The 72,089-nt window shown below is 42.2% G+C and overlaps 1 long non-coding RNA gene across 1 annotated transcript; it reads left to right on the forward strand.

Moving 5' to 3' along the window:
- The first annotated feature begins 28,058 nt into the window (after positions 1–28,058).
- Positions 28,059–49,482, forward strand: LOC126474951 (uncharacterized). The gene is made up of 2 exons (XR_007586610.1): positions 28,059–28,307; positions 49,311–49,482. It is a non-coding gene; the product is annotated as an uncharacterized LOC126474951 (long non-coding RNA).
- The last annotated feature ends 22,607 nt before the right edge of the window (positions 49,483–72,089 follow it).

Here is a 72,089-nt window from a genome sequence, read left to right on the forward strand (position 1 = left end):
CGATTTGGTACAATAAAATGACAGGTAACGACATATTGATAGGTAAAGGCTTCCTATAGTTCATCTTTTTAGTGTTATAACTTCTGTGCTAAGGTAGTATACTATTTCAATACTATGGCACAATAATGGTGTATCAAAAGCACGTCTTTTTGGTGCAATTCGAAAATTAAATATCAAATAGTAACATTTGTAGATACAGTCTTCACACGGTGTATGTCATATACGAAGGCTCGGCTGCTATGTGGAAGCTGTATCTTGATAATGTTGCCACGCGGGGTAGCCGCGCGGTCGGGGTAGCCTTGACACGGTTCGCACGCCTACACCCCCCCCCCCCCCTCCCCCGGCGGCGGTTCGAGTCCTCCCTCGGGCATGGGTGTGTGCGTTGTTCTTAGCGTAAGTTAGTTTAAGCTAGTTTAGTAGTATGTAAGTCTAGGGACCGATAAGCTCAGCACTTTGGTCCCATAACAGCTTATCACAAATTCCAAATTGTTAATGTTGTGAACTATGTGCCATGCTGAGTTACGTTGCAGGTTCGTGTCCATCTCCTTCCAAATACTTTTTAACCTTTTCTTTTCTGAAAGACTCTGTGTCTTTCTCATCCATTTAATAGAGGTATTGTCCCAAAAGTCAACGTTATTTATTATGTATAATGTGTCTGCTTCAGTTTTTGCTGCACGAGCCGACGACTGCCATGTTTCTCCAAAGGCCAGAAATCTCAACTGGCAGTCTATGTCAGAAGGGAAGCACAAGTCATTGCTGGAAGTTTTGGCTATTATGAAACTTTCTGTAAAATATATGTATCTATCTCTATGGACTGGCTCATGTTTGTATCTTGGCAGCAAATATCTTTTTCAACGATATTGAACAGCTTCAAAAAAATCTCCTCATCCATTCGAATGAAATTACGAAACGAATTTCTATCTTGAAATCTGTGTGATTAAGTACGTTATTTCGCAGTGCTGATAGACAATGCAACATTTAGAATACACGTAGGTTGGAACTTAAATGGTGGCAACTATTTATTCACAACCGATACAAAAGAGTTACATGTTTGCACCTGTTAGTGTCCTTCAAAATTAATCCCCAGCATTGTGTAGAGCCCGTTGCCAGCGATGTGGAAGGCGTAGTATACCGTTAGCAGAGCCTGTTCTGTTGATGGTGGGAATGGAGCGTCTACTGCCAGTCGAATCTCTGGAACAGCTCTGAAGAGAATGCCACGAAGTGGTTTCTTCACCTTCGGAATCAAATCAAAGTCACAAGGACTTAACTCCGGGCGTATAGTGGATGGTACAGTACTTCTCAGTCCCATAGACTGAACAGAGCAGCCACAGCTTGCGTTGTATGCGTCCGCGCATTGTCGTGCAAAATGATGGGTGGGTTGTGCAGAAAGTGTCGCCGCTTCTTTCGCAAAGCTGGTCGTTTTTGGAGCATCACGATCCCGTGAAGAAAAGCGCCGCTCTTCTTTGTATCTTCTCTGTCTCTTCTATTAACCCTACTTGGCAGGATACAAAGGCTGATAAACAATACTCGAAAACTGGGCGAACAACTCTTTTGTGACTTCTTTCGCAAATAAAGATTTCCTTAAGATTATTTCAATGAATCTCAAACTGGTAACTGTCTTTCCTACTATCAGTTTTATTTGATGATTACACATTAGATATTTTACGATGATTTCTGTTTCCAGTGATTTTTTGTAGTTACTAGATTTCTCGACAAAATTATTGTGAAGTTGGTATTTTTAATGTTTGGAGTTGGTTCTTATATAAAACATACACGCACTGAAAAATGTCAATGTTAATATCTGTATTCTTGTAATGAACATAGACGCGTAGAACATTGTATTGCTCAGAGTTCAGCTGAACCATAAACTAATCAGTGTGAAGAACCAAACTTGTAAGAAGTAAATATTAACATTAAACATTTCTTGTACGAAATCTTATGAACTTATAAATGCAGTTACAATGTTCATTGTCCAAAGAATTTAGAGACAAGGGGTGTGAGAAATAACCAACAATTTTGATAACATCATGTACTGTTGTTGCTTTCTGCTGGTTATACCGTACATACTTCGCTAAAAATGCACGACGTATTCTTCAGCTGGACAATAATGGCAAATTCGGAAAGAGTAAAGACTTTAACAGGTGTTTCGTTTTGTTGGCAACTATGTGGCTTTCTCCTATCCTCTCAACGGTGGCAGTCTCCTTTAGTTTGGCACCAGAGTTGAGGACCCGTACGCGAAGAGGCATTAACTGTTGGCTAGCCCAGTACTAAGTTCCTTTAAAATCAAACGTCCTCCTTCCACAGCACTGATCATTCCGCCTTTTCTTTAACTGCAAGCAGTCAACAGTGAGAGTGTACAAGCGATATTAAGGTGCGTGCGAGCTATACTATTTACCAAGTTCGTCAGCTGTTCCTTACGCCGTTGTGTTCAGTTATCCACTGGAAACAGATCGAGGAAGGAAGACTTAGAGTTTAACGTCCTATCGAAAATGTGTTCGCGCAGAGACGGAACAGAAGGGTGGGGTATATAGCTGCAGCAGTTGCCGACGTTGTGTTTAGGGTGCAGAGAAACTATCCCAACATCGTAATAGTATCGGTGAAACGGCACTCTGGGATGCATGGAAATGAAAGAGTAGATGTCCCAGCAAAAGAGACGTCCCTGCGTGGAATTATTAAATATGATAAACTCCCTCTTACCGATATGATATCAATACTCAAAAAGCGGTTGTTCTCGAACTGGCAACATTTGAAAACAAAGACAGTAACTACGCACTAATCCATCCCACGATTCCAAGAGTACCGTGGTATAATAAGACACAAACATCAAGGAGCTTCACGACTGTTATAGCACGGCTGAAGTTTAATCATTGGAAATTCTAACAGCATCTCTATGGACTCAACCTAAGCGCCGCCCCTCTATGCGATTGCGGAGGTGAATACGATACAAGCCATGTATTCTTACAATTTCCTCGGAACACGTATCACATAAACATACTTCAAATGGTTCATTGGCTCTAAGCACTATGTGACTTAACATCTGAGATCATCAGTCCCCTAGGTTTAGAACTACTTAAACCTAACTAACCTAAGGACATCACACACATCCATGCCCGAGGCAGGATTCGAACCTGCGACCGTAGCAGCAGCGCGGTTCCGGACTGAAGCGCCTAAGGCCGCTTGGGCACACTTCCAAGTAATCTTGGGGCTCTTTGTCATCAGTTCCCAAGAAGCCTCAAACGTTTGTTAGCATCCAACGCCAACAGTGTCAACGTCAAGATGCGCTACTAATCTCATGCTCTTGGTACTTATAATGTCAGGGGAAGGCTGAAAGCTCAATTAACTACCTATATTCTCACGTGCTACTCAGCAGAATATGGAACATTCAGCGAATCAAAAGTTAAAATTGTGTGTGAATTCGTAAGGGACCAAAGTACTGAGGTCATCGGTCCCTAGACTTACACACTACTTAAACTAACTTAAGCTAAGAACAACACACTCACACAAGCAAGATGGAGGACTCGAACCTCCGGCGGGAGCGGCCGCGCAGTCCGTGACATGGCGCCTCAAACCACGCGGCCACTCCGCGCGGCCAACATTCAGCCTCTTAATGTATGTCACTATGTACCTCCTATATGTATCTGTCTGAACCCTGGTGCATGTATACGTGTGGCTGTAATATACAGCCGGCCAGTGTGGCCGAGCGGTTCTAGGCGCTTCAGTCTGGAACCGCGCGACGGCTACGGTCACAGGTTCGAATCCTGCCTCGGGCATGGACGTGTGTGATGTCCTTAGATTAGTTAGGTTTAAGTAGTTCTAAGTTCTAGGGGACTGATGACCTCAGAAGTTAAGTCCCATAGTGCTCAGAGCCATTTGAACCATTTTTTTGTAATACACAAATCTGGTTCTTGTAAACTGTTCTTCTGTTCTGCCTAGATGGTACATACAGACCTGCTCAAACATTCAATCCTCTATCCGCAGCTTTGGAAGCAATTCTTAGAGGACATACAAATAACACTTTATTGTTAATTAAGATATACTGTCACTAATATGGATTAAATTGGGAGTATCCCAAATGTGTACCAACGGCGATTTATCATTTCTTATTGTGTTGGCAACATTTACAACGAACAGACTGGGTCCTCCGATTCAACTGAACCGATCGCTGACGGGAAATGGTTATGTTCGGCTGCTTGAAGACGATTTGCAGCCACTCGTGGACAAGGATGCCATGGCACTGGGCCACAACTGTTAGCGACTGGTTCAAAATGGTTCAAATGGCTCTGAGCACTATGAGACTTAACATCTGTTGTCACCAGTTCCCTAGAACTTAGAACTACTTAAACCTAACTAAACTAAGGACATCACACACATCCATGCTCTAGGCAGGATTCGAACCTGCGACCGTAGCGGTCACGCGGTTCCAGACTGAAGCGCCTAGAACCGCACGGCCACACCGGCCGGCCACGACAGGTGGCAACACTAGCAGTGGAGGATAGATAGAGCGTGTCGGGGGACGCGGAAAACAGTGCAGCCGTTGCCCTAATGCGAAAACGGAGCGGTTTATCTGATGTCCCATAGGGCGTGATCATCAGCTTTCGGGACAAGGTTGAAACCCTTCACGAGACGGCTAAGTGTGTAAACTGGTCACATGCCGCCATGATTAAAGCATACCTTGCATGGCGAAATGGCGCTACCCAAAACCGGCACCGAGGCAGCTATGGTGCATCACGGGCCATACATGAAAGGGGGGACGACGTCTGCGGAGACGTGTAAAGAAGAATGGACGTGCAGCTGTTGAGGATCTGACAGCCCAGGGGCTTCCAACAGTGTCTCCTCAACGACCGTTCAGTGAACGTAGCTGCGTATGCGACTCCGCAGCAGGCGCCTGGATCATGCACCCAAGCTGACTGCTGTTCATGGGCGACGAACGCTGCTGGAATTTGCACCCCGAATTGGAGAGATCCACTGCTTGGAAACAGGTGGCCTCTTAGGTTTTATGCTCAATCGGTCAGATGGTCGTTGGCGTGTACGGCGTGAAACGGCTGAGAGCAAACATCCTCCATGCGTTATGATCTGAGGAGTGTTTTCGTGGCATTCCCTGGGTGATTCTGTCATTTTGGAAGGCACAATGAACCAACAAAACCCCTACATGGAGTTTGGTTTTCCTCGCACGATGGTATCTACCAGCAGGACAATGCAACGTAGTGTGCGTGCGCGGTTTGAAGAGCACCAGGATGCGTTTACTGTACTCTCTTGGTCACCAAACACCTCGGATTTAAACCCTACCGAGAAATGTTCGCGACATGGATCCTCAGCCGAGAAACCAGCCACAGCACAGGAGTCGGCATGGCTTCACATCACTCTCCAGTACCTTCCAGAACCTCAATGGCTCTCTTCCTACACGTCTCGCAACAGTCCGCGCTGCAGAAGGTGGTTATTTAGACTTCTGACAGATGGTCACATTAATGTGAGTGGGCAGTGTATATGCTACAATATGAGGTACCATCTACCACGCATTTCACCCTAATTCGCAGGGCATAGATGAAGATAAAAACAGAAACACAATGAAATCATCTTCCCCATTCGACTACCTGTTGCACAATAGATTCGGGATTCGAATTATTATGACACTGAAGATTTTCGCGGCGGCCTACTCGTATTCGCTGTTCAGATGGCATCATGTAGGAGTCAAAACTCGAGCTTTCGAAGATTAGCAACATCTTCTTCGTCATGAGATTATGTCATCCCGGGTATGACACTGCCGAAACACCGAGGAGATTTTAGACTCCAACTATTGTTAATCCAAATGGTTCACATGACTCTGACCACTATGAGACTTACATCTGAGGTCATCAGTCCTCTAGAACTTAGAACTATTTAAACCTAACTAACCTAAGGACATCACACACATCCATGCCCGAGGCAGGATTCGAACCTAGGACCGTAGCAGTCGCGCCGTTCCGGACTGAAGCGCCTAGAAAAGCTTCGGCCACAACGGCCGGCTATTGTTAATCCAAGGAAATTTATATCACTAATATTCGAATCTGACATTGTGCGAACGTCTTATGTGACGTAACCAAACTTCCTTTCAGACCTTAGCAAGCGACTACAAATTAATCTACGTGTTGGAGATTGTATTACAGCTACAGGCTCAATTGTCGTACCTGCTGTGGCACTGTTGCGCAATACTTCTGGACCGCCATCTGCTCCTAGATGCTCAGCGAAGTCTGTGCTATTTTTATTTGTGCCCAGTCGGCGTAGTTACGTACCGGCTGATTGTATTATCCATCTCTTCTCCCCGCTATTATTTTCCCTGCTTCTTAGTAGATTTGTAGTTATGAACAGAATTCGCTGTCTCTTCTGGTACATCAGACGTCACTGGTGCCATTTCATCGCTGTCGCAGTATTTTCTATCAGAGCTTTGTGCTGGCCTGATGATTGGTAGGATCTTGTCTTTTTTTTTTTTTTTTTTTTGCTCATGTAACACAGTGCTTCTTGACAATCGAGTTTTACGCAATTTTAATTTTGCAGATAAGCATACTACACAAATGCTCTTCTTCTTGCTTTGAATCTGGCGAATTTGTGGACCACGTAACACAATTACTCACATAAACTATTCTTTCGAATGAGATTCTCCTTTCTATCTTCCGAGTACTTTTTCATTCTCTCGCTCTGCTGTTGGCTCTGCTACTGGATGAGGACTGTTTTGAATATCTTTTTCAATTATGTACATTTCTTCAAAGTCTTTTTGAATATCCTATGTACACTGATTTTTATTATTTTTTTGTTACTGAAATACATAAATGGCACGAACGAGAAGAACAGAGAGCGTCTCTAAAATTTTGTGTAAGGGAGGATGCAGAAAAATCTAAGTCGTCTCAGGTATAAGTTTATGAGGCTGCTGTTCCAAGCACAACAGGTGTACGAAATAAGACGCCATGGCACTCATCGTCCGTGAGAGAATTAGTTAACGAGAAACAGAACTGAAGGGGTCGGCAGAAGACAGCGCTACCGAAACGAACATATTTTCAATTACTGCACGTTTTATGTTTGGCTGAATTCAAAAATAAGAAACTATGGGACTTAACTTCTGAATTCATCAGTCCCCTAGAACTTAGAGCTACTTAAACCTAACTAACCTAAGAACACCACACACATCCATGCCCGAGGCAGGATTCGAACCTGCGACCGTAGCGGTCGCAAGGTTCCAGACTGTAGCGCCTAGAACCGCACGGCCACTACGGCCGGCTCGAAAATAAGAATTTTAGTTAAACAAGACGAAAGAATTTATTTGGGTGGCGAATAAATTCACAGCGTTTTTGTTTTGTGTGTTGGTTCTCTGGTTGCTATGGGTTTATTCATAGATTGTCATTTTTTATTTGCAGTTCACTGTTGTTATTTGAGTTTACATATTGTCATTTTTTTCATTTGGAGATTGTGAGTGGAGCTGTGGACGCTAGAAAACGGAGTTCCAAGTCGAGAAATCAGAACATTTCCTACATATTCTTCTGTTTGAGCTCAATAGAGGGGTGACAGCCGCAGAGGGAGTCGAAACATCTGTGACGTGTATGGGGTGATGCCATTTGACAGAGGACGGCAAAGAAATGGTTTTCTCGTTTTAAGCAGAATCGTTTTGACATTAGTGACTTTCTACGTTCAGGAAGATGTTAGGGGTTTGATGAACATCGTTTAAATTCATTAACCCATAATGATCCAAGTCAGTGTACCCGACAACTGGCATATGTGATGAACAGTGATCAGTCAACCATCGTACAGTGGGGAAGGTTCAAAAATCGGGTGTATGGGAACCGCATGCTCTAAGCCAAAATCACACAAATCAGCAGGTGGTCATACACTACTGGCCATTAAAATTGCTACACCAAGAAGAAATGCAGATGAAAACGGGTATTCATTGGACAAATATATTATACTAGAACTGACATGTGATTACATTTTCACGCAATTTGGGTGCATAGATACTGAGAAATCAGTACCCTGAACAACCACCTCTGGCCGTAATAACGGCCTTGATGTGCCTGGGCATTGAGCCAAACAGAGCTTGGATGGTGTGTACAGGTATAGCTGCCCATGCAGCTTCAACACGATACCACAGTTTATCAAGAGTAGTGACTGGCGTATTGTGACGAGCCAGTTGCTCGGCCACCATTGACCAGACGTTTTCAATTGGTGAGAGATCTGGAGACTGTGCTGGCCAGGGCAGCAGGCTAACATTTTCTGTATCCAGAAAGGCCCGTACAGGACCTGCAACATGCGATCGTGCATTATCCCGCTGAAATGCAGGGTTTCTCAGGGATCGAATGATGGGTAGAGCCACGGGTCGTAATACATCTGAAATGTAACGTCCACTGATCAAAGTGCCGTCAATGCGAACAAGAGGTGACCGAGACGTGTAGCCAATGGTACCCCATACCACCATGCCGGGTGATACGCCAGTATGGCGATGACGAATACACGCTTCCAATGTGCGTTCACCGCGATGTCGCCAAACACGGATGCGACCATAATGATGCTGTAAACAGAACCTGGATTCATCCAAAAAAATGACGTTTTGAATTTCGTGCACCCAGGTTCGTCGTTGAGTACGCCATCACAGGCGCTCCTGTCTGTGATGCAGCGTCAAGGGTAAGCGCAACCATGGTCTCCGAGCTGATAGTGATGCAAACGTCGTCGAACTGTTGTTGTCTTGCAAACGTCCCCACCTGTTGACTCAGGGATCGAGACGTGGCTGCACGATCCGTTACAGCCCTGCGGATAAGATGCCTGTCATCTCAACTGCTAGTGATACGAGGCCGTTGGGATCCAGCACGGCGTTCCGTATTACCCTCCTGAACCCACCGATTCCATATTCTGCTAACAGTCATTAGATATCGACCAACGCGAGCAGCAATGTCGCGATACGATAAACCGCAATCGCGATAGGCAGCAATCCGACCTTTATCAAAGTCGGAAACGTGATGGTACTCATTTCTCCTCCTTACACGAGCCATCGCAACAACGTTTCACCAGGCAACGCCGGTCAACTGCTGTTTGTGTATGAGAAATCGGTTGGAAACTTTCGTCATGTCAACACGTTGTAGGTGTCGCCACCGGCGCCAACCTTGTGTGAATGCTCTGAAAAGCTAATCATTTGCATATCACAGCATCTTTTTCCTGTCGGTTAAATTTCGCGTCTTTAGCACGTCATCTTCGTGGTGTAGCAATTTTAATGGCCAGTGGTGTATAAATACCTCTGCTTGCTCGCCATGGCTCATGAACAACATCGACCAGTCCTATGTATTTACTGGTGACGAAAAATGGTGTCTTTATGCCAATACAAGCAAAAGAAAGGAATGGTTGAATCCAGACAAAGCAGTAACTCTCCGTACAAAGCCCTGTGCGCATCCAGAAAAGATAATGAATGTTACTCGTCTGGTGGAAGAGTGATGGTGTGGTGCACTATGAACTGCTTAACCGAGACGTAGCCGTCGCCGATGACGTTCATTGTCAACAACTGACACATCTTGCAGACTCAGTCCAAGAACAACGACCAAAAAGACGGTGTGAAGTGATGCATCAGTATTGGGACAGGGCCGGCACCATTCCAAAATACCGAATGTATCCGGCACGTGTTGCCTCTCTAGTCGTTATTACCGTAGCGGGTTGCGACATAGAGAGAGTCCATTCCAAAGCATCGTTAGTAGACAACAACAAGGTCGCACGCAGTGTATCCGGCAAGTGTTGACTCTCTAGTCGTTATTACCGGCGCGGGGTTGTGACATAGAGAGAGAAACCCTTTCTGGAACTCGAACCCTGCTCCTCCTGGGTGGAAAGGCCAAGTGCTCCCACCTAACACAATTAAACCACCAGACACACGTGGAATTGATGGGAAATTAAAAATGCCGGAGCCCTTTCTGGGACTCGAACCCTGGTGCTCCTGGGCGGAATGCTCAAGTGCACCCCCAACACATGAAACCTGTCGAGATGCGGGAGAGGAAGGTTAGGTTAGTGTACTTTATTTATTTTGGTCGAGAAACTGACGCAAAGATCGATCCTAATTGCGTAATTAATCACAAAGATAGGTCCTAATTACACAACTATATGCAAAGCACTACAGAAGGACGACATAAAATCGCAATACGCCGCGAAAACTGACGATACCATACAACTGGTGTTATCCTGCCAAGCAAAAAATTCACAGAACCACTCGAAACCAGCGACAGAAACATCGAAACTCTACCCTACACCTACAAGCTGCCGGAGTCGATATTAGCTAACTTTGAGACGAGTGTATTTCCTGCTTTTCATGTATGCGTGTTTCTACTGCATTACAGAGAAGTTATTATCAGAGTTTTTTTTTCTTTGTATACGTCTACGGCATTGCATGTTTCGAATTCTTTAAGTTCAATGGGCTCCATGTACAATTAATCTTAAATAGAGTTATGGTAGTACTGCTGTCTGGACGCTTCCATATGAGGTCTACTTTTTTCGTATTTGGTATTCGTGGTCCTTATGCGCAATTAATGTTAGCTGCAGTAGAGTCGTTTGGTAGTTACCTTGAAATGAGGGTCTCTAAATTTTGTGTTTACAGTTCCTAGGAAAGAACACCGTCCTCCAAGGACTTCTGTTTGAGTTCTGAAAGCAGCTCCATGGCACTTACAGGTAACAAATCTAGAAGCCATTCGCCGAAATTCTTCAACATGACCTAGAACGGATCAATCCTACCAGTGAAGTAAGCAGGACGATAGTAATACTTCACCTGAAAGTTACTGGTTTATTATTCCTACTCATCAGCATTAACTTGCATTTTTTCCGCATTTAAGGCTAGCGACCATTCATCACACTAAATGGAAATTTTGTCTAAATCGTCTTGTGTCCTCCTACAGTCACTCAGCTTTGATGACTTATCGTAGACCGCTGCATCGTCGGCAGACTACTGACCCGCCAAATCATTTAAGTATAAAGAGAACAGCAGCTATCCAATTGCACTGGGCTGCATATTGGATATAGCCACTCTCTTATCTCTGAGCCTGTTACATATGCTCGTGCCTTCGTTAACGGGCTGCGATGGGAGATCGTGTCATATACCTTCCTGAAATCTAGAATATGTAATCCACCTGTTACCTTCCTTTATAGTTCTAGATATATCACGTGAAATAAAGGCATGCCGAGTTTTGAACGAATGATGCTTTCTAAAATCAGGCTGATTCATCAACATAAACAGCTTAGCCTCAAGAATGTTTATTATATTCGAACTGAGAATACGTACAAAGATTCGGGAGCAGTCCGAAGTTAGGGATATTGGTCTGTAATTTTGCGGTCTGTTCCTTCATCTTTCTTGTATACTGAAGTGACCCGCGCTTTCTTTCTTTCCTTTATACCATTCGTTTCGATCTTCGTGTTGGACGAGAAAGAAAGAGAGAGGGAGAGAGAGAGAGGCGAGGTGATGGACCAATTCCCTGGAGTACTCCTTCTAAAATCTAACAGGAATGCCATCCGGACCAGATGATTTGTCTGTTTTTCAAATCTTGACGGTGCTTCCTTAAGTCAGTTACACATCTTCCATACGGGGGTCCGTCCGAAGGTCAAGAGACTGCATGTTTGTACGGTTTTCATGCTTGAACGATGTCTTAAACGTGAAATTTTAAACTTAGGTTTGGCTTTTGCTATCTTCAACTGCCGCACCAGACGTGTCAACAAGGAACTGAATGGAATCCTTAGACTCGCTTACCGATTTTACACACGGCCTGAAAGTTCTCGGCTCCCTGCCAAATCTTTTGCTAAGTTGTGACGGTGGCAGTTACGTGCTTCACGCATTAATATTTCGGCAGCAGGCTAATGACTTACGAGGTCTCGATTCAATCTATTAAACGTGCTTGATTCGATTATTCTATTCCCTACAGCTTACAGCCATGAAATATCGGTCAAATTATACATCATCTTCGTTTTCCATTAATGTCGATGGTACTTCATTCCTAAATATACGGCTTACAAGTAGTATTGTTTAGTGCTCGTCGCAGTTATGAGTACCGGTAACTACAAGCGAGGTTCATTACAAAAGCGATTCATTACAAAAGCGATACTGTCTGACTCGAAATAGCCAGGTATCTATGACAGGGTATGCTAATACACAGAAAATTCGGTGCATAACTGATTCTTTGTCTATGTGATGCACAAAACTAATTTCATTTTGTTTTGATGTTATTTATTTATTTATTGATTTTAGTTTCAGAAGCTATCCCCGATAGCTCCGCATCGCCGTCACCACTACCATCACTGCCAAGATGGTACTTACTTCCGGAGGAGGGGTATGGAAAAGATGATAATGATGACGATGATGATGATGTAATATTTCTCTGTGAAATAATAAATATCGACTAAAAGCACTACATATTTTGGAACACAACCTACGAGCAGCTTAGAGACAGAAGTGATGACACTTTCTGCGGGACCTGACCATCATTTTGCAGAACAATGCTCAAGCACGTAGAGTGCAAACTGTTACTGATTTGTTTGACTGATGGGAGTGCTGAGTGCTGTACCACCTACTGAGGTCCCCTGACGTAAGTCCTCGTGAGTTCAACTCGATTTCTGACTGAAGGAAACACTTCACGGCATTTGCTTGACGACTGCTGCAACTCATCGATTAACAGACCGCGCCACTCGAACTGTCGACACATGTGACACTGCTAAGAGCATCACTGGCAAGGGTTATACACTATGCTGGAGACTACTTTGAAGGTCAATAAAACTTTGAAAGATATATTTATTTTGTACGAGCTGTAAGTAAATAGTTTCCACTGTTAAATTTACAATCCTCGTATATAAACTCTCTCCTAGTATCCACCATCTTCTACAAGACGAGTCCCTTACAACAGAGTATACCACAGAGGTGCATGTGTGTTTGATGCTTTAGAAATACGCAGTGTGTTGCCTCTACAGTTGCTAAATTCATCATAGCATCCACAGTGAGTAAATGATACACTGTCACTGTTGCGGCCAAAGACGCCAATACAGAGATAGAATGTATTGTACTTAAACTGCCAACAGCCTTGTTCAGTCTATTTCAGTAATGTCCAGCCTCGTACCTATCCATATATCCTCAATTTACACTATAACTTTGATGCCACTGGCTGATCTCCATGACAGCAGCAATATCTCCCTCCCTGTAATACTATTACTTGGAGTGCAATAAGACTCTCTTCACCAACTGTTCGGTGTTGTAATCAAGGAAGAAATTAACCGCATATTTACCTTCTCAGAGGAACCGAAAGTATAGGACCACTCGGATTACGTTTCGCAGACTCATCCATCATTCAATTTGATTTCGTTTGGCTCCCATACAGCTCAGCTGATGACGCCATTCTTACGTGCTCTCCGTCCCACTCAGCAACTTGTGTGATGAAGACGCTCGATCTGCTCACCACAGAACGAATTCAACCACTGATGGTGTTAAAGATTAATATGTTTTAGAACAGTTAGTCTAATTCTGAAGACGACGCTAGTTTGACTGATTATGGCATTGGTCTTCCGCTCCTAGTCTGCTTCTGTCTGTAACGGCAGGCTCAATTCAACGTCATGCTTATCTGTTGAACAAAACAAGAGTTTGTTTTACACGTTACAAGAAGTAAAAATCAGTGATAGTGGTCAAGGTTCATGGATGGACTTGAGAGCATCTATCTTTTGTGATGACCTTCATTATCATCCTTTAAACTGACTGGCGTGTTGTTTTAGCGTCTCTGCTTAACTCAAATAGTTAAGCCTAGACTCGGCTAGCGTCGCTAATACGTCTCTACAACACTCCTACTGCCCAAATCATCAATAAGCTCTGTCGATCACGCTATTGCGTGCGACCAGCCACCTGATTTACGTCTTTCTATGACGGCTCAAAACTCGTCTTTTCACACAACATCCTCATCGCACCGATTACGAATTATCCATGTTTGATGCGTCCCTATCGCCTAATTTCGATTGACTGGCCACCGGATAGTCGTTTTGATCACCGTACTCACACTATCAACACAATTGAGATAACAGGTGCGTCTGGAACACTACTGCGTCGGACAGACCACCTCATAATTATCACCCGAAACACCCACAATCGCCATACGCCGATAACGCAACGGGTGGGTCCTGAACACTACCGCATCGGACGTCATACCCTGCACTCGTCTCAAGAAACGCAACACATTCGGTGGGACGCAATATCCACCTACCACATCACAACACGCTCAACACACCCCAAATCCATCCACCACAGAGCCAGATATTATCCTGAAAGCTCTCCTGTCCAATAGCCTTGCCATAAAATTTTGTATAGGAAGTTATCTACATAAGATAACCCCTTCTATAATTAATCTAATACTTCTAAATATTGTTTGTGTCATAGCTGAAGCAAATTTTCTATACTAAGCGACCCAGTGCTCCCCATACAACAAAATTTAACATCAAACACATAATATACGCACAATCCATACCAAAATAACACAAGCACATGAAAATAGGAAAATAAATACACACAACATAAAACAAATAATCACAAAACACAAATAAAACACTGCCTATACTAATACAAATAAACATCGCCAACAAATCACAAAATCTAATCTAATTATACACTACTTTGTTCCCGGCCGCGTTCTTCCGCTGCCGAGTGTGACGCCCTAGTCATTCTTGTCTGTTTTGCGCAGTTTGCGTACGGCCAGGGTTCGCCGGACGTATTTTGATTATTTGTGTAGGTTCTGGATTGCGGTCTTCACTCGCTCTCCAGTTCTGCACTGGTTGATCCCTTCCATTTTTATTGGTTGGTTTCCAGTTATTATTACCCTGGTTCCACCTACGTTCCTGTGACGGATAATGTTTGTCCTCTATTATCGCGTCACTGTGGATTGTTTCTTCAAGTTGCATGCTTTGTGGGCTGCACTGCGGAACTTACCCGTAAGATGACAATGGTCTCTACGAGGAGTCTCAGCTTTTCTATCTAAGGCCAGCCCGCAAATATGACAATTAACAGCCTTTTCATACAAGTCATCATTTTCATTTGATTTGGTCATGGGAATATTGATGCTGTAGAGCTTGTGAACTTGCCATGAAAGTTTTCCAAGCTCAGTGAGAAGCCAAACCGCCGGATCGCCCCCTACATAAGACTGATAGCTATTAAGTTTTACAATCATATGCGCATACAACTTGGAACACAGCCGCATAAGGTACGTGTTTTTGTGTGAAGGTTGTGTGTGAGGCTAAGGGGTTCCCTTCACAACGAGTAATAGGAGCCAGCAAGCATCAAAATCGGCGTACACAACAAAAGGACAACGCTGCTGGTGGTGAGCATTTTTAAATTTAATGAAGTTATTTTCCTCAGTGGGCATAACAACATGTACCGGGTCCATGCATGCACAATCTAATAGATGTGTCGCTAATAACTCTTGAGATGAAAAATAATTCAAACACCTTATACAAATATGTTGTTTATGTTCATTTTTACTTAACTGGGAGGAAATGAGTCGGGACATGTCTTTGATCCAGACGTAGTGATAATTATCACGTTTGGAGAAGAGCAGCATGTTGACATGCAACTCTCGCTCACATGCAAATTTTGAGAAATGGAGGGGGCCTACTACTGTATGCTTGTTCTGCTCATCTGACTTGCTTTTCCTCTCCAAGCCACAAACGTGGACCGATATTGCGGTATTCTGAGCTTAAAACTTAGGTATGTCCTGGATTCTTAAAGGGAACTCTATTCCATCAAAGTTGTACTGTCTCTTAATATCTTTGACTTTGTAATTGCTGGGACGCTCGGGATGATGTTTGTAATTGTAATTGTAATTTCTCTCGCAAGCCAGGACTGACCATGCAAAACACGCATTATCATACTTATTTTGAACATTAATGCACGCCTGCTTTTTCTCAGTATCTATAGGGAGTTTAATATAACTGAACCCTCCATTCATTGGATCATAGACATGTATATGGATGTCGAGGTGTGGTATGCTGCTGAGCGCTTTAGCGGATCCACGTACTTCCATCTCGGAAAATCGGGCCATAATAGCGAATCCACCTTGAGCGCTATTATGGCCCGATTTTCCGAGATGGAAGTACGTGGATCCGCTAAAGCGCTCAGCAGCATACCACACCTCGACATCCATATACATGTCTATGATCCAATGAATGGAGGGTTCAGTTATATTAAACTCCCTATAGATACTGAGAAAAAGCAGGCGTGCATTAATGTTCAAAATAAGTATGATAATGCGTGTTTTGCATGGTCAGTCCTGGCTTGCGAGAGAAATTACAATTACAATTACAAACATCATCCCGAGCGTCCCAGCAATTACAAAGTCAAAGATATTAAGAGACAGTACAACTTTGATGGAATAGAGTTCCCTTTAAGAATCCAGGACATACCTAAGTTTTAAGCTCAGAATACCGCAATATCGGTCCACGTTTGTGGCTTGGAGAGGAAAAGCAAGTCAGATGAGCAGAACAAGCATACAGTAGTAGGCCCCCTCCATTTCTCAAAATTTGCATGTGAGCGAGAGTTGCATGTCAACATGCTGCTCTTCTCCAAACGTGATAATTATCACTACGTCTGGATCAAAGACATGTCCCGACTCATTTCCTCCCAGTTAAGTAAAAATGAACATAAACAACATATTTGTATAAGGTGTTTGAATTATTTTTCATCTCAAGAGTTATTAGCGACACATCTATTAGATTGTGCATGCATGGACCCGGTACATGTTGTTATGCCCACTGAGGAAAATAACTTCATTAAATTTAAAAATGCTCACCACCAGCAGCGTTGTCCTTTTGTTGTGTACGCCGATTTTGATGCTTGCTGGCTCCTATTACTCGTTGTGAAGGGAACCCCTTAGCCTCACACACAACCTTCACACAAAAACACGTACCTTATGCGGCTGTGTTCCAAGTTGTATGCGCATATGATTGTAAAACTTAATAGCTATCAGTCTTATGTAGGGGGCGATCCGGCGGTTTGGCTTCTCACTGAGCTTGGAAAACTTTCATGGCAAGTTCACAAGCTCTACAGCATCAATATTCCCATGACCAAATCAAATGAAAATGATGACTTGTATGAAAAGGCTGTTAATTGTCATATTTGCGGGCTGGCCTTAGATAGAAAAGCTGAGACTCCTCGTAGAGACCATTGTCATCTTACGGGTAAGTTCCGCAGTGCAGCCCACAAAGCATGCAACTTGAAGAAACAATCCACAGTGACGCGATAATAGAGGACAAACATTATCCGTCACAGGAACGTAGGTGGAACCAGGGTAATAATAACTGGAAACCAACCAATAAAAATGGAAGGGATCAACCAGTGCAGAACTGGAGAGCGAGTGAAGACCGCAATCCAGAACCTACACAAATAATCAAAATACGTCCGGCGAACCCTGGCCGTACGCAAACTGCGCAAAACAGACAAGAATGACTAGGGCGTCACACTCGGCAGCGGAAGAACGCGGCCGGGAACAAAGTAGTGTATAATTAGATTAGATTTTGTGATTTGTTGGCGATGTTTATTTGTATTAGTATAGGCAGTGTTTTATTTGTGTTTTGTGATTATTTGTTTTATGTTGTGTGTATTTATTTTCCTATTTTCATGTGCTTGTGTTATTTTGGTATGGATTGTGCGTATATTATGTGTTTGATGTTAAATTTTGTTGTATGGGGAGCACTGGGTCGCTTAGTATAGAAAATTTGCTTCAGCTATGACACAAACAATATTTAGAAGTATTAGATTAATTATAGAAGGGGTTATCTTATGTAGATAACTTCCTATACAAAATTTTATGGCAAGGCTATTGGACAGGAGAGCTTTCAGGATAATATCTGGCTCTGTGGTGGATGGATTTGGGGTGTGTTGAGCGTGTTGTGATGTGGTAGGTGGATATTGCGTCCCACCGAATGTGTTGCGTTTCTTGAGACGAGTGCAGGGTATGACGTCCGATGCGGTAGTGTTCAGGACCCACCCGTTGCGTTATCGGCGTATGGCGATTGTGGGTGTTTCGGGTGATAATTATGAGGTGGTCTGTCCGACGCAGTAGTGTTCCAGACGCACCTGTTATCTCAATTGTGTTGATAGTGTGAGTACGGTGATCAAAACGACTATCCGGTGGCCAGTCAATCGAAATTAGGCGATAGGGACGCATCAAACATGGATAATTCGTAATCGGTGCGATGAGGATGTTGTGTGAAAAGACGAGTTTTGAGCCGTCATAGAAAGACGTAAATCAGGTGGCTGGTCGCACGCAATAGCGTGATCGACAGAGCTTATTGATGATTTGGGCAGTAGGAGTGTTGTAGAGACGTATTAGCGACGCTAGCCGAGTCTAGGCTTAACTATTTGAGTTAAGCAGAGACGCTAAAACAACACGCCAGTCAGTTTAAAGGATGATAATGAAGGTCATCACAAAAGATAGATGCTCTCAAGTCCATCCATGAACCTTGACCACTATCACTGATTTTTACTTCTTGTAACGTGTAAAACTAACTCTTGTTTTGTTCAACAGATAAGCATGACGTTGAATTGAGCCTGCCGTTACAGACAGAAGCAGACTAGGAGCGGAAGACCAATGCCATAATCAGTCAAACTAGCGTCGTCTTCAGAATTAGACTAACTGTTCTAAAACATATTAATCTTTAACACCATCAGTGGTTGAATTCGTTCTGTGGTGAGCAGATCGAGCGTCTTCATCACACAAGTTGCTGAGTGGGACGGAGAGCACGTAAGAATGGCGTCATCAGCTGAGCTGTATGGGAGCCAAACGAAATCAAATTGAATGATGGATGAGTCTGCGAAACGTAATCCGAGTGGTCCTATACTTTCGGTTCCTCTGAGAAGGTAAATATGCGGTTAATTTCTTCCTTGATTACAACACCGAACAGTTGGTGAAGAGAGTCTTATTGCACTCCAAGTAATAGTATTACAGGGAGGGAGATATTGCTGCTGTCATGGAGATCAGCCAGTGGCATCAAAGTTATAGTGTAAATTGAGGATATATGGATAGGTACGAGGCTGGACATTACTGAAATAGACTGAACAAGGCTGTTGGCAGTTTAAGTACAATACATTCTATCTCTGTATTGGCGTCTTTGGCCGCAACAGTGACAGTGTATCATTTACTCACTGTGGATGCTATGATGAATTTAGCAACTGTAGAGGCAACACACTGCGTATTTCTAAAGCATCAAACACACATGCACCTCTGTGGTATACTCTGTTGTAAGGGACTCGTCTTGTAGAAGATGGTGGATACTAGGAGAGAGTTTATATACGAGGATTGTAAATTTAACAGTGGAAACTATTTACTTACAGCTCGTACAAAATAAATATATCTTTCAAAGTTTTATTGACCTTCAAAGTAGTCTCCAGCATAGTGTATAACCCTTGCCAGTGATGCTCTTAGCAGTGTCACATGTGTCGACAGTTCGAGTGGCGCGGTCTGTTAATCGATGAGTTGCAGCAGTCGTCAAGCAAATGCCGTGAAGTGTTTCCTTCAGTCAGAAATCGAGTTGAACTCACGAGGACTTACGTCAGGGGACCTCAGTAGGTGGTACAGCACTCAGCACTCCCATCAGTCAAACAAATCAGTAACAGTTTGCACTCTACGTGCTTGAGCATTGTTCTGCAAAATGATGGTCAGGTCCCGCAGAAAGTGTCATCACTTCTGTCTCTAAGCTGCTCGTAGGTTGTGTTCCAAAATATGTAGTGCTTTTAGTCGATATTTATTATTTCACAGAGAAATATTACATCATCATCATCGTCATCATTATCATCTTTTCCATACCCCTCCTCCGGAAGTAAGTACCATCTTGGCAGTGATGGTAGTGGTGACGGCGATGCGGAGCTATCGGGGATAGCTTCTGAAACTAAAATCAATAAATAAATAAATAACATCAAAACAAAATGAAATTAGTTTTGTGCATCACATAGACAAAGAATCAGTTATGCACCGAATTTTCTGTGTATTAGCATACCCTGTCATAGATACCTGGCTATTTCGAGTCAGACAGTATCGCTTTTGTAATGAATCGCTTTTGTAATGAACCTCGCTTGTAGTTACCGGTACTCATAACTGCGACGAGCACTAAACAATACTACTTGTAAGCCGTATATTTAGGAATGAAGTACCATCGACATTAATGGAAAACGAAGATGATGTATAATTTGACCGATATTTCATGGCTGTAAGCTGTAGGGAATAGAATAATCGAATCAAGCACGTTTAATAGATTGAATCGAGACCTCGTAAGTCATTAGCCTGCTGCCGAAATATTAATGCGTGAAGCACGTAACTGCCACCGTCACAACTTAGCAAAAGATTTGGCAGGGAGCCGAGAACTTTCAGGCCGTGTGTAAAATCGGTAAGCGAGTCTAAGGATTCCATTCAGTTCCTTGTTGACACGTCTGGTGCGGCAGTTGAAGATAGCAAAAGCCAAACCTAAGTTTAAAATTTCACGTTTAAGACATCGTTCAAGCATGAAAACCGTACAAACATGCAGTCTCTTGACCTTCGGACGGACCCCCGTATGGAAGATGTGTAACTGACTTAAGGAAGCACCGTCAAGATTTGAAAAACAGACAAATCATCTGGTCCGGATGGCATTCCTGTTAGATTTTAGAAGGAGTACTCCAGGGAATTGGTCCATCACCTCGCCTCTCTCTCTCTCCCTCTCTCTTTCTTTCTCGTCCAACACGAAGATCGAAACGAATGGTATAAAGGAAAGAAAGAAAGCGCGGGTCACTTCAGTATACAAGAAAGATGAAGGAACAGACCGCAAAATTACAGACCAATATCCCTAACTTCGGACTGCTCCCGAATCTTTGTACGTATTCTCAGTTCGAATATAATAAACATTCTTGAGGCTAAGCTGTTTATGTTGATGAATCAGCCTGATTTTAGAAAGCATCATTCGTTCAAAACTCGGCATGCCTTTATTTCACGTGATATATCTAGAACTATAAAGGAAGGTAACAGGTGGATTACATATTCTAGATTTCAGGAAGGTATATGACACGATCTCCCATCGCAGCCCGTTAACGAAGGCACGAGCATATGTAACAGGCTCAGAGATAAGAGAGTGGCTATATCCAATATGCAGCCCAGTGCAATTGGATAGCTGCTGTTCTCTTTATACTTAAATGATTTGGCGGGTCAGTAGTCTGCCGACGATGCAGCGGTCTACGATAAGTCATCAAAGCTGAGTGACTGTAGGAGGACACAAGACGATTTAGACAAAATTTCCATTTAGTGTGATGAATGGTCGCTAGCCTTAAATGCGGAAAAAATGCAAGTTAATGCTGATGAGTAGGAATAATAAACCAGTAACTTTCAGGTGAAGTATTACTATCGTCCTGCTTACTTCACTGGTAGGATTGATCCGTTCTAGGTCATGTTGAAGAATTTCGGCGAATGGCTTCTAGATTTGTTACCTGTAAGTGCCATGGAGCTGCTTTCAGAACTCAAACAGAAGTCCTTGGAGGACGGTGTTCTTTCCTAGGAACTGTAAACACAAAATTTAGAGACCCTCATTTCAAGGTAACTACCAAACGACTCTACTGCAGCTAACATTAATTGCGCATAAGGACCAAGAATACCAAATACGAAAAAAGTAGACCTCATATGGAAGCGTCCAGACAGCAGTACTACCATAACTCTATTTAAGATTAATTGTACATGGAGCCCATTGAACTTAAAGAATTCGAAACATGCAATGCCGTAGACGTATACAAAGAAAAAAAAACTCTGATAATAACTTCTCTGTAATGCAGTAGAAACACGCATACATGAAAAGCAGGAAATACACTCGTCTCAAAGTTAGCTAATATCGACTCCGGCAGCTTGTAGGTGTAGGGTAGAGTTTCGATGTTTCTGTCGCTGGTTTCGAGTGGTTCTGTGAATTTTTTGCTTGGCAGGATAACACCAGTTGTATGGTATCGTCAGTTTTCGCGGCGTATTGCGATTTTATGTCGTCCTTCTGTAGTGCTTTGCATATAGTTGTGTAATTAGGACCTATCTTTGTGATTAATTACGCAATTAGGATCGATCTTTGCGTCAGTTTCTCGACCAAAATAAATAAAGTACACTAACCTAACCTTCCTCTCCCGCATCTCGACAGGTTTCATGTGTTGGGGGTGCACTTGAGCATTCCGCCCAGGAGCACCAGGGTTCGAGTCCCAGAAAGGGCTCCGGCATTTTTAATTTCCCATCAATTCCACGTGTGTCTGGTGGTTTAATTGTGTTAGGTGGGAGCACTTGGCCTTTCCACCCAGGAGGAGCAGGGTTCGAGTTCCAGAAAGGGTTTCTCTCTCTATGTCACAACCCCGCGCCGGTAATAACGACTAGAGAGTCAACACTTGCCGGATACACTGCGTGCGACCTTGTTGTTGTCTACTAACGATGCTTTGGAATGGACTCTCTCTATGTCGCAACCCGCTACGGTAATAACGACTAGAGAGGCAACACGTGCCGGATACATTCGGTATTTTGGAATGGTGCCGGCCCTGTCCCAATACTTGCATCTCCACGATAAAACCCTCTCGCATTCTGCTAGACTGGCAAAAAAACACTACGCAGGAGTTGGCTTGGAAGGACATTCCGCACCGACCTAATTCACCTGATGCTGCGCCCTCAGATTTTCTCCTATTCCGCTCCCTATGAAATAAGCTTCAAAAGACTTCCTTTCGGAATGAAAATGTACTCCGAACATGGCTCGACGAGTTTTTCGCCTCAAAACCACGTGATTTCTACAGTCTCGGAATCGATTAATTACCCCAACGTTGGCAGACTGTTGTAAATAGTGAAGGAGATTATATTACTGATGACTAAAGTCTCTGTTATGTGTATTTGTTTGTTTATTAGCCTTATGAAAAAACGCTACGAACTTGGGCATCAAGCCTCTATGTATTAGACATACCTTCCTAGCGGCACATATGGAACTATTTGTTAGCAGCATGTAGTGTATTCTAAAATACAACTCGTAATGTCGTCACACTAATCCCTCCGGAATTGAAGGTTAGTATTATCTTCTGCCGACCACTTCAGTTGTAAGCAAAAAATGGTTCAAATGGCTCTGAGCACTATGGGACTTAACATCGGAGGTCATCAGTCCCCTAGACTTCGAACTACTTAAACCTAACAAACTTAAGGACATCACACACATCCATGCCCGAGGCAGGATTCGAACCTGCGACCGTAGCAGTCACACGGTTCCGGACTGAAGTGTCTAGAACCGCTCGGTCACCGTGGCGGGCAGTTGTAAGTAGTTAAGTTACGTAAGACCTCTTAATGGGTAGAGGATTTCTCGGAGATAGTGCTTGACAATTGGGTAAACTCCCTTACTTAAAAACATTGAAATGTGTCAAAACAATTTTATAATATAATAACCTTTCCCTCTGTGGTCGTTACATTATTTTGATGTTTTTACACTTGAGTCATTGAATGATTTTCTCTAAACCATAAAATCACTATTCATTTTAAACAAATAATAGTTTTAAAAAACTACAGTACTGATTAAGGTAAATAAGGTAACTGGAGACAAACCAGTAATGGTATGCCATTAATAACGAACGCAAAAGAGTGTTGACCACATAACAAACGAAATAATGCCGTAAGAGATAGGAACAGGGTCAACAGAATGAGGAAATTACATACTGCAAGGCTTAGAACGAACACATACGGAAAATTGGCAACATATAACAAATTAAAATTAGCGTATAAACTGGAAGGTGTAAGATACATTGTTAGACTTCACATGAGGTGGGGGGACGTGTGAGGATAGAACAGGCATAAAACCGAATCCATGCAGAGCTGGTAAATGAGAATACGGAAGACGGCGATGTCTGAGAATGTCATGAATCGCTGATCAGTGGTTGGAAGTAATTGGGATAAAAAGTTGTTTGCTATTTGAATTCACCACTCAATTACTATTTTAATCTTTATGTCACGAAGAACATGAGTGAAACAGTCACATCCCCTTCCCCTACCTTCTTCACGAAGCACATACTTCAGTCACACAGACTCGCATTCGGAAGAATGACGGTTCGGATCCACGTCCGGCCTTCCTAATGTAAGTCTTCCATGATTTTCCTGAATCGCTCCAGGCAAATGCGGGGATGGTTCCTTTGAAATAGCTAAGGCAGATTTCCTTTCGCAATCCGAGCTTGTGCTCCGTCTCTAATGACATCGTTGTCCACGGGCTGTCAAATTCTTTATCTTCCTTCCTTCCTTCGTCTTACTTCTGTTAAATTCTTTGTCTTCCTTCCTTCCTTCATTTTACTTCAGTCACGATCTCGACTGAGTAGAATGTGGTCCTCAAAACGTGTGCCTCTCTCCCTTCGCACTATGTACGTTTTTATTAATTTTTTCCTTTCGGATTGTTATCAATAGACAATGATAACAAAAATTAACAACGACACAGCAAAAACACAATAATGAAAAGTAATGCTAAGCTACCGAACTGATGTAGTACATACTCCGAACAGGTACAACATTGCCAAAGTAATGGGTCCGGATTTATAAAATATATATGCGCCTTCAGTAGGTCACTTTATAAGTCGATTAAAATATCTTTGTTCTGTTAAAGTTGACACGTAGCTGCTATACGTCGTGAGCAGCATTTCAATGTGAGCAGCATAATACAGCGTATCGAAGCCGTTCAGTACGATTTAGTGATGTGACAGAAGTCGAGAAGCCTTCTCGTAAATTATGGCAATATCTGTTATTTAGGCTGTCGCGTCCATGGTCACAGGAGAGTGCTTGACTCTGCATGCGACCGTTGAATCTAACAGTACGTTTCTTCGAGAAAAAATTGAGTGTTTGCAGGTCTAACTGATTACAGCGCCACGAATGGCATTCTTATGCCTTTTGTTGAAAAGCAAGTAACAGATTCTTATAAGCGTTCGGGAAGCAAAAATTCATATGGCGAGTTGCAGCCTAAGGAAGACAAAGGGGTGCAAGTGAGGCAACGGGCACCTACTTAATAGAAAACTGGTTTTAACATCACCACCAGTGATTGTACCACTTCGACACTAAAAACATCGCTAATTTCTTTCGTTTGTGACATGTTTTGAATCTCCGACGTTCAGTCTTGGACTACAAATGTTTGTAACCAACATACCATAGGTAATTAAATGACACTAATTGCTGTTTTTAGTATTTGTCGAATTCATGTAAGCCAAATCATGATAAATTTTCTCATGCTAAATACAAAGTCCTGTTATATCGACTTCCATTTTCCCAATTTCTGTATCAACTGTGCAGTGTCAATCAGGCAGTAAACTGATCAACAGTGATATTTTAAGCAATCACGTGACTCGAATAACTGCCTGCCGTGTCATAAACATAATCTCGGGTGTTAATGTGACTACAAGTTTCGTTTCGCTCCATACCCCGAATCTCCTACTTTCGTGTGCAGTATATGTGACTCTGCAATTGCTGGATACGTCGTTTTGGGCTAACTTACAAAGTGAATCATCATATCATTTTATTTGTTTCAAGAGCACAAGCAACGGCAACAGTTACGGGAAGAATATCGATTCGTATCTTCAGTCCGTTGCAGTATATGTGACTGCAACTGCTCGATGCGTCGTTTTGGGCTAACTTACAAAGAAGCTGGCCGTGAAAGGTTACAAAGTGAATCACTCTATCATTTTATTTTTTTCAAGAGCACAAGCAACGAAAGCAGTCACGGGAAGAATATAGATTCGTATTTTCACTCTGGTGAACGAACGCTGACATATGGCATCAACTTGAAATCAGAGTGATTTCTTACACCGGACATTATAAACCGTGTCTACTTAGTCTTGTTACTGTTGATCCAACACATTCCCATTCGCATCCCAGAAGTTTCCTGGCACCCTGTTTTGCCAGTTGTTTCTCGGTGGAAGAACAGGTCGACAACTTTCGATCGGAGTGACAAGGACAGACTGATGTCAGCTTTCACACGATGAAGTCGGCGTGGAGATATTTCGAGTGACTTAAGAATCTCATATATAATATTAACTGATTTTCTGTCCAATAGAGGAGGAGGAGAAGATTCGTATTTAACGTTCCGTCGACAACGAGGTCATTACAGACGGAGCACAAGTTCGGATTAGGGGAGGACGGAGAAAGAAAGCGGCCGTTTCCTTTCGATAGAGCCATCCTGGCATTTACCTCAAGCGATTTAAGGAAATAGCGGAAAACCTGAATCAGGATGGCCAGACGCGGGTTTGAACCGTCGTCCTCTCGAATGCGAGTCCATTGTGCTAACCACTGCCCTACCCTGCTCAGTTTTTCGCCCAAATGAACTATTAAAAAAAAAAAAAAAATTCTTCCTGCACAGCAAATCTGTAAAAGCATACAACGATAACAATGACGAACTAGTCACGTTCAAATTTAGATGATGCTATTTTATTTTAATTAGTGTATCACCCTGCTTTTTAGGTTACTGTCCCGTTGCTGTCAGCGGACTTGAGGGACCAGCGAAGTTCTGACGTCACATTTTAAACTCTTAGATGAAACGTAGACGATATTTACCATAACAGTTGGAACATTAACCTCATTTAATGTTGTTAAACAAGTGTATAAATACATCCAGAAATTCATAATGCAATACAAGTGCTACTTGTAAAGGTACAGTTCTCTTCTTAGATGATTGTTGTGTTGTTTTGGATGAACATTTGTCATCAATCTGAAGAAATCTATATAATGCGGTACAGTTGCTTCTATTAGTACTCCCACAGACAAGAAAAACCACGAACAGTTTTTGCAAGTGAGAACTGAGCTAAAATTTAAAGATCGCCAACAGCATACTGTTAAAGTTAACGTTATTTTAGACAGTCATTTCTTTCCTTAACAGGTGCAAAGTTTCGCTATCAATTCAATGAAGTGTATACTACGCTGTGATGGATTCGTCAAAAACCCGATGTTCATTCGTGAATCCCATTCATTATATTCAGAGTAACCTGTAACCAATTACATTCTAAGTACCTTAACACTCCCGCCAAAATGGGTGGACGCGGAAGAAACTGACAATGTTTATGGCGACGCGCGACATATAAATGACTCTGTATGGTCGCGTCACAACACTCACGGCGGCCTGTGTAACAAGTAGCCCTACTTTGTGCGCATCAGACGATGTTTTGAACGCCTTAACCGCCATAAATATATTCATTTATGGTACTGAATTTGCTGAATTAAACGAGGAAAGAAGATTTAACGTGCGGACATTCTGGCGCTAATGCGCTCGCGTCCTGCCTGCGCCCAAATTTAGGAACACTGTTTTTTGTGCTTCCAAGCAACCAAATATCACCTCGAAGGCGCAGATGAGACATAAAATCTTAACAGAGACTGCTTTTTGGCTGTCTTGAGCAAGCTGTCACTGTAAAACGTTTCCACTACGTCAGCGTCTGTAATATAAGCAACGGAGCGCACTATGATAACAAACGATGTTACGCACCCCGGATACGCTATTGTAACTTTCTCTGTTAAAGCAACGATTGAGTGTCACACCATATTATTTAAAGAATTATTTTTTTTCTTTTAGTCATGACATAAAATATTTTTTTCGCACCTGACAGGAACTTTTCCACTACTGACAATAAAAATCAAATGACTTACCTCAATTTCTTTTTCTTGGTATATAAATAGGATCGCTGGACGCTCTCGGACACTACTGTCAAACTCCGACACTCTCCGTCAAAGAATATTATAGCTAATTACCACGCGCAGTCTCCGCACTCGCACTAATAAAAATGGCTGCATGCATGTTACGGCGGCCTTACCTCCCCGACTGCCAACAGCCTGCCCACGCCTCCCACGGCAAAAACGCTCCGCTGCACAGCTGACTGGGGTCGCTTAGGAAGCGGCGGACATTGTGAGTGCTGCGTGTGTGGTAGCATTGGGTGTTCAACAACGAGGTAGCAAAGCTCATATATTGGCAGATATGTAGTCAAATGAGACAGGGATATTTTTATTGTTATCATTTATTTATTCACGTATTAATTGAGAGCTGGCTGCGCATGTCACACCGCCAGAGAAAGAATCATGGGTAAGCAAAATGGCCGTGCTTTGTTATTTCAACTGATCGATAGCGTCTTCTTACATGCGTGTTTTTCTTCCTACATGTCATTGTATGACTGTGAAGTTATTAAGTAAGAAAGGTATGCCTCTTGCGTAAAATACAAAGCTGTGCTGCCATTTAGTTATTTTATGAACACCTTGGTAACTATTGTGAGGTTAGTTTCGCTACGTATTTCGTGAAGAGTGTGGACTCTCCTGTACTGAACATCGTATGTACTCAAGAAAACTGTAAGTAAAAGCGATTAACTTTTATGTTTTTTCCTTCAGAATGATATTTTTGTAAATAAACATTTGGATAAATGTGTGGCGAGATGAAACCGTAAGCAGTTGCGTCAGGAATCGCACAAAGTTGTTTACGTAGTAGATTAATAGAGTTGGTATTCGTGAATATTGAAATAACAAGAACTATATTAACGGCAGTTTTTTTTTTTTTTTCATGTAAACTCTAAGATTGTAGGGACAAGGAAGTGTCTCTTTAGTAGCCAGTCATTTCGTTTACATGCAGTTGCATGAAGTATCAATTGAGAACATAATATTAGCTAGCCAGGTGGAGAGTTATTGTTTATGGCGTTTGTGGTATGTAATAAAGGATTTCTTTGTATAATAAGTGCTCATGTTATGTTTTTATAATTATATTGGCGGTTTGGTATTATCACTGAATGAACAGTTTTATATATATAGAACAGTTACATAGAACTCTTTTGCAGTTACGTATTTCACTTCCCTTGTGGTTGAATTTTATGGCCTACACATCTTACAAGTCTCAGTGAATTTCCTTCATGCTTAAAAACTATGTAGTCGAATAGAATTGGGAGGGAAAGTTAAATATTCATTTGCCTTACAGGAACTGCAACAGATTACTACTGTGGTAGGCAAAATGCTATCATTGTGTTGTGCACATTTTTTGGAGCATAGTTTGCAGACTGAAACTTGAGCATTAACTTAAATAATTCTGCTTGTGATGTTTTAATTTGTAAGTACCTAACTTTCACAGTAAAATGTCTATTCAGTAGGCCCGAAGAAATTGCCTATTTTCATGCATTTATTTCTCAAATTGGCATGTACTTGGTGTGTGTGTGTGTGTGTGTGTGTGTGTGTGTGTGTGTGTGTGTGTGTGTGTGTGTGTGTGTGTGAGAGAGAGAGAGAGAGAGAGAGAGAGAGAGAGAGAGAGAGAGAGAGAGAGAGAGAGAGACCTCAGTACTAGGTTCACATTAAAAAGAGGGAGGTGGAATTTCCTCCGATTGCAATCAATTTCCACAAACTTTAAATGGCAAACATATATTTCTTGGTAGCCATAAAATAAATATAATAAAAGAAGGCTTTTCTAACTCAGAGAGAAAAATACAGAGAAAACTGTGTGTATTGAAACATTGTTAGCTTCCCAATTCTTATTGTATAGGTTGGGTACTCCTTTGGTTGTTGCTTTTATTGCATGATTTAGGGGTAGGTTGTATAAAGCAATGTTTTAATAATAATGGTGAAACTACTGCTGCATGATATTGTACTTTTATTACATGAAAAGGTTCACTTAATTTGAAAGAACAGTAGCTTAATAAACTATTTTATATTCAGTGTGTTGAAAGTAAATATTGGTTTACAGTGTAAAACCAGTGAAAATTTGTTTCGTAATTCATCTTCACACATTTGTGTGGAACCGTTGACCTTAATGTGTGATTATACCTTGGTTCTCAAAGAGTCAGGATAACATTACTCAAAGATAATATAGCATTCCCATTGTATAATTCTGTTATGTTAATTGTAAATTATGGGACAGAATTGCTGGCCATTACTTACTGTCAGGTGGCATGATGTGTAGTACTGCTGATAGACCTACATGATGTTAAAAGTTAGACAGTTGCTACCTTTTCGAACAAGCGGTTACTTTCTCAAGGTGGAGAGGAATAAGTTGAGGAAGTACTAGCCAGCAATCATAAATTGTTACTTTATTTTACTGAATTTTCCTTCGGTATAGTAGTCAATCTGTTTGGCTTCTCTTGCAGTCATAAATAATTTAACACCATGAGAAAAACTGTCAGTGTCCTACTTGTTTATTTATGTAACCTGTTGCGCTTTCAAAACTTTTTGTTGTGAATCAAGATAACACCAGTGTATTATTAAATTCAGTCTTGAAACTTCCTGGTAGTAGTGCAGTATGTCATCAAGTTCTCTACGTACTTGTTAAACGTCAGTGCCCAAGTGTAATCATCTTTGAACATCTTTTGCAATGCATTTGTTCTAAAACATTCCAACTTTCATTTTGTCATTGACATGTATAAACATGTTCTGTGTTGCACATACGGAGACTCAGTGTGAAACATCCAATAAGAGCCTTTTTAAATTTGTATTAACAGTTTTTATATATCCCTTTATTACTTCATCGGGTATCTGTATTAGGCTTGAATTGTCCCTGCTGAAGTTGTTGACGATGTGCCAAGAAGTAAAGAAAGTAGAAATGCACCAAACTTTCATTATTTTTTTAAGTAAGGTTTGTAGTAATTTGGTGTGGGAAAACTTCATGGCTGTCATTTTTACTTAATGTGAAATACAAGGCCTATGTCTGCATTTCAGTTCCATAAGTACATTCTGAGGCTATCACACAACCACCAATTCATTTCCTCATGTTTACTCATCATAAAGCACGTATGTTAGTTACCACTTGGTCCATATTCAGTAAAATCAGCAAAACAGTTGTATGCTTAGTTTCTGTTCCATGGCTATTTTTAAAACCATGAAATTTTCTAAATCCACAACAGTCTCTCTCATTTCTGATAATGTAAGAGAAATATGGACTATATTTGTTACAGTGCTTAAAGTGACAACCTGGTGTTACGGTGCTAGTATAAAGATTTTGATACAACTATATACCGCCCAGCCCAGATTTTATACAACAATTACTGATGTGCAACTTTTGCACTACATAAGTAGTTTTTCGAATAGCCACTTCTGTTTTCATTGGGAGGTGGTGGCCGATGAACACTACCTAGAATTTCTGGTTGTGTTTCAGTTTTACTTTATCATTTAGCTGAGTATTGGTATTAAAAAAAAAATTATGCATGTTAATGAATGGTTAGTCTTTCTTTGTTGCAGGATAGTGAAATCAGGTGCTTAATGGAACTTATTTTGTGAACTGTTGACAAAAACAAGATAGTTAACATTTTCTCCTCTTCCTCCCCACCTCCGCCTTTTTCTTGTTTTCACAGTTGCTTGCTGCCACAACAATCTGTTCTTATCTAGGTTGAGAAGTATTTATTCCAAATTACTATCTATGCTCTTTTTTGTAACAAGAAACAAACAAAAAATTAGAAAGGCAATGACTCACATGGAGGTTAGTATTGGTTAACGATGATGCCTTCCGTCCCTCCCTCCCTCTGTCCCCCTCCACCTCCCCCTCTCACAACTACCACAGAGATCAGTCATTAAGATTTTCTTAGAATTTGCAGTAGGGGAAATGTAGTAAACATGTTGTACCTGTCAACAAATTAGTAAGCACCTTCAAGTTGTGCGGGGTGGCTCATAAGCCAGTAGTTTTGCCAATGAAATTATTTTCTTTCCAATTAAGACTGTGATGCCTTGTCTGCAGTACTCTGAGAAAAGTAAATTGATCAACAGCAACCCACAGCCTTATGTAATTTTTATAACTAGTCATGTATTAAATCTCAGACCTCTTTTTTTTTAACTGAGAAAACTTTCATTAACTTATGCTGTAACCTGAACTCGAAGGCAAGGTAACCACTCATTGTGCTGTAAAGATAGTCGAATAAAGTTAGATATGTGTATGTTTTTTTAAATACCCGTTGTTTGAGTGGGAGCATTAGTTTTGACATTCTTGTGTGTGGAATATTTGTGATCTTTCCATGAAGCTTCAGTTACTTTGTTCTTGATAGGCAAAGGCAGTTATCAGTATTTGTTTTGTGGTGCATACTAATTATCAGAAGCGATTTTGCTGTATGGTTATCGAGTGATGTTTATTGCAGATCTTGTGTTTGTAGTTAGCACACTTTTGTCACCTTTAAGTTTAGTAATAGTGTCAGGGTAAAAATTTTTTTGCTAGTGAATTACTTGTGGTCATTATATCAGTATTCTTTCCTGTACTGTGGATGCTTTCTTTTTTGAGACAGTATGCTTTTGCAAATTATGTGACTGCATCTTGCTCTCATAAATTTGGTGATACTAATTCCCTAAAGTCTTTTCTTTCTACCAGTTGAGTCTAGTAATGTTGTTTCTCAAAAATATTTCAATCTGGCTTGTTTTGATCCATTCTTTCTGCATCCCGTGAGCTGGATTCTTTGCACATACATTACAACCTTGATTTTAGTGATATTTTTTTCCAGTAATAATAAGTATCTCTCTAAACACCAAATGACTGTGCACTGGGATGCAGAAATAGTTGTTTTCAACCCTGAATAGATTCCACTAAGACAGATATTAAACCCCACTGTCCGACGCGCCTTGTCAAGATCTGTGCGGCTCCCCCCGTTGGAGTTCAGAGTCCTCCCTCGGCCGTGGGCATGGGTGTGTGTGTTGTCCTTACTGTAAGTTGGTTTAAGTTAGAGTAGGTAGTGGGTGAGCTTAAGGAGTGATGACCTCAGCAGGTTTGTCCCATAAGACCTTACCACCAATTTCCAAAAATATATTAAAAGTAATGAGAGTAGGTGATGGGGGGGTAGGGGTGGTGGTAGTATCCATTAAATAAGTTAAAAAGTAAAGTTTCATTAAGTATGAGGTGTTTCCTTAGAGTGTCTGCCATTTATGTTGGAATCATTGCAGTAGCCCAATAAAACCCTGTAATTATTTATGCTGCTAACGGTATATGGGAAGTATTATGAGAATGGATATTTGAGACTGCAAACAATAAACAAAATGAAGCTATTTGAAATAGAAAAGTAATATAGCAGAAACACCGAGAGCTGCTGGTGAAATACTAACTACTAGTATTGATCATCAGATGATCTCTAGGCATCATAAAATTATTTACAGTGATGTGTATGGTAGTGTTGTTACTGTGTCATCGAATAATATAAAATTATCTTGGATTGTTGCTGTCGATAGGAAAATGTATTACAGTTAACTAGTCTTGATACACAGTCATAAACAGATCCCATCTTTCTGTATGGAGTGTACTCTGTGTACAACAAAGTGCATTCCATTCAGAATGGTGGAATGTTGGTGTGACAGTGTATGAAGACTGATTGACTATAGAAATGCATTTACTGTTGACTATATGCTGCATTTTACTATGCGCAGCTGTGATGCAAGAAGGATTTTTTTGAGATATCCTGAAGGAATGGGACACCACTTCCACAAAATAAAAGGAGTAAAGTCAGCCACAGACCTGCAGCTGATTGATGGGAAGCACACAGACACTTGTAACAGCACAGAAAACTGCCCTAGCTTCAGAGTGGTCCACCTGATACAAAGAGCAATAACTGGTTAGTAAGTGCAATTTTCTGTGAGATTTTAGGTGCGTCTGTGCTCTATCAGTTGCTGGTTAGTGGCTGTCTCTCCTCATTTTTTACATATTTATTACACCATGTAGGTCCAACATGATACGAATTTTGAAAGGTTATGCACAATTCTAGGACTGGTAGTTGTGGATTGTTGATAAACTTCAAAAAGGTTTAAATCATTCATGACAAATAAATTGCTGCTGCAAATGGAGCTTTGTTACTCAGTTTTTATTATACAAACAAATCTTTCTTGCTGAAGGACTGTAATTTTTTCTATCAAACCATTGAACTGAAACCTTCCATAATCTTGTGTACTAGTTCTATTTCATCCTCTCAGAGGTTGCAGCTGTCATACTTTTGTATGAAATGATCAGTTCCACTTGGGGCTAATCAATCATATGGTCATATTTCTAATTACAGAAATAGATAATTTGATGAGTGGGACTGCAGGATATTTTGATGGGTAGAAATTATTAGGATTCCACGAAGACCATCAGGTGGTGATAAATACGTAAAATCCATTTCTAGTAACAGTCATCACACCTCTTATTCTTGTAGCACTTTCTTCAAAGCTTGCAATTTATTAAAGACTGCTGAAACATAACGTATGCTTAATAATACTTATGTAAAGTTCTTCTCAACTCAAAGATTGATTTGAACACTACAGAACTGTATTTATACATGTCACTATTGGAGGTAATGTGCCTCGCATTCCATTTCCTTCCCCGGGGGGGGGGGGGGGGGGGGGGAGGGGGGGGCAGGAGGAGGAAAGCTTAATGTCTACTCCAAGCATCATGCAACTTTGCATTTGTCTCTTGTCCAAATCACTGCCTGATCAAGAAGTGTTGAAAAAACTCAAAATGAACTGAAGTTTAAACCTGGGTTTTTTTATTTATAGACTCACATTTAGCTGTCGAGCCAGCCACAATAATAATGTATCAAGGCAAGAGAAAAGTGTTTTACACATTTTTGTTTTGAGTTTCAATTTGGGCAATTCTAGCATGATGTCATATGGAAGCAATTGATTTTTATTTATTTTAAGATTGTAAAATGTGACTAATCGCTGTATGAAGATAAATTTATTCAAGCTTCAATACCAAGACTACTGCAATTTTTCTTGGGCTGCAAGGTTCTAAATCAGCAAAAACATAAGTGGGTTAAATGAATGTGTAAACATCTTGATGAACCAGCTATTGAGTGTCTCATGTAGTACATGAATTTTCAGTTACAAGAGGACTATTTGTTTTTGATACTTTAATAGTTGGAAATTCTGTATATCTGATGTTGTTAGCATCGGAAATCTGTTTCCAATACTGTGTTATGAGGAAGCAGACATTTTGCTATTGTGCTTAACAGCGAAGTCATCCTTTACAAAAGTCATATTCTGACAGTAATAGTTAAACCTGACCTTATGGTTTACTGAATTTGTGTGTGTGTGTGTGTGTGTGTGTGTGTGTGTGTGTGTGTGTTGTCAAATATGTTGCTAATGTTTAAAGTAACTTTCTTGCTCATAAAGTGCAACTGGAAACAGACACACACATAGTTATCAGCAAACTTTGATAGAGCACAATTTACAATCTAATCTCACCGTGTATCTGTACACCATAGTGCCCTTCACCTCGGTTGTCTTAAACTCTCCAAGAAGGGAGATATCGAACTCACTGTATTCTCATATAGGACGAGTGTAAAAGCTGATGAGCCGCCAGGGCGAAGAAAACTTGTGTTCTTCGTGGCCTAAACCCATCAGTTCGGAGGAAGTAGTTCTGTCACTTAAGCTGATGTAATGCCATATTCATTTTGACACGAAATTCATCTACGTGACGGGAAGACGACAGTGGGTTCTTCATACGTATTGCTACTACGCGCGTAACAGAAAGCTCACTTAGTGAACAAATGCCGCTTGACTGTTTTATTGTGCTCTCTATTTCCATTTGTTTGAGATGCAAACAGAAGTCTAAGGAAGCGACATTTAGCATATTTGTTTTTTCATTGAAGCAGGAGACATCTTGTCGTAATTTACGACAACCTGTGCCTGTAATTTTCTATAAAAAGCCTGAAAAGGAAGCTGTTTCAAAATGATGTAGTTTAGTTGTTTCAGTAATGCAGTTTAAAGTCTCGTTGATTAAGACGAGAATAAAACGATTGTTTTTTTCTGCCAGTGAATCTGAAACGTGTGCCAAAACATGTGATATGAACAAATGCGACATTACACCGCATTTAGAATTGAAATCCTGCAACGAACATCCCATTTGATAAGCAGCTGTTAAGACTACAGTGCGAGGAAACTGTTGAATCAGCTTTTAGATAGCTGGTTTTACGTTGTTCCTTTGTTATACATCCTTGTGACTGTACAAAATAATACCGCATTTGCTACTGGTGTGTGAATTTTAGGAAGCTAGTTTCGCTTGTATCAAGTTTAATTTATTCTTTAACCTCTGGGAGATAAATAGGGAGAGCATTGTGTAAAACATTCTTGGTTTATTTGCCATGTCAGATCAGAGTAAAATCTCGAGGTTTCGATTAAGTCATCCACCGTCTTTGTCAGGAACAATTGCAGGACTGTCGTGGCGATTAAGTTTGATGTTGGGGAGAGCATTTTTAAAATTTCGATTGTCTCATTTCCTCGTAACAACCAGATGTAATGTATTCAGATTGTAAGGATGACGTGAAACAAGACCTAGTGAAGTACAGTTGTGTCCAAGCTTATCACTGTTTCACTGTACTGAGCTTTATGAGAGAAAAAAAGAGAAACTACACGATAAGGCCCTGAAAGTACTAAATACGGTACTATGTAACTCGTCAACGTAACAGGCCCACAGAAGACACACAACGTTCTGTTGAAACTGCGGGCTACAGGTAATTCAAGTCCGATTAAAATTACTTAATAGTTGACACATCCCGCGTTGTAGCTTGTTTCCCCCAATCTGAGCGCTTAACGTACCGCTCGAACTGTACGCAATTGCCAAACTGCCACAACAATTAGTTACTTTCAGTTCCTTGTCCGGCTCTCTTCTTTGATGTGTTTGTATCCCGAATCCGGGTTATTTCGTATTTCACACACACACACACACACACACACACACACACACACACACACACACACACACACACGATGGGACACTAGCGTCATAAATTCATTTTGCAGTATTATGGCGTAGCGTTGTGGTTAGCGTATAAACCTGACGTATAGGAAGACGAAGGTTCGTATCTCGTCAATTGCAGTGAAATTGTGTATTTTTCTACATCTAATCAACAGACTTGCTTATAATTTTTTTTGTCAGTTAATTGGTTTAAATGATTTTTTCTAATACTTTGCCGCATCATTTTCATCATCGTATTGACTTTTTATTTGCTCTTATGTTTCTTCCTATAATTCGGTTTTCGTTTCGAATCTGCTTCTGTCGCCTATATCTGAAGCGAAGTGCCAACCAGGACTGTCATCGTTGGTAACACGGCATCCTGCGTAACGTGTGAGGGTGGTTTACGGTTAACCAGTAACGAAAGAACGAAGCGATTGTGATTTTAGTTCTGCCGCAAATTGTTGATAGCCGTTTTTTCGGGTAGGGAGCACATCACGAGGCCGTGGTTAGGTTAGGAAATGAGTTTAAAGTCAAGGCTACAATACCAGTCATCTGTCGCAGTTGTCATGGGTCAGTTAAAATCACGTCGGCAGAGCATGTTCCATTTCCGACATACCTCACGGCAGCCAGTCCCAACATTGCTCCCAGTTACACATTGACAGTATTTGTAAAGTCACCCGCTATGTTTGTGTGTTACCTATAACCGAGAGGTAGCAACGGACGTGGCAACACAGTAAGAAGTGACAGACGTCAACTATCAAGTAATTTTGGTCGGATTACACATAATAGTATAGAATTGGAATCTCGTATATCGCAAATATGACTGAAAATATTTACAGATAAATTTGATTAAGAGTTTTCAGATTGAAAACTAGCAAAAAATACTTTGTCCATATATTTTCTGGTTGTTAAATTTATTCTCCCCGTAATTTGCATGTTCCTTTGCTGGGGTACCTTTTTTGTCGGCTCGCAGTTGTCTAATAGTAGTTTCATGTAGCAATTGTTGCTTTCTGGCTGTACTTTTGCGAACGCCAGTTAAAAGTTCGCCACTTGCGGATTGCTTCTGCAAGCGAGCATAATCGATTTTGCTTCTAGTGTATGTCCAGCTTGTCCACACCAGTAGTTAAGCCGTTTGTAGGATTGGCGCCACAATCTATAGAAACGGACCGGTTATAGGATCGCTTAATTGTCTGTCAGTCCGACTGTTGAGACCTCTTTTCCTCCTGAACAGATACGGGAATCAAACTGAAATATATTCCACATACCAAAATGTACAGTCCCTTGGCAGTGTAAAACCTTCCAAAGGTACTGCCATGTGTCACATACTGTGATACTCGCGAGCTCACCTGTCAGAACCTGTAGGTACTTCCCATTGGCCTAGCATCATGAGATTTGGCAGCAAACAAGGTCTCATAATGTAAGTAGAGGAAAAAAAATCCTAAAATTGATGTGTATTTTTATAACATAATATTTCTTTCTATTCGCTCTGTCTGTCTGTCCGTCCGTCCGTCCGTTTAGATCACATTTCCTCAGGAACTGCCATGGGTATCAAGTTGAAATTTGTCATGTACTAATGTCTACGGCCCTATAGCAGCGTAAAAAAAAGGGGTAAGCTAAATCAGTGCAGTCAAAAGATGCGGTCATATGCGCCACATATTATGGTACTCGCAAACACGCTCATTAGAACCTGTAGATGCACTATGTATACTAATGTCGGTCCTGTTGCTCTAGAGGTGAAGTGCGTGCCCGGAAGCTAAGAAGTCGTCGGATCGAATCTCGTTCGGACCACGGGTTTTTCAGTCTTCGTTTTAATCTAGCCTCCTCCTCCCGACGAATGAGGAGTCGCCAATCAGAACACAATCATGGTTCGGATTCAATTTTAAACTGAAGGTCCCCGTAGGGACACGGAAGTCGTTGAAGTGGTATCCAAATAGACTTGCACTAGGCCATTGAGCCGCAAGAAATATTATTATTAAAATTATAATTATTATTTATATCCGCAACTAAGTTTCGTACGAAACCCTCTGATTTTTTTTTTCTTTGAGAAGGTTTTCTCTCGCAATCCGTTTCGTATTTTGAATATTTTTTTCCACCTTATATGCGTGTTTTTAGATTTACTATGTTCATATTATCATTTAGTTAACGGTAGTTTTCAGTTCGAATAAACAGAGCGCTTGATATGTTCACAATTATTGTGAGCCTCAACGGGCCCTTTACGTTGACGAGTTGCTCTGTAATGTATAGTTAGGTATAGGAATTAGCTTGATTTGTCAGTAAGTTCCCTATTAATTTACTGTTTCTTTTTATACAGATCATCTAATGGTGGTGGTAATAAGTCGCCCGGCAATGAAAATTTCAGTGATCTGGGTCTGAGATACACAATTAAAAATAATGTACAAGACGATCACCAAGTTTCTGTAAGGGAGTGTCCCTAATGCGTGTAGCTCTTCAGGTTTTATGGCTATAAACTCTTGTGAAACGTAATTTTACTCTAGCGTCAAATACTGGACTATCGTCTTATCGGTGAATACAAGAAAAAAACCCCGATGCGAACGGCACTGGACTCTCCCAAGAGTTTCGCAACCACTGAACATTGCAGCAAACTGGTAAGGCAGAATGAAGTTGGGGCGACCCTTCGGAGCTGTCGCCGTTCGCTTACACGACCGCAATCTGGCCAGATGCCTCCTAAAGGTCAGCATTACGCTTCCTTTCTGGAGGCTAATGCAATTAATATTTGCCGCGAGCGGCAGTGTCGCCCGCTTGCGGCCCCGCCGGCGTTTATTAGATTGAAAGTTTTACGCGGCAGAGGCCCGGCTCGCCGCGGTAACAATATCAGCGGCGGCAGCAGCGGCAGTCGCAGCCGGCAACAGATCATTATTTGGCTGAGTTATGGCGCGTACGTTGCGCGTTGTGTTGCTGCCAGGGATGTGCCGGTACAGTCGCATCCTTAGGTCTTCTCTGTCCGCAGTCTCCCTCGGTGTACACCTCAAGTACAGGTTCCAGTGCTGTACCAGCCGCCGATACAAGGCGGCATCGTGAGTGTCATGACCACTCCCAGCACCCAATTCCATTGTAGGAGAACGAGTTATATTTTTATATACATGAATTTCCACATTTTTCATTTAGCTTTCGGAGAATAAAGTAGCGTGAAAAGTAAATATCATGGAAAATCGGGAGGATTCCTAGAAATGCACGAGCTTTGTCAACAGAGGATACTTTTCATTTCCTTGCCCACGTGGATGGGCTGGCCAACTGACTGGCCGCTGGAAACATTTCAGTCAGGAAAAAGCGCCGATTCGGAGGCTAGTCGCACCTGTCAACAACAAATTCGACGCGCTTCGTCAGCTCACTGGCAGATCCGGTAGATGACAGGAGGATGAGTAAGGTAGACAGAAACGGAAACATTACTCTCTAAGAAAATGTAACAGAAAATCTGCAAAAACTGACATAACGTCCTCGAGAAAGATCCGTAATCACTGCGTCTAAGACAGTTTTTATTGTTCATCGTGATTGCTTCACTTCTTTCACTGGCTGATTGGTGTCTGATCAACATGGAGTATCCTCAGATATGTAGATAAAACCAAAGTAACCAACCAATATGTAGTCTACAAAATACATCGTTCTTCTTACACCATACCATACCATCCAACATCAAATGTTCCAGAACATGCGTGACTTTTCCGGTTACAAGAGTAACCCGTCCAGTTTAACTAAATTTACGTGCTTTGTCACAGTAAAATAGTGGTTTAGTACAGCCCACAATATTCATTTAGCCCGCAAGGCACCTGTCAGCATGTGGCTCCGGTAGACTGAAAAATGTATTTTCCGCTACATAATTATTGTTTCCTGGGATTACAGTCAATTGGAGTAATTGTATAGCACTTTTTACCATTTTTTGAAAATAGAAGACGAAAATAAGATACAAGCTACACGTCGAAACTGTCATTGTAACATTTTACATCTGTTGTTCCAGAGTTTTCGGAAAAGTGAAAACGTATACTAACTGCCCTATCAGAGAATAATTACAATTTTAATGCTGGTATAAAGTTACACTGTCATTCAGGATAACTTTAGGCCAGTCTTAAAGAAACCAACAATTTTTCTGCGTCGAATGCTCTGGGTAAATTTAAATAGTGCCAGAAAGCAGAATCAGGTGTTAATAAGAAGTGAAAACAGCGTTAATTTAGCACTGCAGATTTTCTTTAAACTATCAAAATATTTGTATCGACCTGACATCGTTCAACTGAAATTACTGTCGCCGGAAGATCTCTTCACAGCCAACACAATTAAATGATAATCACAAACCTAAGACCTTGTAGGGAGTTGGAAAGACAAATGAAATACTAACTAGAAATCAGAGGTAACAGAAGTGTTACTTTTACTACAAAATAATGCAAGTAGGCAGAGCAGCAGTCATTGGAATCAAAAGTGATGACGTGTACAAGATACCATGACTAGTAAAAAGTTACACTGATCGACCGTATTTTTCTTGAAAATAATGGATTAAAACTTGCGGTAACTCAAGGGTAAAACGCATTTATCCCTTTCCGCCCTGGCCTGCACGATCGTGCGGGCGTGGGTTTTAATTTGCCGCGGCTCTATTGCATCACTGCAGACTGCAGCGATTGTGCGAGTTACCGGCTTCCGTTTGGCAGCTGTTCTGTTTCACTTTGCGACCAGCAGAGCGCAACAGATCATTTCAAACTTCAACGAGAAGATGGAGGTAAACACAATGCATTTTACTGTGTTTCGTTAGTTTAAGGCGATTTATGCATAATTTTAGACTGCGGTGTTACATTTAACGTATATTATGCGCCTAAATAAAGGAGGCAAGAAAGGTGCATAACGGTAATTACCAAGAAACGCTGCGTATCGAACGCACGGCTCCGAACGATATACATCGAACGCACGGTTGTCGTGGTGGGAGGTACTGAAAATGTCTGGTGAGCTGCAAAGGGAACATCATGTAACGTTTAGCATTGTGAATAGGAAGCGATTTTTTTTAGCGTCCCGATAGTCTTACCTGTCGAAACTTGATTCCTCGATTTTGTGCTGCGCAATCTGTATTTCTGTTGGGAATATGGATTTCAGGAATTTTGCGAATTGTCGTAGAGGCAGCTGTATGGAACTTCGCAAGAAAGGTGTCGACGCTGGTTTCTGCATTTCAGTTGTACTGCGCGCGGCGTCAGAGAAGGGCATCGATCCGGAAAAACACATAGTTCGACATATGTTAGTTGATCATCGAAAAGAGCATTATTTTAGTCTCGTATTGAGCAAGAGACTATAACCTAAAAACGACCGCTTCCGAAAGTGAATTATCGACAAGCACCGTTGTAACTACTATGGGTTATGTCCAGGAGACTGCTATGTGATGGTCAGAAATGACAGTGTTCCTGTCGGTGGACAAAACAAGATAGTTGAAATAGAGGACTAGTATATACCTACTCGGAAATACAAGAAAAAGACGACCACTACTAACGCATTTGAACACGTAGGTCTTCAGAGGCACTGGAAAGGAATGTCGGAAGTGCTTCATAGTTAGTCTCCTTCAGTCTCTCTCATGAAGTAGTTCATTTTGACCAGGCACCAAAGTTATAGTAGATGGCTTTAACGGGAGTTATTACCGGAATTTTTTTTCACATTTTCGGATTATCTCATTTTAAAATTAGCAATTTTCCGGATAAACTGATAGCACCGGTTGAAAATGTTAACAAGAGCTTATAAAATCGGTAATTATTTATATACAAGGCTGTGGATTGCTGTGTTATAAAGGTTAAATTACGTGTTTGTATTGGTAGCACGGTCAAAAACAGTATCGTATCGTTTCGTAGTATAAAGAAGCTCAAGAAACTTTCTGATTGTAAAACCATAAGAGGCAGGCTGACAGACAAAATTATTGATGAACTACAGCAGTATTATGGGATGGCCATTAGAAATAATACGGAGGATTTGTTGAAAATGAAGCAGGCAGTATGGGCTACCGTCTTCCACAGACTGTCAGCTGATGGAAAAACCAGTACACCACCTTTGCCTTCCTGGACTTGATTCATGGTGCAATTACCGCAATGCCCAGTACTCAAACAGTTCATACAGCCATAAACATTCCATCCCAGCAGCAGTCATGGATATCACAAAACTTATTTACAGAGGCATGGCAAATCCGAATTACTGAAGAAGTGTCTGTATGGCTCGACTTAAAATCCCAGTGAGTCGTTCAATAATCGTACATGGACTCGCTTACCAAAAAATGTTTTTGTTGCAATGAAGACACTAAAGTGGGGGGTCAGTGATGCTCGTATTGCTTTTAATGATGGCAGCATTGGTAGGGTGAATGTGCTACAGCAGATTTGAATATCCTGGAGCAAACTGCACAGAGCACTTGAACGGATGGACAAGGTTCGCATTTATAAAGCAGAGTATGAAGCACAGTTGGCCACTAAGGAGTCCAGAAAGAAGAAAAGAAGGAAAAAACTTGGAAAAAGATCACGAGGGTGATATACAGTATGGTGCAGGGTGCTTCTGAGTGACTAAAAATAAAAAATTAAGCGTGTATTGAGTTACAGTCTTTTGAAACTTTAGAAGCCGTTCCAGAAAATTTACATTTTCTGTTGCATTTTCCCCTTAATCTCAGAAACCACTTCCAGTAGTGTGTTCAAATTTTCAGGGAGTGATAACATACGTATCCTGAGTCTACAGGACTAAAAGAACAACATAATGTTATGTATAATTGAAATTATTTAGGATAGCGTACAAAAAATTACACAGAATTTTAACCGTGTGATTAAAAATTGTATTTCCGAAAGCAGTGGCTGAAATGCAATTACTGTAGTTCAGTAGACTCGGAACAAACAGTTTAATGTTCTGTAAGAGTTTCATGTCAGTGGTTACAGGGGTTCCTTAAATAGAGGGAAGTCAAGTCATTAACACTGTCGGGATAGGGCGTTCCAACTCCCCATAAGTCGTACAACACCTTGAAGGAAGGAGGATTCTGACATAAATTTGTAAATCATTCCTTTGACTTCGTCTTCTTGAATGATCGGTCTGTCCACTCAGGGATATAGAGCGTTTATGAAAATCTGTCAAATCGTTTACTGAGAGAGTGCCGACTGGGAGACAAGGACGAACTGTAACCGTTGAAGTACCTGTACTTCAACGGTTTGCTGTTGCGTGAGAAAATTCAACGTTTCTCCCAATATTCCTCGGAGAAATATCTGCAGTGTACTCGGGTTGCGGGAGGTTTCTGGCGGCGTGTACAGCACGCAGAATAGTCCATTGTAGTTGGTGTCAACTTAGCGAACGGTGCGCCTTTCGTCGTCGCTCTAGTCGCCAAAATAAACCCATATTTGCTGCCACGAGAGTCGCGCGATCGATACACAGTGTGTTTTTCTTTAACTTGAGAAAGCGAAATATCTCGAAAACGACGCATCGTACGGAAAAAAGATGTTCGAGGCGAAAAGTTACAGTAAAGGGGACATCCGTCTGCACTACAACTGGCCACCTATTAACCACGCCTCCGTCGTGGTCGGGATCAACTTTGTATTTTCGAAGGGGAAACGCCATTTTCATTCCATATTTGAATTGCAAGCCAAAGAATGTGGACGGTTTACACAAACCATAGTTTCCCATTCATGGTAGATGGCGCTGTAACTGCCTGTTTTTGCTGTTATTAAGAAAAAAAACGACACATTTGATTCTATCTTTCTTTTAAATGTGATTCTTTGTGTTGTAACAGTTGATACGTATATTTGGAATTTATTCTAATGTTGCAAATTTGATACAGTATGGTTAACTGTTAGCGTGATCTAGAAACAACTAAGTGAATGTTCCCATCAGGATGCTTGATTTCGGCGAGTCCGCTTGCCTTTCACCGTTGGCGTGCTCGATTTCGGTGAGTCTTCTCGCATCGCACCTTCGGGGTGCTTGATTCTGGTGAGTATCCATGTCAGGTGCGCCTGTCTCAATCGCTTCTTGGACATTTTACCTTATTACAGTGGTTTAGTCTGTATTGCTCGTATAGCCACGTAGCGGGCAGAGCGAGAGCGAGAGCGAGCGGTTGGGTGGTAACACTCACCGAAATCAGCCACCCTGGTGGCGCTGTTTGAAGGCGGCCACCGGAATCAAGCATTCCGATGGTCTGGGGACTCACCACAATCAACACCGTAGGGAGCAAAAAACTACGTTACCATTCGAGTAGTTTATTTGCCAGAAATGTCATGTCTGTCCGTATTATTTGTACTGTACAATCACATTTGACACACTCTGGTAATGTTTGAACGTCAGTAACAACAGCTAGAACGCACAGCTTACACCGTAAATGAAATTGATTCAAATGCGTCGGTTCTTAATCGCAAAAACAGGTACACTTGATACTTGTCGATCATAGCGCCATATCATACGAGTGTTAAACAATGGTTTGAGTAAAACGTACGTATTTTTTGACGTAGAATCAGCGCACGTGTGTGTGTGTGTGTGTGTGTGTGTGTGTGTGTGTGTGTGTGTGTGTGTGTGTGTGTGTGTTGGGGGGGTACCCAGGAAGGGTGGCAGGAGGTGGCCAGTTGTAGCACAGACAGATAGTCCGCATTACTACTATTAATTTTTAACCTAGAATATTTTTTACGTGCTGTTCATCATTTTCGAGATACTGAGTTTTCTCAAGTTAAAACAAACAGCCTGTAGGCTATATCGTTCGGAGTCCGCACGTTCTATAGGAAATGACAGAAGTGCCAGTTGGATGTTATACATGTTTCTGTTTCGAGTAGCACGAGAATTTTATCGGTATTTGCATCTGAGGTCATAAGTATGGAAATTGGTACATTTTAGATAAAGGTTAAAAAATTTTCCCTCGAGGTTGAAAGGGATAAGATCGGCACAAAAATATGTAGTTCGAATGGCGGACGACGCCCGTATAAATGACGTTGCTGCTGCCCTCCGTTCGTGGCGGAATGCACCCTCTTGTGGTCGCTGCTGCGGCGGTTCGCCGCGAGCCCAACAGTCTCGGCAAAGGGCCCGCGCAGGCGAGCCCCTTGCATACTCCGCGACGAAGACAAGCCTTCTGCAATGCCGTGGATACGGGCGCTGTCTAACACTTACATTACATATTTTGCTGATGCTTTTATTATGTTTCTTACCCTTTACAAACCACAAGTTTTAGTTCAGTATTTGCAAGAAATGTTTTCTCAACGAGCAAAAAAAATTATTCACCGCGCGGATTTAGCCGAGCGGTCTGAGGCGCTGCAGTCATGGACTGTGCGGCTAATCCCGGAGGAGGTTCGAGTCCTCCCTCGGGCATGGGTGTGTGTGTGTGTCCTTAGGATAATTTAGGTTAAGTAGTGTGTAAGCTACAGGGACTTGATGACCTTAGCAGTTAAGTCCCATAAGATTTCACACACATTTGAACATTAAAAAAAAAATTATTCTGTGTGGTGTATATTTTTCATTTATGTGTGACAAATGCCCCGCAGCCACAAGTTGACAGTTGCCTTACGTGCTAAATGAGTTACATGGGTTGTACTAAACCGCTGTTTTATTCTGTGACTTAGAAAGTAAATTTATCTGGTAAGTTGGACGGGTTCATCTTGTAACGAATACAGCCAGGTACGTTTTCTTGAATATGTGTTGATTAGTTGTTTGTAGATCAGAGGATGGTTATGCTCATCCGAAACAGATCATTTAAAAAAAGCTGAATTAGTCAAGACAGACAACAAAAAATTTTGTAACAGAACAACTTACTTTCCGGAAAACAGGCAGAAACAAATAAAATATGCACAATTCCCACCCATATACGCGTTTGGGTAGCCAAACAAGTCTGAGAACCTGTGTTCACAGGCGTAATGCATCGTGAAATACTGATAATTCTGTGTGCACACCTTTATTCTATATCGTGTAAAGTGTGGCATTTACAAAATTGTGATTTTATTGCTATTATCTTTCTTAAATTGAGTAATACTTCTAATTCTCCCATTTTCGGGAGATAAATTACGATTAAATGACGTACAAAGGAATGATGTGAACGAATTATTGTTACTACAATAAAACATTTTAAATTTGTTATTAGGTCTATTAAGATTCTGTCCATCTGGGGCAAATTATAAATGGGGTGACAGAAAGTTATTTATGAAGGGGAGACGGTAAGGATATACGAATCCGTGATTTCTGATGTTGACTACCAGGTTTTTGTTCTATGAGCTATCCGAACAAACTCGCTCATCTATGCGAATGCCTCGATTACAGTTACGAAAGTCTATATAACGCTACAGTGTAAATGCGTGTAACGTTTTCAGAAAAACGACAAAAAAACTAGACAGTTACTATCTCCTAAGCGTCCGACCTGCTGTACAAAACAGTCTAGTCTGTTTCCGGTGGTTTTACACTCATTACAGCGAGCACGTTACAGCGAGTGTATGCAGACGAGAAGACGACGTTTTGATGGCGAGTAACCTCGTAGAGAAGTTTTATTTTTCAGTTTTTGTGGTGGCCTCACTATTCCCTCTGCACGACAGAAATTTAGATTTTTTTCTCAGCACAAGCATTTATTGGCAGTTCCATTCGTGTCATTTAAACCACGAACAAGGAAGACTGGAGCCTTTTTCTCTGCAGTACTAAGAGCTAAACGTATGTTATTGTTAGTCTAATTGTGGCAATACGGATTGGAAATACGAACTCAGCGGAGTAGGAATACAGAAGAATAAGAAACAAACGTTGCGCACAAATTGAAGGAGCTGAAAGAGGAGTCGAAGTAGAAAAACTCTGGAATAGAAACTTATGGTCTTGGAGTTGGAGTAATCCTGAGCCAGTGAGAGCTATGGGATGTCAGGAACAAGGACAATCAGTGCACACATGCCTTCAGAGATAGTATACTGTTTCAGTGGACATATTGTTGAATGCTTCTAGATACAGCCTTGCTCACCTTTCTGTGCAAGTATGTGACGTACTCACTGTCATCTCACACGTTGGATCGGAGTGGGAGGTACAAAAGCACGGCCATCTCGCTCCCCCTAACCATATCAGACGCCTCGTGCTCGTAACACGTTTCCGACGAAGAAACACATCTCACCAAGATATGTCCAGCGCTTAGGTGCAATACCTGGTGTACTTGGTAGAGCGCGCTAGAATTTTCTGCGGAGATGTTCCGTCTGTATTGAATGTGGTGGTAGGTATTTTGAGCACCTTCTGTGTACTGCAACATTGTTGAGTAAATGGCACATTGTTTTGCTGAGCTTCAATCTCATATGCATGGATTTTCGTTGTTGTTCTTGACATTATGAAGCTTTTTCGCTGGCTCAGAAGTAGTTTCAAGACCATAAATTCCTGTTCCGAAGTAGTCGTATTTTGACTCCTCTTTCAGATCCTGTTACATGTGCCCGACCTTTTGAATCACCCTTTGTATAGGCTCACTGGGTGAAGTGCTATAGAACGCTAACGAATTTTCGCAATACATAAATTCTTTGTTAGATGTATTACCGCCTCGCTGCTACCGATTGAAGTGCCACATCAGAAGGGCTGCGAGACGTACGATATAATGATGGCGGTGGTAGTTTATTGAGACTATCATTGTACCCTCTAATGCGCTAGTTGCCAATAACAGGTCATATAAGCACTTTTACATAACGTGACAATGGTAGTACATAATTTGACTGCTTAATAGCGTAAGTAAGTGGATCGATTTGGGCCTATAGTGTTCCTATTGTCTGCTATGGCTTCCAGTAATTTTCAGTTTGGTCGAAATCGCATTGAGTAAGATTAAATGCTTGCTTTTATATACTTTTTTGACAATTAAAGACACACTGCTCGTTTATAGGTTACAAAGACGTACTTGTTTAACTACTGAAGATAACAGCGTTATATATTAATAGCTTTAATTAAAAATACGAGAACATATTATAACAAGAGATTTACGTAACTTTTACTAATAACCATACTTCATTATATTATAATTACTGTTTTGTCACCATTAGTGCACAAAGTATTCAAAGGAACTTTCGGCGAACCAACGAGTTGTGTGCAACATACCAGTACAAGATGAAAACGTGTGTCGTAGCAACAAGTTCGTTTGTGTGGCCATCCTCCGCAGCAAGCGTATAACGATACAGTGAACTGTTTAATAATCTAAAACTAACAAAACTGTATCGTTATATGTCCCACTGATGATGCCTTAGAACAGGAGAAGGCGAAACGCGTATGGGATAAATAAAGTAACTAGCAGCAGGAAAAGGCAGTTTTATTTACAAAACAAGTATTTATGTGTCATAGTATTCCTGTGCATAGGCAACGAAGGTTAGCGGCAGTTTGAGTTCCTGTTGTGAGTGTTATCTATGTTTTTTAAATTTTTTACTAGTGTTAATGGTGGTGTTAATCACAGTACACAGATAAAATTAAAACCTTGTTTCTTAACTAACTTTGTAGGTATCTCACACCACCTATATGCGTCTTTACATGGAACAGGAACCAAGCATTCGCTCAGTAGCTTTCCAGGAAAAGCATCAACTATTTCCCTCAGCATGCTTACCGTTAAGTTCAAACTCCTGTAGACATCCTAGGAATGGTTTACTCTTTTTCATTAAAGCAGTACTGATGATTTCGACGTAATTTATCACTAACTCTAAACAATGCTGATTAAAGCTGACCAGATGTTAAGTTGCTTGTCGTACTTACGTCTTTTTTGTCCCAGCTTCCTAACAATATTTCTTTTTTGTTTTGTTTTCTAGGTTACCTCTACTGGAGCAACAGAGCATTCGACCTCAGTCGTCATTGGGCAAGGCAGGAGGGAGGAATGCTGTTGATAGCATGTCTCGTGTGCCGTTCGCACACTAAAGTCGTCACACGATTGGTAATCGTGGTTAAGAAGTGGAGCAGTAAAAAAAAGAAAAAAAAAGAAAAAAAAGCCCCCTCCATATAAACATCAACTACCTACCTTTCAGTCCACCCAAAGACAAAATTTCCTATTTTCAGCAAGGATGTGACATGCCGTTGCATAGGATACCCATTAACTAACTTTCATCTTGGAATCACAAAACAATAGCAGGGACATAGGGAAACAAATATACAAAATGTTTTCTTGTGATTGCTGAACATATTCATTCAAGAAGAGGAGATTTAGCGGACTAAAAGAAAGCAATATAGTTCCGTAAAAGGACGAATGTAAGTTGACGAAAGGAAAATTATCGGTTTGGGAGTGGGAGTCTCAGATATCTAGCTGTTAACTGTAGTCAGTTCTTCAGATTCTCATCTGTCCATGCTGAAGAAATTCTTAAATGAAACGAGCCCCAATAGTAATGTGACTGCAGGAACTGGAGGTGACGTATAGTACCAGAAAGAAATATTTTGCTGTGCAGAGGTGTTTACACTCATCTGAAGCTTGCTGGCAGTTTTAATTAGTGTCAGACTGGGACTCAAACCCAGAACCTTGCTGTTATGGGCAATGCTCTTACCAACTGAGCTCTCCAGCTCAACTCAAGGCCTTGCAGCTGTGAGGGCAGTTTGAATGCTGATGCATCACACAGCATTATTTGCCATAATGTTTCAAAACAGTGCCTACTCCACCACTGCAGAATGAAATATTCATTCTTGAATCATCCCATGGGATGAGGCTAAGCTGTTTCTCCACAATTTTGTTTCCTCAGGAAGTGCTACTCATCAAGGTATGTGGTAGAGCTTCTGTGAAGTTTGGAAAGTAGGATATAAGTGCTGGCAAAAACGAAGCTATGAATACAGCTCATGAATCGTGCTGCAGTAGTTCATTTGGGACGGGTTTTCCCCACAATGGGCAAATTTCCCATGGTTGATTCCCAGTTCAGTGCACAATATTAATCTAACAGGAAGTTTCATATTCAAAAAAATGTCATCAATTCAGAAGGGCATATACGTATGAAAAGATAAAACCCAACATTAGATGTAATATTCCACAGAAATATTAACTGGCATTTCACGCCACTTCACATCTCTGATAATCTTTCACCATTTTCATCTCTGTTTCTTTTTGTTCATTGTTACTTGTGTTCTTGCATATGGTATGATAGCGCTTTCCTGTGTTAACTGCCAGTGTTTCATGTGTTCCTGAGAGTCCCCAGGTAGGATGACTTAGTCACCACCCTCCTGTAAATCACAAAGGATTTAGTCTGGGTTGGAATTGTATTTTGCAGTTTACATAACACAACTTTGAGTTTGAAGCAAACCCCCATTACTGTGCAGGATACCAATCCATCACCTGTCCAGGATGGCTTCAGGAGGAGGAGAAGAAGAAGAATTCAGCTTGAATCAGTAAAAAGGAACTTTAAAGTTAATTTTTCCAAATTTACAGAAAAACTAAAGAACAATCATTTTTTCCACTATGGATTTGCCAGGCTGTGGCCTGTCTGATTCCTGTCACTGCATTATCATTTAACATGCTGTGATGAAGTTATATATGCCACTTGTTTGCAAATCACACACATTTTGTTGCATTTCTTGTGTATTAGCTGTTTATGTGTGATATTTCTGTGGTAAAGATGGGGACTCGCATTGACAGTTTCCTAAAACCTGTCTGCCTGGTCAGTGTAAAAGACTAAGAGTCTAGAATTCAACAATTTTTTTTTATAAATTTAGTTTTTTGTGCACATTCCATGCTGCCAGTACCTTATTACCTAAATTTTCCATTTGATGATCACACTAAATAGAGTAATTATGTTTTTTATGTAGATAAAAATTACTCCAGCTACCCTTCAGAACAGAATTTTTGTTGTTCGTGCTGAACATATTTAGGTTATTCGTATGAGGAATTTGCAGTGTTTTTTGTCTGCTGCCCTTCGTGTGCCCATGGGTTGTAGTGTAAGTATTAGGTGAACACAGTAAAAGTATTAAATCAACTGCATGTCACATGTAAATGTGCTGCTATAGGAAACCTTCTTTCATCATCCCTGCCCCCAGTCTTTATAGTAAAAAATACTGCAACACTATATTATCCATACATTTACTGCATCTGTCCTTTCACTAACCAATGACTGCTCTCATGTACAGAGCAGTACTACCAGCTTCTGTAACCGAAGTCTCTAACGCATGCCTGTATGATGGTATCAATTTGGAGATATGCCAGTTTAAATCCTGGTGTGGGATGAAATTTTCACTACAAATATTTTGCTGGTAAAGGGTCTAGAGATTGTGGAGTAAAGTTCCTGATCACATGTCCTTGCTCCAATCCTGGATTAAATTTGAAACCGTCCTCAGAGTCTCATGAAGTGAGGGCTTATGATATGATTGATGGTGATTCGTCTGACAGATTGGAACCCTTCGGTGCTATTCTAGAGGATCAGATATTTGCTGGCACTGTGCGTCACCCTCTCCTATCCATCAGCATCATACAACACATATGTAACACCACACTATTCAGCACCTACAGTCTACAAATTCATACATGACAACTCTCACATGTCCACATGGGAAGGGACCAACGAGCACAGAGGAAGGAGATCCTTTCCAACTAGGTGGTTGAATCCACTCCACAGGATTTCCTATAGTAGAGTACTGTTCAACTGTTGTACTTTATGTTGAAGTGTCGTGGATAATAAGACAGTGTGGAATGGTGGAATAAACACACATGTTGCAGAATATGGTGTTTGGTGTTACTGCATGTATTTTTATTTCCCATTGTTTTTATTCAGCTGTCACACCTGCGGAGTCTTCTTACATATTTTACTACAAATTCTTTTGTGTACACTATTTGTATAAAACAGGGATGAGGCAGAATATTCAGTGGAACTTTTTTGGCTTTTGGCTGAATCATTTAGAGAAGACTTCAGGAAACCTAATATGGATGGCTGGATGAAGAATCAAACCCTGTCCCTTTTGAATATTGGTCGAGCGCCCTAACCACTACTTCACCTAACTCTGTCATGAATATAAATATAATTTGAAAGTCTTTATTCCTTGCAAATATCAGTTACATAGTTTTCATAAATGTTGAGTAGTAATTGATGTACAGCCTGTTTTTCCAATTGGGTGGTACATTCCTTTATGGTCGGCACTGCTAAATTTCTGTGAACTCAAGAAATCTCAAACACATCCCTCTATGATTGGCACACTGGTTCACTTTTGGTGCAAGTTTATGAAACTTAAGGAGCTAACCAGTGGTTGTGAATGTATTTTCCTTTGCTGCTTGTCATATTTGTCTGGTTAGCCAATATATTTCTTTGATGCGTTTTGGAAACTGGATCTGTTAAGGAGTGCTGAATGTTGGGCTGCAAAAAAGATAGAGTATTCTTCACAATGAACTCATTTCCTATAGCAAAAAAATATGCTTATATATTGTACTCCATGCTCCATAGTTCGATACTATTTTCGTCATGATGGGGCACAATGACTGTTCATGCCAAGTTAGCAATTTTTCCATTTAGGTGAAGAAATTTCTGTGTGAATCCTCGGCTGTTGTTCGTATCCTTTCTGTTAATGGTATATATTAATGACCTAGCAGACAGTAGTAGCCACAGACGATACACAGAAGAAGCAGTTATGTATAATAAATTGCTGTCAGAGAAAATATGCACAAATGTACAGTCAAAGCTTGATAAGATTTCAAAGAAGTGCAGAGGTTGGCAACTTGCATCTAATGTTCAGAAGTATAAAATCATCCACAAATAAATAAATAAAACAGTCTCATGTAACTGCAATATCAGCGAGTCAACTGGATTCGGTCAACTTGTACAAATACCTGGGCACAACAGTCTGTACTGTTGGTATACGAAAAGGAACAAACACATAAGCCCTAGTTACGAGTAAATCAGGTGACATTTTTCAGTTCATATGTAAAATGCTATGATGTTTAATCAATCTACTAAGGAGATTTTGTACAAAACACTTGTGTGATCGGTCCTAGGCTACTACCAAGTTGCGTAGCACCCATACAGTTAGGACAAATGTGATATTGACCATTACAAAGAAAGGCAGCATGAAGATGAAGAACAAGAACTGGCAGACGTTTCAAGTTGGATGCAAACCGTTGCATGAAAGCATACTTACGATGTTTCAAGAACAGACTTTTAATCACAAATCCAGGAATATACTACAACCTCTTGCGTATTTCTCGGGTATCGAGAAGATGAGATTATTAACAACAGTACAAACAGACGCTTTTAAGCAATCTCTCTTCCTGCTCCCCATATGTGAATGGAACAGTAAAAAGCCTATGACTGGTACAGTGAGAAGTATTCTATGGTGTATGCTTTACAGTGTGTGCACATAAATGTAGAATTGCTATATTACTCTCTAAAAATAGAGCAAAGTTATTTCCTGTGGTTAAACAGGACTGGCCATTTCCTCTTAGTTACTCTGGCATGTTTCACTACAGCCACATTTTGGTTTAATTATCGCAAAAAATATATCTTAAGCAACAAAAAATTCGTAGTAAAGTAAATGAAGTTAAAAGCCACTAACAAAATGGAAAATCAGACGTAAACTTAAATAATGAGTTTGATGTAACTTAATGTCGGCTACCCCCCCCCCCCCCCGCCCCCTTACCCCAGGGCATTACAACTCTTTAGTGGGTACATGCGTGGCTACATAAGGCATCATGCAGGGAAGGTCGCCCAATGTGGTGTATATTCCAGTTTTGTGCCCTTCCGCCTTACCACACTTCCTTTCCAGTAAGGTAATATGCCCAAATCCAAATCTCAACATGGTAGCCATCCTGTTTCTTTCTTTTTTTTGGGGGGGGGGGGGGGGAGAGTGTTGTCACACACCTGATCATGCAGGGATCTCACTGTTGGTGCATGAGCTGGAAACTCCCCATGTATGCCAAGCAGTATGTGCCAGTCAGAACTGGGGCATGAGGACTCGGAGCAATGGATTACATGCCAGGTAACAATTGCTGAGGCTGGGTGGTGCCCATGGGGAGAGCCCCAATATGGAGTGAGTGGCACCATGGCAGGTAACTTGCACATGAAGCTTTATCCTGCTGGTGGTCACATGGCACCAGCAGTCTCTTCAGAAGGAAAGAAATCGTTCAGTGCAGAAGGATACAATCCCAAGTGACAAGCAGAGGAATTCTCTCCTAAGTACTTGGTTTCTACAAGGACAGATTGGGATTATTTTTTGGCCACAAATCCTTCATTCTTTGTAGAGAATGTAGAGGGCAAGTTTGAAGAAGTTGTAGCAATCTCCAAAATGAAGAATGGGCAAATTTTTACTAAAACATCATCCCCTGGCCATTCACGGGCATTAGTTGCTTGTGACAAGATGGGTGACGCTCTGGTGAGTATCACTATCCATAATAGTCTAAATATTGTTCAAGGCATCATTTTACATCATGACCACCTCTTGCAGTCTTTGATGAACTACATGCTCTTGGAGTAAAACTTGGAGCGGCCAGGTGTACACTTTGTCCATCATGTCCACAGGGTGCGATAGGAGAACAGTGTTGGTACTGGGGCCATTACCTTGGCGTTTGAAGGCAATTCGTTGCCTGAAAACACCAAAGTGATGGTATACCGATATGACAGTAAACTGTCTCTCCCCCCCCCCCCCCCCTCCCCCTTTAATGCAGTACTTCAGATGTACGAAAATCGGGCACGTGTCATCCATAGGGAGCACCATTCTCTCTACTGCACCATCTTTCAGATAGACTAATATACCAAGAGGCGAAGAAAAAGTATGAGTGTGTACATCTTGCATGTATGACAGTTGTGTGCTACAGATTTATAGCAATTTGTTTCACCACCTGGCTGAACTAATATATCTGTAAAGCTCCTCCCTGATTCCTGCACTGGCCTTCAGGAAACTTAGTTTCGAGCAATGAGGACCTCTGCCCTTTGTGACTACTGGGGATATTTTAAGAATCATGCTGACTATGATACGCTGTAGGATGGAGTTTGCAGATATTTTCAGTAAAGCAAACTTGTGCCTCTTGATATGAATGTGGAGGCTGTGGATTTAGGTTAAGGGCATTTAAGGATATTACCACCTGAAATGTTTATCTCATTCCCAATGGCAAAGTGCTACAGAATGTATTGTCTACATTGGTTTCTCAGCTCTCTGCCCCTTTCTTAACATTGGATGCTTCAGTGTCAACAACCAGTTGTGGGGTGAGAAATCACTGGCTGTGATAAAGACATCAAAAACTTAATGGCAAATCTCTCAGTCTTTCTCATACCCCCAAACAAGTATGGCACATGGGACTTACTTGGTCATTGATCTTTCTATTTGCAGGCCTGGTCTTCTACCATCTGATACACTGGAGAGTCCAAGATGATCTGTGTGGCAGTCTTCTTGGCCCTCCCTCAGCATCACTCCCCTGTTCACCTCCCAGACGGGCTCTAAGCAAAGTTGACTAGGATGCTTTCACCTCCAGTGTCATTCTTAGCTTCCTGCTACATGGAAGCATGGCCATGTCTGCTCAGAGTTCAACTGCTGCCATTCTGTTGGCAGCTAACTGAGCGATCCCCTAGTTTTCGGGATCCCCCCATCCTAAGATAGTATCTTGGAGGATCTCGCAAATCTCAGGGGCAACTGGAAATCACAGGTAGGCTCTGCAACACCATAAGTGGGATCCATCGATGGAACTCATTGATTTAAATGGCTCCATATCCGGGTCAACCACCTAATAAAACGATGGAAGCATGACTGCTGGGAATGGTATGTTTCAACCATTGGTCCATATACACGACTGTCGTGGGTTTGAGTGCAGATCAGACACCTCTACTGCTGCCAGTCACCTGCAGGTGTACCTTGTAATTCCTAGAATGGTGTTGCTTTCACTGACCCAAATGCTGTCGCCAAGCATTTTGCTCTTCATTATGCTCGAACCTCTGTATCAGAAAAATCAGCCTGCCTTTTGTGTCATTAAACAGCTGTTGGAGCGAATACCTTATCTTTCACTTGGAATCCTATAATGCTGCGTTCAGGGAGTGGGAATTTTTTTAGTGCCCAAGCCCTTAGCTCTGATACAGCCCCAGGGGCAGACTGTATCTGAAACACATGGCAGTGGGTTGTCAGCATCATCTCCTTACCATCTTCAACTGTATCTGGAGCAAGGGCGATGTCCCATGTCAATGGGGAGAAAGCATTATCGTCTCGAGTCTGAAACCGGGTAAGCATCCCCTAGAGATGCTAGACCTGGGCTGAATTAGTCTCAACAATGTTCTCTGTAAGTTTCTCAAATTCACGGTGAGCCAGCAGTTGTTTCAGCTCCTTCAGTCTGTGGGCCTTATGGCTCTGTCACAGGGCAGTTTCCACCATGGCCGTGCCACTGCTATCTTGGTTTGCCTGGAGTCTGCCATGTGGACAGCTTTCGACTTAAGTCAGTGCCTTATTGCTGTCTTCTTTCAGCAACAAAAGATTTACGTCATCACGTGGCAATGCCATATTGTCACTAACTCATTTGAATGTGGTTTCCAGCCTCATCTCACAAGTTTTGTCCAGAACTTATTGTTGCACCATATTTTCCATTTTCAAATTGGTGCTTCCCTCATTAACCCCCATATCCAAGAGAATGTGGCCCCACAGGGCTTTGTGTTGAGTGTCCCTCTCTTTCCAGTTGCCATCAGCAGTCAAGCAGCAGCTGTGGTGCCTTCAGTATCACCCTCCTCGTATGCTGACTTTTGCTTTTACTATTGCTCCCCTTGTGTGGATGTTGCTGAATGCCGACTTAAGGGCACGATTCGAAAGGTGTAGCCATGGGCCCTCACCCACATCTGCCAAGCCTTCCGTCATGCAGTTCTGTCAATATCATACTATTCATCTGTAACTAGAACGTTATCTTGGGGACTGATTATTCAATGTGGTGGAGACTTACTGTTTTTTGGGACTGGTCTTTCATGTGAAGTTGATATGACTTTCCCAGCTAAAGTGCTGGCTACACCTGGATACATTTTGCTGCCTCAGTAACACCAACAGGGGTACAGACAGCAATACCCTTCTGCAGCTATAAAAAGCCATGATACTGTCCCATCTTGATTATTAGAGTTTGGCATATGGTTTGCCATCACCCTCAGCATTGTGACCACTAGACCTGATACACCAATGTGGGGTCCAACTTACAGCAGGAGTTTTTTGGACTAGCCCTGTAAACAGCCTACTTTGAGAGGCTGGGGTGCTTCCACTATCGATGAGGTGTCAACAACAGCTACTCAGTTATGACATGCGTGTTTATTGCTCCCCTAAGTATCTGAACTACTGTGTTCTGTTTCCTAGTAGGGAAACCCACCTCCCACAACAGAGACTGTTCTGTTTCCTAGTAGGGAAACCCACCTCCCACAACAGAGACCCAGAACTGGAGTCAAAATTGCAGTTTGACTACAGTGTCTCTGCTCAGAACTCTAACTTTCCCCACTGTTGCCTCTTGTCAGGGAACAATCGTGTACACCCACATGGCATGTACCCCAACTTTCGATCTGTCTCGATTTATCCTTTGGACCAAAAGATACAGTTGACCCCATGGTTGTTTGCCACCTATTGCTAGCTGTCCTCAATGGCTGTTCATAAGTGCTATACACTGATGGCTCAACAGTCGATGGGTGAACCCATTTTGCACACACACACATGAAGTTACAATGAACTATGCTCCCTGCTGAATGGATGCAGTGTCTTCACTGCTGTATTGGTGGCCATCAAACAAACCATTAGCTATTCTCATTCTTGCATTGGGAAGATGCTTCTAATCTGCAGCAACTCCCTGAGCAGCCTTCAAGCCACAGACCAGTCCTACCCTTGTCACTCATTAGCCACAAGTACCAAGATCTTCTCTCTGACCTCCATCAAGTGGACAGCCCATTCATTTATGTTTGGACCCCTAGACGTATTTGGTTCCCAGGAAATGATCATAGTGACTGATTAGCAAAGTTATCTAACTGCATGTCAGTTTTGGAAATGGGGATCTCAAAAGTGGTCCACCCTAGACTCCCCAAACAAGTCGAGGGCAATAAAGGAGACCAAACCATGTGACAATCTCCCTTTGCAATTCTCACAGGGAATCCACTGTCTGTTGTTGGCTATGCATTGGCAACATTTGGCTGACATATGGCCACATTCCCTGACATGAGCAGCCACCTACTGCTGATGTGGTGCCCACCTTACAGTGGACCATATCCTGATAGACTGTCCAATTTTGCTGCTTTGCGGCAGTATATTTAATTTTTGACATGCTACCTCCAGTGCTAGCAGACAGCACCAATGCAGCTCACCTGGTTTTAGGTTTCACCAGTGAAGTTATTTTCTACACATTTCTGTGATGTGGACTGCTTTGGTCTCATTGACCACCTGAGGGGTTGGAGGAGCACTCCTTGACTGTTCTGGCAGGGGACCCATGGTGGCCCTTACTAGGCAGTCCAGCGTGGCCCCTAGTCTGCCTACCTTTTTGTTCTTATTCTTTTGTGTTCTCCATTTTTAATGTTCTGTCTTTTCTAAAATTTTTGTATCTTTCTGTGCTGCTCAGATTCTTGGGGTAAAAGAGGGCAAAGTAGTACTGGTTGGATGCAGATGATGTCTCCCACCACATACAATGGCCAGGGTACATCCAACTGCATTCTGGGCAGAGCGGCTTACCCACCTTACTCCCTTGCACATCTCCTACTTCTCCTTGATTTTATGTATCTTACTGTATTTTGGTTACAATTGGGTTTCCCAGGATTTGCCTTTTGTATCCTTCCTCTGAAGATTATTTCTGGTTTGATACATGCAGGATGAAGAGACTGATGACTTCGTCCCTTTAATTCCAAAAAAACCAATCAACCAACTTAATGTCAGATTGTAGCTCATCTGTCATTGTCACTCTTATCTCAGAGTAATGAGAATGAGGAATTGAATCCATCAATATGTCCTTGGAGAACTTAACTAGAAACTGGATGTACCTTGATGTACATCAAGTAAAAGCTTTTGACATGAGTGCAAGTTTTGTTGTTTATGACCCTAGTGTCATGTACATATTTCTATTCCAGAGTGCAGGCCTAGATTTGTATGGATAGGAAGTATGATGCATTCACATGGAATAGCTGTGACTAGTTACTAAGCTGATGTTACACATATTGTAAGGTAGTTGTTAATGAGTTACACAGAGTAGAGGTGTGCCAATTTCATTTTAAAAGCGTGCTGCCAATTTCGTTTTAATGGCGTGCTGTGATATGATACTATCATTCTTTTCATTCATTATTGTTTCACTTGGCTTTATTAGAAAGATGGGCCGTAATTTTGCATTTATCTGGAAGTGAGAGTAAGTATTGATGGAGCGATTTCCTGTAATATCAGGTCCATAACAACTAGTTGTGATCCATGAATGGAACTTACGCAACTTAGTACGGGAAAATTTCCTCTGTCTTGTTTCATAGTAAATCAACTATTCGTGTATTTCTTTTGCTTCATATAGTTCTGTGACAACCGTTTATGTAAAGAGTGGAAACCAGCCCAGCGCCTGTATACAGATTTATGACATACATACCCTAATCAGTAACTATTCAATATTTTGTTATTAAATACCAAGCAAACTCTAAATTGATGAGTATCGTCATCATCTTACATAGATATGTCATTTAATTTGATCAAAACTAGCTGGAAATCCACTGGATGTTGGTTTCTTGGACCCAAGCTCATGTAATTTTGTTATGCACCGTAGAATTAGCTTTTAATACCGATATGACAGTTTGTTAGTGTTAGGAGATAACGCATCTCACGAAAATATTACGTAACCATCGCATTTTAAAAGCACTCCATGATGAGGTGATGTAAAGATTTGAAATATTGTTGGAAAGAATGGATTAGATCTTTTCCATCTATCAGTAATCAAGACAGGCGATGTTGCAAATAACTAGAAGTATAACACTGGACAGACCGGTCTGATGCTTATCACCGACTGCAATGTTTTACAACAGCTCTAATTCTGATATAATAGTCTGTGCTGCGAAACAAATATACCAAGGGAAATTAAAATACTGAAACAGGATTTCGCTGTCAGTACTGCAACTGAGTATAGTTCTAAGGAGAGAAAAAAGGACTTTCCAAATCTGTGTCGAAAATAACTCGCAAAGATATTTCGCCTCACAGTGGGAATAGTCTACTATCCCAGCTGAATACACCGACTTGACTGGAATACACTGATAAGCCAGAGCATTATGACCACCGACAGATTGTCGATAAAGATATGTCCACCTAATGGTAGCGTCACCAGGCGGGGAGTGAGTGTTAGTCAGACACAAGTACGGCGCACGTACTAACAGTGAGTGTACTGCCTTTTGTAGAATGGGGAAGGCGTGCAACTATCTGAGTTTGGCTGAGTGCAGATTGTGTTGATCTGGAGGCTCGGCACAAGCATTTTGGAATCTGCACAACTTGTTGAGTGTTCGAAGAGTGCTGTGGTGAGTGTCTTCAACATGTGGTGAAATAAAGGGAAAACCAAGTCCAGCCATCCTGCAGTTGGGGGCCTGCACTCATTACAGATGTTGGATCTCACAGACTGGGCAGACTGGTAAAACAGGACAGACGGCGAACTGCTACGGAACTAACATCAGACTTCAATACTGGGCAGAGTAGAAGTGTGTTTGAGCACTCAGTTCACCAGACACTCCTAAATATGGACCTCCGCAGCTGATGACCCATGCTTGCGCCAGTCTTAACACCATGACATTGGCAACTGTGACTGAAATAGTCACTGGACTTTGGTGCAGTGACAGTGTGTTGCATGGTCTGATGAATCCCAATACCTTCTTTGTGCCACTGAGAGGGCGCGAATCCATTGTCTTACAGGGGAGCAGGTCCTTGACTCCTGCACTGCGGAATGGGAAACTGCAGGTGGCTGCTACTTTATGCTCTGGGGAACATTCACGTGAATATCCACGGGGACAGTGGCGCTCGTGCATGGCAACAATATAGTCAAGGAGTATCGTACATTGGTTGGAGACCACGTACACCCCTTCATGACGATCATGTTTCGCGATGGCAGTGGCACTTTTCCGCAAGATAATGCGCCATGCCACAAGGCCAGAAGTGAGATGAAATTGTTCGAGGAACACCGTTACGAGCTCCAGCTGATGTTCAGGCCCCCCAACTCGCCAGATCGGAACTGTATGGAACAGATCTGGGATGTGGCGTCAGAGCTCATTGCCCCCACGACCCTGCCTTCGTGGACTTTGCGGGAATTAGGTGACTTCTGTGCGCGTATTTCATGCCAACGACCTACCAAGGCATCACCGCTTCCATGCTATGACGCGTCGCCGCTGTTATTCATGCCAAAGGTGGAAGTACTGCTTATTAGGCAGGCGGTGATAATGTTCTGGCTTACCAGTGTGAGTTCATTGTGAAACGATGAAAACAGAGGGAAGACTTTTGGCTAGTATCAGATAAGAGGTATGCACTTGGAAATGTATCACGAAGTATGCATCTTTTCTTTGAGAAGAGAGATTCATGACTAAAAATTTCATGTCGCGAGAAAATGCTGTGGTAATTCAACGTGGGAAGTGGACAAAGGAAATAAGTAAAGCGATAGTTTGAAAAGTCTTGTAGATAGTGCTTGCACTGCTTCGTACTAATGTTGGCCTAACAAAACGGTTCATAAAGACTATGGCGGCAACAACCAGATGATATGTATACAACCTAAGTCCCAAGTTTTTCAGATGCGAAGTTATACCAAAATGTATTCTTGGGTGTATGAGTTAATCTGTTTCAGAAAGATGGACGTTCGAAAGATAATTAAGCAAGTAAAAGAGCTTCGGTATGTTTACAGATGGTAACAGAGAATCTACGAGGAAGTAGAGCTATTAATTATAAATCTACGGTAAATGACGTGATCGAAGCACTTAGAGATACGAAGGACAAGTCTGAGATCAATGTTGATTTGTTTACCGCGTTGCAGCAACATTTCTACTATAGGAAGGGGATATGAAAGGAAACCTGTAGTTTCCTATGTTGACAAATTATTCTTGACGTATGGTTTGCTGCAAATACACTCCCTACGAGAGAAAAAAAATCAGGGTGTATCTCTTCATACTCACATTTTTATCAGTTCCGCAGTTAATATAAAACCGAATTCAACGAGAATACGTTATTATACGGGAGTTTCCGACCAGACTTAGTAGCACTTTAAAAGGCTGTGTTTCACTACAAGAGAAAATTGAGGTAAAAAGAAGTTGTGCTCCCTTGTGAACTACTGATAAAGAAGAAACTTGGAAGAATACCTGAAATTAGCGCTCAAAGTACATCGAGGTTCACAACATTACGCAGAGTTAGTAAAAAAACTTCTTTGTAGAAAACTTAAATTTTTGGATGTTCCATGTTCACCATCTCATTATTTGTGGCGACGACATTTAAAAGCAATACGCTGAGTAAATGTGGATACGACCGCTGATCGCTTCTTTCCGTGCGACCTCAGTTCACTGTCCTTACACTGAAAGAACCCGACTGCGCGCGTCGCTTTGTTTCTTGCAGGCAGCGGAGCGCTGTGTATTTTCGTTTCCTGCCCCCTGCTGGCGTATTATATCTTTCTAATGTCAACAGCGCCGGGCGGTCACGGAGACACGCCGAGGAGACAAACTTCACACAGCGGCAAGAAGAATGGTACGAAGAGACAGCGGTCGAGTGCGAGGGGCCGCCGGGGTAGCTTTGCTGAAGGAAATGAGACAGAAAAAAGAAGCCGACGCCGGCCGTGATGAAGGGAGGGGGGAGGCGAGGGGCCGGGCGCGCAGACGGAGAGAGCTATTGGGTGATAAGTCCTCGAAGGGCGATGACGGAGAAGGAATTCTTCTCGATCTTTTCTGCGGCGCCGCGCCGCGCGGTTATATAGCCGGGGCGCGCCGGACCGCGAGCCCGGCAGTTAATTTCTCCGGCGCGGCGGCCGGCCAGAGGCAGCAGAGGCGCCGAACGACGCGTCGCCGCCGGGACGCCGCGCGGCCAAGACGGCTCGCAGCTGGTCTCCGTCGCTCAGCAACAGTTGCAAAGCGCGCGTCTGCCGTGACTCGCTCTATCTATTCACGGATTCCATAATTATACTACTGCCCATTAAAATTGCTACTCCACGAAGATGACGTGCTACAGACGCGAAATTTAACCGACAGGAAGATGATGCTGTGATATGCAAATGATTAGCTTTTCAAAGTACTCACACAAGGTTGGCGCCGGTGGCGACACCTACAACGTGCTGATATGAGGAAAGTTTCCAGTCGATTTCTCAACACAAACAGCAGATGACCGGCGTTGCCTGGTGAAGCGTTGTTGTGATGACTCGTGTGAGGAGGAGAAACGCGTACCATCACGTTTCCGACTTTGATAAAGGTCAGATTGTAGCCTATCGCGACTTTGCTGCTCGCGTTGGTAGAGATCCAATGACTGTTAGCAGAATATGGAATCGGTGGGTTCAGGAGGGTAATACGGAACGCCGTGCTGGTTCCCAACGGCCTTGTATCACTAGCAGTCGAGATGGCAGGCATCTTATCCGCATGGCTGTAACGGATCGTGCAGCCACGTCTCGATCCCTGAGTCAACGGATGGGGACGTTTGCAAGACAACAACCATGTGCACGAACAGTTCGACGACGTTTGCAGCAGCATGGACTATCAGCTCGGAGACCATGGTTGCGGTTACCCTTGACGCTGCATCACAGACAGGAGCGCCTGCGATGGTGTACTCAACGACGAACCTGGGTGCACGAACGGGAAAACGTCATTTTTTCGGATGGATTCGCGTTCTGTTAACAGCATCATAATGGTCGCATCCGTGTTTGACGACATCGCAGTGAACGCACGGTGGAAGCGTGTATGTGTTATCGCCATACTCGCGTATCACCCGGCGTAATGGTATGGGGTGCCATTGGTTACACGTCTCGGTCACCTCTTGTTCGTATTGACGGCACTTTGAAAAGTGGACGTTACATTTAAGATATGTTACGACCTGTGGCTCTACCCTTCATTCGATCCCTGCGAAACCCCACATTTCGGCAGGATAATGCACGACCGCATGTTGCAGGTCCAGTACGGGCCTTTCTGGATACAGAAAATGTTCGACTGCTGCCCTGGCCAGCACATTCTCCAGATCTCTCACTAACTGAAAACATCTGGTCAATGGTGGCCGAGCAACTGGCTCGTCACAATACGCCAGTCACTACTCTTGGTAAACTGGTACCGTGTTGAAGCTGTTTGGGCAGTTGTACCTGTACACGCCATCCAAGCTCTGTTTGACTCAATGTCCAGGCGTATCAAGGCCGTTATTACGGCCAGAGGTGGTTGTTCTGGGTACTGATTTCTCAGGATCTATGTACCCAAATTGGGTGAGAGTGTAATCACATGTCAGTTCTAGTATATATTTGCCCAATGAATACCCGTTTACCATCTGCATTTCTTTTTGTTGTAGCAATTTTAAGGGCCAGTAGTGTAGAACATGCAATCGCTCAGTTTTTTTTATTACCGTCAGTGTTGAAGGCAAACCTAAATACATTACGTCGTTTTAGATGCTGTCATTGATGTTCACACAGAAATACATTGGTAAGGGGACAATATTCTGAACTTACCATTTTTGATTTAGCTGATTCATTGAGTCTGAGAAAGCGTCCTAGCTTAAGGGATGACACTACTGTAGAATTAAAAAAGAAAAAAAAAATCAGGTTTGAGTAGGTTTGAAGGATGCTTTGAATCTTCCAATATTTGAACCAAAAGCCTAAACCTTGGAAATATCCTTCGAAGTATATATATAAACACCCACGCCAACTCGATACCACCTGTAGTGTCTGAGTATACAAGGGTCGTTCAATAAATAATGCCCTACATATTTTAAAAAAATCAGCGATTAATATATATAGACAAACGTCCTTGTTGGCGCTTCAAATTAGATGTTTCTGTGCGCCAGTGAAGTTTCGAACCGTTCTGGCAGATGGCAGAGCCGTAGTACAGCGTCAAAATGGCGTCTACATACGACGCAAGCTAGAAGCAGCGTGCTGTTATTGAATTCTTGTGTGTAGAAAAAGAAACCGTGGTGAACATACAGAAACGTTTGTGTGCAGCGTATGGCGATGCTGCAGTTGATAGTACAGTTGGGCAATGGGTTAAGAAAGATAAAGCCTCAGGAAATGTAGAAACAAGAGCTCCATGGTCAGCCACTGTCCTGTCACAGCCACTGATCCAGACATGCTGAATCGTGCGTATGCCATTATTTGTGCCGACCTGGGCATCACAACTCGACAATTGGCTCCACAGTTGTCGGTAAGCATTGGAAGTGCGTCTGCAATTCAACTAGGTACTCACGACGGGTTTCACGAATGCTCACAGCAGACCACAAAATTCAAAGAAAGGCCATTCCATCTGAATTGTTTGAGCTTAAAGATTCTCTACGGGGAACACACTTTGAAGATGACGAGAGTGCCAGTCATGCAGTGAAAACGTTGCAACGCCCACAGGACAAACCTTTTACCAGCAGGGAAACATGCTCTTCCACAACGCTGGCGTATGGCCGTACAACGTGATGGAAAATACGTAGAAAAATAAGACATGGACAAGACACATTTATGTATGTCACCAGATTCTGACTGTTAACAATAAATATGTTCTGGGAGAAAAAAAAAAGTGGGGCATTACTTACTGAACGACCCTCGTACTGAGAAGCATTTCACAAAAGTAACACGTTAACTTGGCGATAGCAAGCGCTAGTACGTGGCCGAAAAGACAATTCTTTCGCTTCGAATCTTGATTTTTGTGAGTAGTACTGACTTTCGATAGTTATTTGTGATGTTATTCTATAAAATTTCGTCTTTCGAGTAAGAATAAGTGGTAAGAAAGTGTCGGCCCACTCGGACAGAAAAGGTACGAAAAAATCATATCCAACGCGGCGTCGAAGCAGTACTTCATCAAAGCGCATAAAGAATAGGTGTGAAGCTGAGAGCAGTTCGGAAGGGGTTGATGGGTTGTTTGTGGGCAGAGACCAAACTGCGAGGTCATCGGTCTCGTCGGATCAGGGAAGGACGGGGAAGGAAGTCGGCCGTGCCCTTGTAGAGGAACCATCCGGCATTTCCGTGGAGCGATTTAGGGAAATCACGGAAAACCTAAATCAGGATGGCCGGACACGGTATTGAACCGTCGTCCTCCCGAGTTCTGAAGGAGTCAGTGCCTCTGCTATGATCTTGGAAGACGTTGACTGGGATTTTGATGTGAATCACGGATTCAGCTATAGGGTTATAAATTTTCTTCCTGTTTTCTCTGTCATTTTTCAAAACGTGAAATGTAAAACCTGCATTGCAGACATGTTGCAAGAACAAAGTCCTCGAGGCTTAGGCTTCACAATAATTATTGCTTGTTCAAACTGGCCAGAAGTCGTTAAGCAAAGTAGTAAGTTCATACGGAAGGCATATGAAACCAGACATGGAATCGTCCTCGCAATGCGCCTGCTTTGAGTGTTGTTAAACGGAAGTGTAAATTTTTGTGCGTTCCTTGACTTTCAACGACCGATGTTTCAATCGTCCTACGATAAACTAGTGGATATGATTTCAATCGCAATGGAAGCAGTGCGACAGGCCAGTACTGGGATAGCAGGTTAGGTTAGTGGTAAGTGTTTTCTAACAGCAGAACTTTTAAATTGTTCATGTCTATAACCCATTTCAAAACCTGAAACGCGTTTTCCTCGGAATACGATTTTTCAAAGCGGCACCCATCAAACCCCAACAATTTTCAAACTTTTTATTAGGAAACTTAACCACGAGTGTGAAATAACATTTCAAAGTGAAACACAGGGTTTTTCGATTATTTAGTTATTAACAAATGTTTTTTTTCTGGTGAGAACTGAAGGACTTCACTCAAACACTTGCCTGTTACACAAAAATCATTAATTCAAAAATCCCATACGTGGTTCATAGGTACACTAATGTAAATTACTTTTTTTTTTTCAAATTGGAATTGACAACAGTTGGGCGCGTTTCGAAGACCGCTTCAGATTCAGAATATCTCGGGAGAACTGTACAAGTGTCGCCTTCCGGGAAAAAAAAGCAGCAGCTTGTTTGCCCTTAATGCCATCTATACACATTTAATTCTTTCAAAACTTCACTTATCACACCTAATCATGTTAACGGATTCAATACCTTTTTGTGTCTAATATTTTTCAAGCTGCAGGTTATTATAAAAGATGATTTGAAAGTTACATTGTAAATGTAGCCCAACTCCAACATTCCACGAGATAAATGTACGACACATGTAATGCAACCATGAAACTGGACGTAGACCCAGCTCTCGTTAGCCTACGACTATACATACATATACATACATACTCCGCAAGCCGTGACTATTATTATTCTCCTTTCCCGTTCTACTCGCAGGTAGAGCGAGGAAAAAAAAAAGATTATCTACTCGTATATGCCTCCGTATGAGCTTTAATTTCTCGTTTCTTACCTTCGTGGTAGTTACACGAAATGTATGTTGGCGGCAATTAGGATTGTTCTGCAGTCAGCTTAAAATGCCGATTCTCAGTAATGTTCCTCCGAAGGAACTTCATTTGCACTGCAGGGTTTCCGTCTGAGTTCCCAAAATATCTCTGTAACACTTGCGTGTTGTTAGTGCCTACTGGTAACAAATTTAGCAGCCCACATTTGAATTTCTTCGATGTTTTACGTTAATCCGACTTGATGCGGATTTCTGACAGTGGGACAGTAGCGTCCTATATATGATATCCTTTCCAGATGAACCAAACTTTCCTAAAACTGTCCCAATAAAGTAAAGTCTACAAATCGCCTTCCGTACCACAATCTTCACAATCTCGTCCAATTTCACATCACTTTGCAGTGTTACGGCCAGATACTTAAATGACGTAACTGTGTCAAATAGGAAACTTGTAATGTCCAGATACAGCATTAGATTGTTTTTCCTACTCATCCAAAATAACTCACATTTTTCATCGTTTAGAGTCCACTGCCATTCATAACAACTAGAAATTTGCGATAGTGCTTTGCCTTTGTTATCCCGAATTACTATACAAAGTTCCTTCTGACTTGTGTCGTATTTCGGAATCTCACACGCACTGCAATATCTTACACTCCCGGAAATGGAAAAAAGAACACATTGACACCGGTGTGTCAGACCCACCATACTTGCTCCGGACACTGCGAGAGGGCTGCACAAGCAATGATCACACGCACGGCACAGCGGACACACCAGGAACCGCGGTGTTGGCCGTCGAATGGCGCTAGCTGCGCAGCATTTGTGCACCGCCGCCGTCAGTGTCAGCCAGTTTGCAGTGGCATACGCAGCTCCATCGCAGTCTTTTAACACTGGTAGCATGCCGCGACAGCGTGGACGTGAACCGTATGTGCAGTTGACGGACTTTGAGCGAGGGCGTATAGTGGGCATGTGGGAGGCCGGGTGGACGTACCGCCGAATTGCTCAACACGTGGGGCGTGAGGTCTCCACAGTACATCGATGTAGTCGCCAGTGGTCGGTGGAAGGTGCACGTGCCCGTCGACCTGGGACCGGACCGCAGCGACGCACGGATGCACGCCAAGACCGTAGGATCCTACGCAGTGCCGTAGGGGACCGCACCGCCACTTCCCAGCAAATTAGGGACACTGTTGCTCCTGGGGTATCGGCGAGGACCATTCGCAACCGTCTACATGAAGCTGGGCTACGGTCCCGCACACCGTTAGGCCGTCTTCCGCTCACGCCCCAACATCGTGCAGCCCGCCTCCAGTGGTGTCGCGACAGGCGTGAATGGAGGGACGAATGGAGACGTGTCGTCTTCAGCGGTGAGAGTCGCTTCTGCCTTGGTGCAGGTGAGCGCCACAATCAGGACTGCATACGACCGAGGCACACGGCATCATGGTGTGGGGAGCGATCTCCTACACTGGCCGTACACCACTGGTGATAGTTGAGGGGACACTGAATAGTGCACGGTACATCCAAACCGTCATCGAACCCATCGTTCTACCATTCCTAGACCGGCAAGGGAACTTGCTGTTCCAACAGGACAATGCACGTCCGCATGTATCCCGTGCCACCCAACGTGCTCTGGAAGGTGTAAGTCAACGACCCTGGCCAGCAAGATCTCCGGATCTGTCCCCCATTGAGCATGTTTGGGACTGGATGAAGCGTCGTCTCACGCGGTCTGCACGTCCAGCACGAACGCTGGTCCAACTGAGGCGCCAGGTGGAAATGGCATGGCAAGCCGTCCCACAGGACTACATCCAGCATCTCTACGATCGTCTCCATGGGAGAATAGCAGCCTGCATTGCTGCGAAAGGTGGATATACACTGTACTAGTGCCGACATTGTGCATGCTCTGTTGCCTGTGTCTATTTGCCTGTGGTTCTGTCAGTGTGATCATGTGATGTATCTGACCACAGGAATGTGTCAATAAAGTTTCCCCTTCCTGGGACAATGAATTCACGGTGTTCTTATTTCAATTTCCAGGAGTGTATTTATCCGCCGACACCGGGCAAGCGACCTTCAAGTAAAATGTCTTCCCTGTACAGGAATATACGTAATGGATGTAAGAGTACAGGTTACAAACACATGGTTGACGGCATATAGAAGTTTGTATGTGGCAGAGGATCGTGCTCGGATAACAAAATGGTAAGGCGACCGGTCGTGATAAGTGCGAAATCCTGGTTTGAGTCCCGATCCGGCACAAATTCTTATTGCCATAATCCATTATCCAGCTGATGGTTGTCCGTATTCGCAACTGCGAATACATTTCTTGTATAACTAGAAATATTTTATAAGTCATCTTGGATCCTCCTATAGTTACTGAACGACCACACCTTCCCGTACACCACAGTAGTATCAACAAACAGCCACAGACTGCTGCTTACCTGTGCGCCGTATCATTTGTGTATATAGGAAATAATAGCGGTACTCGCTGTCTAAGACAAAATACTGGTTTCTGTTAGTTACGAAGTCTTCGAGCCACTCACTTATCTGGGAACCTAGACCGTATGCTCAGACCTTCGTTAAGAGTCTACAGTGGCATATTGTGTCAAATGCGTTTCAGAAATCTAGGACTGTGGAATCTGCCTGTTGCCCTTCATCCATAGTTCACAGAAGATCAAGTGAGAAAAGGGCAAGTTGAGTTTCACACGTGCGATGCTTTCTAAAACATTGCTGATTTGCGGACATGAGCCTCTCGGTCTCAAGAAAATTTGAGCAGAGAATTTGTTCAAACTTGTGTAGCGAAGCGAAGTTAGGGATATTGGTCTGTAATTTTGCCGGACTGTTATTTTACACTCCTTACACAAAGAAGTCACCTGTGCTTCTTTTCAGTCGCTTGGGACATTGCACTATCTGAACAAAGATGATCAGATTTACCCATGTTGAAGTGTTATTGTGCCAACTGGACTGCAGAACTCCTAACTCTATTGGCTGCATGTTTCACTCAGTGGTACTACATATACAGGAGTTTGTGGATGCCAGATATCCGGAACTAAAATATTTGGACCTTTAAGTTTCAACTTGTTTCCTCTAAATAGCGCAGAAAACACTATTTCTATTCATAACTGAAGCATTTATATCTATACATGACGCACACCTGCAACACAGCATGGTCGTTTCCTTCAGAGCCTACTGCAGCGAGTCTTGACCTCAGACAAATAACAAACTACTGGTTACTGAGTTATGCGACAGAGAAAGCGGCTGTCGTAGGAATTGGGGACTAATGACGAACATATATACTGGAGTCACGTTTAATCTGTGCTAGCTGTGGGAGGAAGTGACAGAGGAGTGACTGGGAACCCAATTTCAGTCATCTTCTCTTATGGGCAAAGCAGCGCCAAAACATACGCTTCAGTGAGGGAGGTGGCGCAGTGATTAGTACACTGGACTCGCGTTCGGGAGGACGACGGTTCAAACCCGCGTTCGGGTATGCTAATGTAGGTTTGCCATGATTTCCCTAAATCGCTTCAGGCAAATGCCAGGATGGTTCCTTCCCTAATCAGATGGGACTGATGACCTCGCCAACCAACATACTCTTCCCCTAGTGAACAGAACAATTTTCCATGAACAGCGTGACAACCAAACGAACCCGAGTTGCGCAGTGTTTGCTAAATGCGTTACCATTTCCGCCTGGTAATGTTGCGTTTACAGACGAAGTAATTAAGTCTAGAAACGCATAATAACTGTGTAATGAGCAAGTTGTGTGTATCCCAAATTCCAGGAGGCGGCAAATGAACCTCTGCCTCCCCAAATCCCCTTGCATTTTCATCTACATCTACATCTATATCTATATCTATGTCTATACTCCGCAAGCCACCTGACGGTGTGTGCCGGAGGGTACCTTGGTACCTCTATCGGTTCTCCCTTCTATTCCAGTCTCGTATTGTTCGTGGAAAGAAAGATTGTCGGTATGCCTCTGCGTGGGCTCTAATCTCTGATTTTATCCGCATGGTCTCTTCGCGAGATATACGTAGGAGGGAGCAATATACTGCTTGACTCCTCGGTGAAGATATGTTCTCGAAACTTCAACAAAAGCCCTAACCGAGCTACTGAGCGTCTCTCTTGCAGAGTTTTCCACTGGAGTCTATCTATCATCTCTGTAACGCTTTCGCGATTACTAAATGATCCTGTAACGAAGCGCACTGCTCTCCG

Source organism: Schistocerca serialis, chromosome 4 (assembly GCF_023864345.2).
Source record: "Schistocerca serialis cubense isolate TAMUIC-IGC-003099 chromosome 4, iqSchSeri2.2, whole genome shotgun sequence".
Taxonomy (NCBI): Eukaryota; Metazoa; Arthropoda; class Insecta; order Orthoptera; family Acrididae; genus Schistocerca; species Schistocerca serialis.